This window comes from Arvicola amphibius, chromosome 6 (assembly GCF_903992535.2).
Source record: "Arvicola amphibius chromosome 6, mArvAmp1.2, whole genome shotgun sequence".
In the NCBI taxonomy this organism is placed as follows: domain Eukaryota; kingdom Metazoa; phylum Chordata; class Mammalia; order Rodentia; family Cricetidae; genus Arvicola; species Arvicola amphibius.
The window spans coordinates 139,327,695-139,399,783 of NC_052052.2; the positions used below are offsets into that span (position 1 = coordinate 139,327,695).

The 72,089-nt window shown below is 43.7% G+C and overlaps 1 protein-coding gene across 1 annotated transcript; it reads left to right on the plus strand.

The window, feature by feature from the left end:
* Positions 1–6,174: 6,174 nt before the first annotated feature.
* Tmem170b (transmembrane protein 170B) lies at positions 6,175–40,436 on the plus strand. The gene is made up of 3 exons (XM_038333717.1): positions 6,175–6,438; positions 33,487–33,657; positions 39,871–40,436. The coding sequence occupies exons 1-3, from the start codon at positions 6,342–6,344 to the stop codon at positions 39,999–40,001; spliced, it is 399 nt and encodes a 132-aa protein (XP_038189645.1). The 5' UTR covers positions 6,175–6,341; the 3' UTR covers positions 40,002–40,436.
* Positions 40,437–72,089: the final 31,653 nt, after the last annotated feature.

Consider the following 72,089-nt stretch of genomic DNA (forward strand, 5'->3'; position numbering starts at 1 on the left):
TCACCTTTACAGCTTCACGCAGTGATCTCTTGGGGGTCTTCCTGCTTGGCATCTGACCTTGCCATACATTGCGGGCTTTAGGGGTTTCCTGGAATCCTTTGTGATAGCCTTACTTTTGTGTGTTTCGTGCCTGCAAAACTGTATCAAGAGGTGGATGCAACCAAGCCCTGTTGTTGGCTCTAGACATAGCTTGGCCCCCTTGAAGCACAGTTTCAGTTGCCTCTGTGTGGGGACCCTGGTAAAACATTTTTCTAGCTGATTGTTTTTTGAACAAGGAGTCCCTTCGGTGACATTGTCAGCCTAAGACCATTCCTTCAAAATAAATTTGAGTTCTCACAAGTTGACCTTACTGCCAGCGGGCTTTCCTACTGCTAGGTTTCTTTGGAGTGGAACTAAAAGCCCTTAACAATCACAGTTGCGTTCCCATCACCTTGCTGCAACTCAAACCTTTCCTGCCAGGCTGTTTTCCCTGCCAAGCCGCAGCTTCCATAGCCTTTTTACTTTCCACCTTCTCTTACTACAGACCTGGACAAGAGCAATTAACAGTAACCACGACAACCCCTGAACGCTAGCCTGTCTTGAGATGCCCTCTGCCAAACAAACAAACAAAAAATTAGTTCATTAGAGTTTAGCCACAGTCAAGTCCCCAGGACACTGGCAAAGTGTGATTCTCTGCCAGTATACAACAGCAATGCTGTCTAGCCTCGTTCTTGGCAAGAGTCCTTGCTCACCTCTGAAACCCTCTGACCATGTGGAGCGGATGTCCACATCTGCTGGCGTTCTTCTGAACCCCCCACCCCAGAAGGACCAGCAAACACTGCGTGCAGCATTGTAGAGCTTCTCTAGTTCACACCTCCAAACTCTTTCTCGTTCCTCCCACACGTCTGGTCCAAATGCTCAGAACTACATGGACATGGTCGAGTTTACACAGCAACCGCCTTCATTCTTGGTGCTAATTTTCTTTATTTCATTTGTGGAAGGAGTATTGACTTCTTGTTTGAAGATTTCTTATTTAAGTGGAGGTATATGTGCAGATGACATCAGAGGCCAGAGGGTGTTGGATGCCCCAGAACTTCAGATTGGGGCAATTTAAATCGTCTGATGTGGGTGCTGGGAAACAGACTTGGGTTCTCCGAGAGAGAGAAGCAAGTGCTTTAACTGCTGAGCCAGTTTTCCAGCCCCCAACCTTTTGTTTTTAAAGCAAATAGTCCATGAGGTTGAGGCAGGCTACAGCAAGCTCAGAATGGTCTTTGTGGGTTGTGATTGCAGTCTTCACACGGACACTTAGAGCTTTCCCATGACATCACCTTTTGGCTTGGCTACTCTGCTATGTGAGTATTCGCTAAACCAAAGGCCATAGACTGGATAGCTTAACTAGTTTATTTTCCACGGTTCTGGAGGCTGGGAATTACAGGGAAGGGCGGCATCAGGCTCCATGTTTGCTCAGGGTCCTTTGCTGGTTGCAGATAAGCACCCTGTTGCTGTATTTTACACGGATGAGAGACTGTCTCCCTTGACTTTTCTAATAATGTCATAGGTCCCAATCACAGGTGTTCCACTGTCAGGACCTCCTAGTAATTCAGGAGAATGTATCAATTTGGAGAGATACAGACAGTCAATACACAGCATGGTCTATTCTGAGGTTGTTTTCAGGCCGGTTGTATGTATTTAACGTCAGATCCATGGTTTCCACAGAACCGGGCAGAAAATGGCAAAGAGATGAAGTTTACATATGCTGATTTTTCTCAGATTTTACAGCTGTTATCACTGTCTGTTATTTAACCTGGCTGAAAACTGGGAATAAGTCACAAGAACCTTGTAACTGTGTTTGGGTGAGGAGCAGTGAGCAGTCGGGTAGCAGTGGTGGCAGGACCTTTTCAATGCACACATTTCATATGGTGAGCGTTTTGAGCCACATGAATACATCACAGTTGTCAAAGTAGGAAAATATACGTGATGTTCTATCAAAGGGCTCCTTTACCAGTCCCTTTTGCTTGTTTCTTAGAAGAGAAATTTACAAGGTAGCAATTTTCATTTGTCCTCAAAAAAAAAAATCCATATGTAAACGTGACAGGAATGAAAACTAGCACCTTCTGTTATTTACAGATCCAGATTCCATTCTGAGTGCTTAAGGACCCAAATGTTAAGTACCCTGGTCCTCAACATATCAAGAAATACTGCAATGAAATACATTCTCTACAGTGGGTAACATATGAACTACATAATGAAATATTAAAATTCGCAGAATAATGAAACTGAAGCTTAGAGGCTAATAGCCTGTTGTAATTAAATGTTCACTTTGGCTAATGCAGTTACATTGGGGCTAGAACGCAGACACTTGAGCAGACAGAATGTACAATCTACTGTGCGATGATGGGGAAAGAGAAGACCAGCTGTGAGGAGGTAGAGATGTGTGCTTTTGAGATTGTTTGGGGTGAATGACAACCGACAGACTGTCACCTGAGCAGTTTTATCAGTTATGGTGACAGACATTACCAGAAACAATCATAGAAGCAACCACAAATGTTGTCTAGGTATTTCCTTCAGAAAGCATTTCCTTGGAAGGAAGCTGGGAAGAGGGGAGACTCACGAGAAAGCTACAGGAGCTCATGACAAAGTTAAAAGGCAATGCATTGCCTTCCGGAGGGTACCTAAGCAATAAACTGCTGCTGGAGGGAAGATTCTTGTGTGAGACAGAGAGGAGACCGAGCTCTCCATGAGGTGACAGGCAGGTATCAGAAGTTGTTAAAGTATTCTTCCAACACACTAAGGACACTATTAGTGTTCATTTCTTATCGTGGGCTCTCTTTCCAGCATTCATTTTCTACTAAGGAAGATGTTGGGGATGGGTTAGTTTGACCACTTGGCAGGTGTCAACTCTCCGTTGTTGCCCTGCCGGCCTTGAGTGAAAAGACTGCCAGGTGACCAGCATCAGCCATCGGGGACAATCCATGCCCTCAGGAAAGGGGCTGCAAACAAGTTGCCCTGTTCTTTTTCTGTACAGTCTCTGGTGAACTCCAGCTGATCCCGCAGCTGTTTCCACAAAATAGCCTAGTGGTAGGATAGTTGTTGCTGATACAAAAAGGACTACTGTGTACCCGGTGCAACCATAACCTTCCTTAGCATAAGTGATTTCTGTGCTTGCTGCAAGCACTCCTTTGGCTACTTAAGCAGGTTTTCTGGTTCATTCTGTAAGCTGTCTAGGAGACAGTGTCCAGTGCTACTGCCCACGGCTTCTCTAAAGAAGTCTTTCCTTGCTGTCCTAATTTGTTTCCTATTGCTGTGATAAACGCCATGCCCAAAAGGAATCTGGGAAAGAAAGGGTTGTTTCATCTTACAGTCCTTCCCTGGAGGGAAGTCAGGGCATGAATGCAGCACAGGAACCTGGAGGCAAGAACTGAAGGAGAGACCGCGGAGGAGCACTGCTTACTGACTTGTTCCTCATAGCTCATTCAGCCTGCCCTTTTATCCAACACAGGAGCACCTGCCCAGGGTTGGTACTGATCACAGCGGGCTGGGCTGGGCTCTCCCCATACCAGTCATTAATAAAGAAAATGCCCCAGGCAATTAGATGGAAGTGCCTTCTTAATTTGAGGTTCCCTCTTCCCAGATGACTCTAGGCTGTGTCAAATTGACAAAATAAATAAATAAATAGATAAATAAGTAAATAAATATAAAACTAATGAACTCAAAAACTATTTTGAGTAGGGTAGATAGGGCTAGAAACATAAAAATAACCAGACAGAACAGAACGAGAGCAATGACAGAATCACACTAGGGGTTGCAACGGCTGAAGAAGAAGCAGAACTGAGTGGCTGGTGGGCTGAGCTGCAAAAGCAGCCAAGGGAGCAGCTGCAATTGACAGTTACAAAAGAGGCAGAGCTCCAGGCTATGACAGGTGGACTTGGCGTGGCAGCAGCTGAGCAGCCCTCCTGACAAATACCTAGAGACACTCAAACTGCCAGAGAACAGTTCTTGAAGAGGGGCTCCTTGCTTACCCACCATTCTTATCGGAGTGCAGCCGATAAGAAGGGTTCCAGCCAGCTGACTGGTAACAAAAGCGCAAGACTGGACTCTGTTTTTATTTAAAGACTTTGGTATTTTATTCACTGTGGATTTTTGTATTTAAAAAATACAGCATTTTAATATCATTTATCTTGATACAAGTTTTTTGTGAAATTGCTTTAAGTATTTTATATTTCATTATGTCTCAACTGTCTAAAATAAATGCTTGGATATAAGTTTAAGAAAACGCATGGAAAAAGAAAAATGTTAAGTTTCCTATGAAGTTCACTCAATTAGTCATTAAACAAATATTTCTGGAGCATTTTATGCTAAGCACTGCCCTAGGTTCAGAATGTTTTCATTATGTATTTTTAATGCATGCTACAAAATTTTAAATAATACCGTGTAATTATAAAAACTCCAATAGCCTAAAGCTTATCGTAGGAGAGTTGAATGGAATGCTCCAAGACTTGGCTATAAGCCTTTCACTAAATGTTCATATTCCCTAATAATGTCAAATCCCTTTGCAACATCATTAGGTGACTTCCCATTCTGAACTTTAATGCTAGGGAGGGACTGGTGAGTGGCTGCTCCAAAGAAAATAAAAAGAATATAATTAGAAAAGAAGCCCCTTTAAATCACTTAATTCCTCAAAATCAGTTTCTCTCTACATAAAATACAATTAGAATGTTAAAGCTTCACTTATGTCTGATAACCTATAATCTCTGAAGTAACATATTTAATTCAGCTGACAAACTCTAAATTACAGTGGGTTTTAATTCAATCCCTATTAATGATCCCCCAATTTCATTTTTCTATCTTGTGGGATCAAAAGAAAAGTATACATAAATATAAAACTGCATATACAGTATTGTCATTTTAAAATTGCTCACCAAGAACAATACTTAGGCCACTTGGCTCTTCGGCGTCTGAGCAAATACACCTGATCGCCTTAGCTATGGCATTTTTCATTTCCCTCTTTAAAACTTTATCAGCAGAGCATTTGAATAAAAGATGGAGTCGGATGAAGGGAATGGGATGACGAGCACGTTTTGCAAACACTTAAATTTTTATTTTTCAAATTAAAAGGTTTCAAACTTCAAGGAAGAGTGCCATCAGCATAATTGGACTTAAGATGCTTCTGAGGATGACCTTGGATTTGAAGGGCAGGGAGAGGGGGCTGATCTAGTTTAAGTACCGGGGAGGCCTGTGTGGTAAAGACAGTTGTAGATGAAAGGAAGAACTAGAGCCAACCTTGGCCAGGAGGATTCCGACACCTGCCGGGCCTTGCTTGCGTCAGTACGTGATTTCAGATCCTGCAGCCACAGGAGATCAAGTTCTTACTGCCCGCAGGAAGGCTAGTTAAAATGATAAAGAGGATCTATTTCTGTTTTAGTGGATTTAGCAAAGGAAGAGACTTAACCAGGTCACTGGACTCGCTCTCAGAAAAGCCCGCAAATAAAAACACCCAACATTGGCATTTCCACCTTTGCAAAAAGTTGCTCGCAGACGCCCTCACGGAAAGGGAGGAATCTGGAGTCGCGAAGCACCGTCTCAAAAAACAAAACAACAACAACAACAACAAAAACCAAAACAAAACAAAACAAAACAAAAAAAAAACAAAAACCAACCCAACAAAAACAACCTCACAGCTTCCCGGTTCCACGCGCAGCGCTCTCACGCTGGCCCAGCACGCCGGCTCGGGGTCTCGGGAACGCGCAGTCCGGCCGGGGACGAGGGGAGTGGAGGCTGATCCCTCGGAGCACCCAATCAGCAGCCAGCCCCGGCGGTGGCGCCAGTGACGTCAGAGGCGCTCCCTCCGCCCCACTGCGGGCAGACGCCGGGAGCAGCCAGCCACCCGAGCTCCAGGCTGCGGCGGGGCGGTGCACGCGGAGCAGGGACAGTGCGCGTGCGCAGCCGCTCACCGGGGAGAGGCGGGGCAGAGGGGCGGGCACGCGCACGCGCGCTCCCGGGGCGGTCGCGGGCGGAGGGGGCGGCTCCTCGAGTGTCGGCGACCCTAAGGCCGAGCGGCAGGCGGGCGGCAGGTGCCGCGGCCCGGCGCCGCTGCCTCGTCGCGCGTCCCCGCGATGAGCCTCGTCCTCCGGCCTGCCCCTGCCGGCTGCCGGTCCGCGCGGGCCTCACGGCGTGACCTGAGCCTCGTGGCGTGGAGGGCCCCCGCGGCGCGACGCGGGCCCTGAGCGGGAGCGGCGGTGCCTCCCGCGGCCCAGGCCTCGCCCTCCCGCGCTCCTCGATGTCTCCCCGGCGGGGAGGACGCTGCCTGCGACACCCGCCGAGCGGCGCCCCCCGGAGCGCCCCGCTGCCGCCTCGCGGGGACGATGAGGGCGGAGGGCGCCGACCACTCGATGATAAACCTGTCGGTGCAGCAGGTCCTGAGTCTCTGGGCCCATGGCACGGTGCTGAGGAACCTCACGGGTAATGTGCGGGGCGGAGGGAGCGGTGGGGACCCACTCCACGCGTGTTCTGGGCGTCCGAATCCTCGGCCCCGTGCCAGCCGCTGGAGCACGCGCAAGTCGCTTCAGTGTCCAGACTGGATCACAGTTCACGTTTGTGTCACTAACCTCCCCCCCACGCGCTCCGCATGCACACACGCGCGCGCGTACACACACACACACACACACACACAGAGTCTCTGTCTCTATCTCTGCTACTTGCAGTTTCGATCATTTTTGTTCTTTCTTTCCTGGTGTAGCTTATTTTCTTGCTGACAGATCTCAAACCAAGTGCAGCAGTTCCATTCCCTGCTCATGGTGATCTGTTTGCTTGTACCATTCGTTTCTGTTTTGGAGATGACTAAGTAGATTCTAGTGGGTCAGGGGCTGGGCCCAGTTCTAGAGCAGTCAGAGCAGCTTCTCTGTCTTTTCACCAATGTCCTTTTGTCTGTCTGTGTCTCCTGGCTTCAAGATGCTGCTTTTGCGCCATTTGGGAATTCAGTGTACTTCCCTTCAATAATCAGGTGTTTGGGAATTGAATTTAGCTACATTATAGCATCAGTTTGTGGTTGTTGGAGTGAGGCTTTAGTACATAGAATATTTTCATCTAATCTGTAGTCTTGCTTTGGGAAGAAACTTTTGGTTTTCTTAATGTTTATGCTCTGGAGTTCTTTGTTTTTTAAATACCTTCTAAAGAGCAATGCTGACAGGAAAGCGATTAACAGTTTGAGTCTGGGGTGTCTGCTTTTCTGAGGCAACAACCCCCCTCCCCCCCCCCAAAAAAACTCAGTTCTTTAAAATGTCTTAACTCCAAGTGAACATTAATATTTCAAATCTGTGATATCAAGTTAAAAGCACATAGTATACATATGCATATATTTATAGGTAAAATTTGGCATGATACAGGGCTCACATGTTTGCAGAGAAAAATGTGATGGAATTATGTAGCACAGGACAATTTTCAGGGTACTTAATTCCTTCTATGCAGAAACTACACAACTGGAGGAACTCTGGAGCCAGCAGAGTCTTCTTGGTTGCATGTTTATATAGTTCTGAAAAGTTAAATCCACGTAAAGATCATTTCAAGATAGACTTCTTTATCTTACTTATGATTTTGTATTTATCCACAGTTTCATTTACAAAGTATGAATTATTGATGAATAATGATATATTTAGTAAGAATATATATTGCCTACATTAATAACTAGCTTGGCTCCTCAAGGTATTTTACAGAAAGTTGGACCAGGGAGTCTTAAGAGTACGTGTAAATGTATGGGTCTGTTGGCAAGATTTAGCAATATTTTAAAACATTTAAGGCTCTCATTATTATGATGACTTTTCAGCTCCACAAGTCACCCATTTGATTAGTAATAGCAGGTAGCAATCCTGGAGAGCTTCAGTTATCTCTGGTGTGAGCCTAATCATTGCTTATAGAAAATGACAGCTTGTGGTTCTGTGTGTCCTGCACACGCGGGATCATAGCTGTCCGGCATGTTGCTTGAGGCTTAGTCAAGAGATGCAGTTTGCTGTGCCACATACAGCCTAGTCTGTTCAAAATGAGCAAGCAATCACGGCTCCCAAGGCAATAAGCCCACCATTTTTTGGATGTTTTCTATGGATTGCTCTCTCTGTATATACTTTCTAATCTTAATTAAACTATCCTAAGTTTCAGGGAGCAAATGGGGCTTCAGTGCGAACCTGTCTACAGAACACCTTCTCTTTGCATTTCCCGTAGCTCTGTTTTAGCTTCATCAAGCAGTGTGAATTTCTTGCTTCATCCTTCTACTTCTGATCCTTGTACCTACTTCTGTTTTTAATTGCATTAAATTTTTGTCTCTTCTGGTTTGAGTGCTTTGAAAGCAAGGCCATTGTCTTGATCATTTCTGAATTCTCATGTCATAGCCACCAGAATCTGGCACACTGTGAGTGCTGAATCCGTGATTATTGAAGTTAGACTGTGAAATAGTACCTAATGCAGGGCTTAAACATGCTGCTGCATTGCATTTCATCTAGGTCTCTTGGAATAGATGTGTCATTAAAGTGTAATGAGGTGCTTAGGCAGTCTTTGTAGACAATCATCTCACACACTTGGAAGACGCGCAAATGCATATTGAGCGCAGTTGTATTTAGTGCTTGGTACCCCAGCTTCCATGTTCTTTAGTTGATATTTTCAATAGTTTTTGGGAGATTGTGTTTCTTTACAGATACAGACATTGAAGCAGAGAGTAAACTTCTGTTTGGTGCTAATACAGTTGTAATATGTACTGTTTATTCAGAAGGTGTATTTGGCATCATAGCAAACTTGTAAGTGAAGCATAATAAGAAGCATAGTATAAAGCCAGGGTATCTTGGATTATGACTGAAGGAATTACAGAAATCTGGGTATTGGGAATTTGGGTAGTTAAATACCAAATAAGAGGGAAGTAAGCTCTCATTTCTGTTTTTTGTACAGACAAGCAATGTGATTTTACTCTTAGGATTTTGTCTAAGAGGCAGGAGTCTGACCTTTGGAAAGCAGTCTGATGTATGCATTGCTTTGACAGGAATACACGTAAACTGAGAAGAACTAGACACATCCTAACCCGAGAGTTTTAGAGTTTCTGAACTCCCCCTGTCTCTCTTAGCAGCCTGCCTTGAGAGATGTTTAATGGCAGAGGCAGGGTCGGAGCCACTCTGCAGTTCCGTGCCGTTCTTTCTGCCCCACATAGCTGCTTAACCCAGGCAGGTCTGAGAAGAAGTAAATCTAATGATACTTACGATTAGCCTGGCACATACTTGTCGAAGCCAGAGAATATAGAAATGTATCTCCAGTGGCTGGGCCTCATACATTCCAAGACACCTCCTCTACCCCTACCCTCCAGCCCACTTCACCCCTGCCCTCTCCCCAGATTGCCTGACACCACAGAGACTATCTAATCCTTAACATGTATGCTTATGATACAGTTTACTCTCTGTTAGGTGCAGTAAGATGCTTAACAGTGACACAATAAAGCTGGAACAGATTTACACACTGTCACTACTGCGTCACTCCTGTTGCACTCCTGTGCTATTAAGTAAAACAATGGGCTATTTGAACACAAGCATTGCAAGACTGAGGCTGGCTATCTAGTAGCTAGCAGTCAGCATGATGAGGGAGATGACAGAGCTGATTCTTAGTAAGATAGAGCAGGACCGCATGAGATGGCACCGTGCTGTTCAGCATGGCCAGCAATATTAAAAGTATGACTTGTTTGTTCCTAGAATTTTCCATTTAGTGTGTTTGGATGGTTGGTGATACAGGTAGCTGAAACCATAGAAACTGAGATTTTGAATGATGGTTTACTGATTTGTTCTGTTAATAGAAGATGCTGAAAAATGCTAGATATTATTGAAAAAACAATGCTTTCTAATATTCTGAGTAGCTGTTGTTAGGTAAAAGTTAGTGACCCATATTTATTATATTCCCATTCATAGGAACCCTCTAAGGTTTGGTCAGCTGTTTAATGTTTCCCTCTTTTGGAGATACTCACATGAAGATTCTGAGAACAACCCGTTCCCAAATCCTGTGTCTGTCACTAGGTGACCACCGTCCATAGTCGCTGTATGTCTACCACTTTCCTCTGGATGTAGTATTTAGGATTCCTCCTTTGCTTAACCCTGAATAGGTTATAGACTTTTTTTTTTAGCTTAGTAGAGATGAATGGCTTCCTTCCTTTCTTCATTCACAAGTACCTTTCCTGTGAATGTATTCTAAATTCCTACTTCTCAATCTGAAGTTGGACTCTATACTGTTGTTACCTTTTCAGCTTTGTAACTTGATGGTTTTTCTCCCGATAATTAGCTGTATCTTTTTGCTTTATTTTGCTTTTCTTAACTGATTTGACTTCCAATTTGTATTCTGATCCAAATTTGGTTACTAAGGATTTAGAGAAGAATTTTACTTTAGAAAAGGCAAGTCCTTACTGCTGGCCAAACATAGTGGGGTAGGGGAAGGTTTACTGAGCCCTGGGAGGAAAGTAGATGCTATCCACTTAGGCTTGTCCACTTCCTCTTTGAGAGCAAAAAATTGGGGGGGGGGCAAGTGCACCCCTTCTTCTCTTATTGGTAGTAAGTGTTGAGAGTCTTGGGTCCAATATATAGTGAAAAATAAAAGCTTATAGGCATATCTATATATACATATGTGTGTGTGTGTGTGTATATATATATATATATACTGTTCATTTTGTATGTACATGTATATGTATGCACAGTGGTTCCTCAAATTATGATGTGGTTATAATCTGATAAACCTACTGTAATGAAAAAAAACTACTAATAGGAAGTATGTTTAATATATCTGTCTTACCAAAACCAACACTTAGCCTAACCTACCTAAAATGAGCTACAGTATCCCCTGGTTGGCTGGAAGTCATCTAACACAACATCCATTTATCACACACACAATGGAGAACAGAGTGGTTGGCTGGACATAGTCTGACAGCATTGTAAAATTGAAAGTCTGTGAGTTGAACCCCTGGTAATTTGGGGTCTCTCTGTCGATACCCATTTCCTCTCAGAGTAGTCATACACATACTGTGTTGGTTTCCATTTAGAGTTTCATAGTTGATGTCAGCCAGACAGGAAGAAATAGTTCCTGTGTGTGCTGTGGACACCTTCACTGTTGTTCCCAGGTGGCCGGGCTCCCTTGCTGTGACTCTGTGTTCCTGCCAGGTTACACCCCTTACTAAGGCAGGCCTGTGTCGAGAGTGGTCAGAAATCCACTGCTGTTACTCGTTTGGTAAGCTCAGCTTTAATCCTACATGCTGTGTTGTGTAGTGTATGCGTGTGGGATCCCACAGGTGACTGTTTTTGAAGCACATGATTGGTTTTTCTTACTCTTGTGGTAAGCCCAGTAGTGCAGGCAGGTTGTGTTTTGTAGCATGCATCGTTCTAGAAGGCCCTGTGTGTTTGACAGGAAACTGTAAGCTTTGAAAAGTCAGACTTACTGTTCCCTGGGCTCACAGTTCATTTCCACTTCGTTATTTTGGAACTGTACATAAGCCCCTGTTCTCTGGAGTACTGCGGGCTCATTTAAAGAATATCTGATTTTTGACTATTTAATAATTAATTATATAACATAATTTCATTTATCTTTGCTTTCTTTAGTGACCAAAACAGTGAGCTAATCATAAAGACAGGTCAGAGATGTTGTGCATTAGTAACTGTTCTAGGAACCCCAAACTGGAAAGGAAGGGAAATTGGGTCTAGGGAAGGGAGCCAGAATTAAAAGTGGTCAAGCTTGGCAGGCAAGCATTGCCTGAGAGGTGAGCATTGACTGTGCATAGTTACGGGAAGAGAAATCTTAACATGGCTACTCATCCACCAGTTTTTGTGCCAGAGCTATACAGAGCACTTCACATGTGTTTCCCTGTAGTTAGTGACTATGTAACTTATTAGCTTACTGTGTATGAGTGTTTAAGGTGTGATAGGGCAATTATGTATTTTAATGACCTCTTTAACCAATAATAGTTAATTGTAGACTGCACAGTGGTGGCAGCACCACATTTAAGAGGTCTCCTTAACCTTAGCCAGGCCCTGGTAGTGCACTCATTTAATCTCATCACTCAGGAGGTAGAGGCAGAGCCAGGTGGATCTCTGTGAGATCGAGACCAGCCTGGTCTACAAAGCGAGTTCCAGGACAGTCAGGGCTACAAAGAGAAACCCAGTCTTGAAAAAGAAAACAAAAGGGGGGGGGGCAGGGAGAGGCTATCAATTTCATTTAGTGAACTTAACCTTGAACTAAGTAGACTCAGCTGAAAGAAACTTTCCCCTAATAGGGAAGTAGGAAGAGCCAGATTTTACCAGAGAGTTTTTGGAATGAGCTCTTCACTATTCTGTAACATGATGGAAGTTAATGTGGTGGACTAGGGTGACCGCAGACAGACTCTCCATATGAACAGTCAATATTTGAGGATAATACCATAATATATTAAAATACTTTGTTTATATAATCATTAGCCATAAAGATCCCTGTTAATGTATTGTGTGTGTGTGTGTGTGTGTGTGTGTGTGTGTGTGTGTGTGTTAGGGTTTGTAGACCAGGCTGACCTCAAACTCACAGAACTCTGCCTACCTCTGCCTCCCGAGTGTTGGTATTAAAAATGTAAGTCACCACACTTGACATATATTTAAAATTTCTAAGTCACGTAGTTTCATTAAATCCAAAGGATATAGAATTAAATATTTAAAGTGCCTGTAAATCTGTAACTGAAGTTTGTTAGGAATCTTCCTGACACCAAGCTAACTGTGGTCCTTCTAGACTTTTGTCTGCATGTGGAGTCAGAAGAATCTGTGTCACGAATCTGACTTTTGTCATTGTGCCCAGTGTCTGTTGAGAAGTCAGAAGAGAGCATCAGATCTCCAGGAACTGGAGTTACAGATGGTTGTGAGCCACCATGTTGGTGTTAGGAAGTGAACCCGCGTCCTCAATAAGAGCAACAAGTGTTCTTAACCACTGAGCCATCTCTCCACCTTGCAATCTGTCTTACATTAGACAAGCATGTATCTCCTAGACCTTGCTTTTTTTTTTTTAACCTATAACATTGGTGTCAATTTTAATATTGATCTTGCCATGCACACCACACCTTTAATCTCATCAGAGGCAGGATGATCTTTGTGAGTTCAAGGCCAGCTTCATCTACCTAAGTGAATTCCAGGACAGCCAGGGCTATGTAGAGAGACCCTGTCCAATAACAACAACAAAAAATACAAGATGATGATGATAACAGTAATGTTGATAGTATCGTATTGATATTAAGGAAAAACTGACTTAGAAATTTTAAAGAATTAAGGAAAGTTGATAAAATATTAGGAGTCCAGAAACAATTTTTCATTTGTAAATAAAGGTCTCATTAATCTTTAAATTGTAACATTTCAAGCAGCCCTTCCTCAGACTTTTCCATATGCTCATTTGTAGGATGAGATTCAAAGCCAAGAAAAATCTTTGCTGTCTTATGACAACTTTGTAGCTTTTAGGACTGAATTGTTCCCTTGTACCTTGGTCCGAAACCTGAGTTCAGTATCTCCAGCTTCCTTCTAGTTCTGAACTTGCTGTGGTTTTCATCACACTGTGATGCCACTGCCTCTTTGGGACTGTAGTGTCTCAACTGAGCACTTCTTGCTAAGTGTCTCTGGTTGTATTTTTGGTTTCTTCTATTTTGCTTTGGTTTGATTTTTTGAGACAAGGTTTCTCTGGCTGTCCTGGAACTCTATATTGTAGATCAGGCTGGCCTCGAACTCACAGAGGTTCACCTGCCTCTGCCTTTGGAGTTCTGGAACTAAAGGTGCACACTACTACCACCTGGCCTCTGGTTGTGGCTTTATTTCCTGACCTGCCATTCATGCATGTGGTCTTATACCTAGTTTTAATTTGAGGAACATGTTATATGTGGAGTTTTATTAGAAGTTATGCTATTCCTATAAAAAGTTTATTTTTAACTTTCAATATTAATAACCCTATATGATGAGACTGCAAAATCTTACCCATTTTTAAGATTGCTTTTAGGTCATTGTCTGATTTAAAAATCATGTGGTAGTATGACTACTTTTTTTTTAAAGCATCACCTATGTGCCCTCAAGGTAAGTAGCTTGAGGACATATAAGTAGTAACATTGAAGTTTCCTATAGTTTATCTATTCTACCTTCATATAGATTTGAATTTTAAATAATTATTCCATTGCATTTCTGAATGAGAGACTGCTGTAGCTTTAATGTAGAGCAGTTTTTAAGTTACTTTAAATAACTTTAGCATTTTAAAGCAAGTGCAACTGATTATTGTAAATGAAAAATCCTGTTTTTCTAAAGATTCCTTTTTACTGTTTAATGCTGCATATTGTAATTTACAATTTTGAAATTATATAATTAGCAAGCAAGAGGGTAATTTAGTCTAAGTGGGTAATAAACAGTATTGCCATAACTTTTAAAAGGCAGTGTGTTAAGCAGTTGTTGAAGGTGCCAGAACTGACTTTAAAAATTAGTGGTTTTCATCTTCTAAGAAGCAAAAGCAGAGAGCTATTAGAGATCTAAGTAGGCTTGTATGTTAAAGGATGGTTCAAGAGGGTGGAGACAGGAGTTCATCTTGAGTGATAGATGGAAAGATTTGTATCTGTGCTTATTTAATCTGTTACTCCTCCTTCATGACAGTGGCCCTTCACAATGGTGCCATTGGCCAAAGAAATTCCTTTCATGGTTTTAGCATGGGAGTGCTGACAGGTGAATCTCCTAATTTTTCCTTCCAAAAAACCAAAATAAACAAAAAAGAAAAAAGAAAAAAAAATAAGCAGAAGAAAGAAAAAAATCTTCATTGTGACTTAGCTTTTTGAAGACATTTTTGCTAGATACAGGTATCTGCTTTCCACCTTCTTCCCTTTGGTTTTCTTGTGGAGGATACTGGCTTCCGATTCAGTAATTTTGCTGTGGAGGGAATACCGTTTGTCTGACTTTGGATTCTGAGAATCTTGGTCACTATCTCTTCAAATACCCCTTTTTCCTATTGTCTCTTCTGGGATCCTGTAGATGGAGCGGCGGGGCTGCATCCCACCACCCGGCTAGCTTTACACCCTAAATAATTACACGGAAACTGTATTCATTTAAACACTGAGTGGCCCATTAGTTTTAGCCTCTTATTGGCTAATTTTCACTTCTTGTTTTAACCAATATTTAGTAATCTGCGTAGCACCACGAGGGGTGGCTTACCAGGAGAGATCTTAACCTGCGTCCATCACGGAGAGGAGAGGCATGGCAACTGCCTATGGCGACTGCCTGAAGCGTCTGCCTTCTCCCAGAATTCTGTTCTGTCTACTCCGCCTACCTAATTTTATGTCCCATTAAAGGGCCAAGGCAGTTTCTTTATTAACCAATGAAAGTAACACATAGACAGATGACTCTCCTCCATCAGGATCCCAATTACATAAGTTATTTGTTGGAGCTCTGTAACTCTTGGGTGTTTTCATTTATTTCTGCTGTATTTTTTCTTCTGTCTTAGTTTTAATAATTTCTTTTGGTATATCTTTAAGTACCTAAATTCTTTGTCTAGGTGCCTCAAGTCTCTTAATGAGCCCATTGATGGCATATTTTTCTACCTAATATGTTTTATTCAACTTCTGTGTAGAAGTTTTAACTCTAAGAGTTTCCAACTAGCTCTTAAATCTTGCTGCCTGTTGACTTTGCAGACTGTCATCTGGGTCAGGTTCTGTTGATTGTTGTATCTCTCAGAAGAGGGTTTTCCAGTTTTTGAGTGTATCTTAGTTTTTATTATTGGATGCAAGATAGAATGAGATACATAATCTTCACTGGCAAAGACCAGCAGTGATCCACGCTACTTAAGGGTTGAGCTGAGTTTGAGTTTGGCTGTTGCTGTGGTTACCTTTGCCATACCACATTCTTCACGTTCTTTGGAGGTTGCCACTGTTGACTTGTGCTGGACATGGGACCTGATGCTGCAGGGCTGGTCTCGGGCCAGTGCTCCGTTGCCAGCTTTCAGTCATCCTGATGCTTGCCTCCATTGGGGACCCATCATGCACTTGCCCGCTGCTGAGCTGTTGTTTGTGACCCAGTGCTAGGCTCATTGTGGGGATTCTGGTCATGCTTGGTATACTGGGGAATTGGGAGTAGAGCCTTCCCAGCATGCCTGCCTTTCCAACCATGCTGGTCTAACTTGGCTTTTGTCTATGCTTGTTCTTGGATAAGTGTTTCTGGTGCCTTCCATAGTAACTGACCCCTGCTTGGAGTAGGAGTCTTGGTTTGTGGACAGTCTTCTGCTTCTCCCCTGAGGGTAGACATTTTTCATTCTACCGTTCTTTATACTGGAGCAGCAGTGTATTTTTATCTCTAGAGGATAATAAGATTTGTTGCTCTCCCAGTGGCTGAGGGGCGGCAGACTGTGATCACCTATCTGGTCTACACCATCTATATCACCAGGTGGCTTCTTTAGCCTCCTACTTTCCACCCAGGCTTTCTAGGGCACACCCAGGAGAGAACAACACCCTTGTTTCTCATTCTGTTACTTTACTCAGCTGACAGTTAACACACAGATCTGACTTCTTCTTACTCTCCTTGGTGGTGCCCATCTATGGGGATGGCGGTGTCTTTTGACTGACTTTGTTGCCTAAGACCTTCCTTATGAGCTAAGGAAAAGTTTGGAGTTTGCAATATATCTGTTAAGGGGAGTAATAGTTCTTTTGGCTTTCTGTATCCTACATTCTGATTCATAGTTACTGTTTGAGAGAACATAGATTTAAAAGTATGGCCAAATAGATGCTACATTTAAGGGAAAATGCGATATATAAACTAAAATAAAGCCATATAAAGGTGTGGGTTAGGTAGATCTACTTTGTCTACTTGGCTTTTTCCTACATTTAGTTTTCTTTATTCCTCATCTCTCACTCACATTTTGGATAGTGTTATAAGTAGACCAAACATGCTTTTCCATGTGTGTAATCCATATGCTTTTATTTATCCACTAGTCCCTTCTAGAAATCTGGGAGGCCAGATATGATATCCCTCTTGTTCCCTCATCTAGGCTGGACCAGTGGTCCTTCCAAATATTTCTCAAGTTCTTTTCAGCCTTAAGGCCAGTCAGTATCCAAGTCCTGGCCTTAACTTTTTAACTTTTTGGGTTTTTTAATGTTTGTTTGTTTTTTGAGACAGGGTTCCTCTGTAGCTTTCAGAACCTATTCTGGAACTAGCTCTTATCGACCAGGCTGGCCTTGTACTCACAGAGATCCACCTGCCTCTGCCTCCCAAGTGCTGGGATTAAAGGCGTGCGCCACCACTGTCTGGCCTTTCTCTGGACTTCTAATGTCATCTCACAATTGCTCATTTGCTCCAGTCTCAGTTTCCTGTGTCTACCAGAGTGATGTTTTTAAAAACTGAATTTGGTTATTAACTTCTGTATTTAAAATCTGTAGTAGATACAGATATGGCAGGGCCATTACAGTCATGAACACACAGGAGCTGTGGCTACGCTACACGCAGGCATGTGCCGCACGTGTGCGCACACACACATGAACACATACACTGAGAGAGAGAAAGGGAGGGGGAGGGAGACAGGAAGAGATAAATATGAGAATAGGGGAGTAGTTGGGAAGAAGGGAGTCAACAGTAAAGAGGGAGGTGATAGAGGGGGGAATGGATGTTATAATGCATTATATGCACATATAAAATTGTACAAAATTTAAAAATTAAAAGATTTTTCAGTTGGTTGTCCAAAACCTTCCATTTTCATAGTAAAGTGATGTTGTTTAGATTCTGTGGCATTCCAATCCCTACCTGTTTTGCCTCCAACACTTCTTATTTCTCAACAGTTTTTGCCTTTGGTCACACCAGTTTCTACAATTACATACAGTTGTGTGATTTGAACATCAGGTTTTAGAGCTGTGGTTTCTCATGCTTGGCTATACATGAAAATCTCCTGGAAAACATTAGAGAACCCGATGTCCAGTGTGTGAATATTATGTACAAGGCACAAGACCCCGGTAACTGCACCAACCCAAACTCTGTAAGACAGTGGTTCTCAGCCTTCCCAATGGTTCGACCCTTTAATACTGTTTGTTGTGGTGACTCCCAACCATAAAGTTATTTTGTTGTTACTTCATAATTATAATTTTACTACTGTTATTAATTGTAATGCAAATATCTGTGTTTTCCAATGGTCTTAAGCTACCCCTGTGAAGGACTTGTTCAACTTCAGGGGTTATGACTCACAAGTTAAGAACCACTGCTCTAAAACAAATCCTTATGTTCTGTAAGTAGTGACTTCACTAAACTTTTGGGGCTTGGTAAGCCGTTTGATCTTTGTCACAGCTACTCCTGCTGTTGTAGCACAATAGCACCCATGGATGGTCTGAGCATGCATTCTGGTGTCCATTTAAATTTTTTTATGAAATTTTCCTCTTTGGATTTTAAACAATCTTCTTTGAGTGTGCAGTCATTTTTAGCCATAGATTGTTCAGAGACAGCATGGAGCAGATATGACTCATAGGCTGTATTCACTTATTGGCCCGAATCTAGGGGATCTTACCAAATTATAAATGCATTGTATCCCATAGTGTAATCCGACATTACAAGATCAGAAGTTTCTGCTGTTTGCAATGTAGTGGGAGCCATTTCTGTATGTTTGGATTCCCTGGATTAACAAAACAAAACAAAACAAAAAAGAACAAACAAACAAAAAACCCAAACCTTACAATCACCTTATTTGAACACTAGATTATTTTAAAATATTGCAGGGACTATTTATATAAAGCTGAATATTATGAATAGCCCCTAAATGTTGTCATTTGTAGGTGTCAGATTTTTCATCTTAAGGCATAAAGTATGTCGAATACATAGTTTTTATTAGAAAGGTTAGTTACTGTTTATTTGTGTATGTGTGTGTGCATGTGTGAATGTACCCACATACGTGTCTGTTGAGGGGAATGAATGCCTGCTTATGCGTGGGGGCCATAAGATGACGCCAAGTGCCCTCCTCTGTCACTGTTTTTTTGAGGGCAGACCTTCTTCCTGAACGGCGAGCTTATATTTTCTCAGCTAGCCTGGAAGCCAGTAAGACCTGGCCATGCTCCTGTCTGTGTCCTAGGGCTAACGGCATATGCCACATACCCAGCCTGCTGCGTGCGTGTTGTGAGGACATGACACAAGTCTGCATGCTTGCATAGCAGGCCCTCTTAACAGCTGAGCTCTTTCGAGTCCCAGTGTGTTTCTAATGATAGGCCTTATTCTAGTACTAGAATATTTAAGTAAACATTTCTTATGTAATGGTAGCCCATGGTGGTGGTTTCCATCTGTGATGCATGTTATGACAACTGGGAGGATCTGATGGAGATGTAATTGATTAGGTCTTACCTCCAAGAAGAAGTTGTGTTTTAGGTAATTTCCAGGAGCAGCCATTAGCTTAATAGAGTATTTTATCTCCTTTGATGAACTAAAAAATGAAATAAAGCCTAATTTTTAAAAACTTTATTTTCAATACAAATGTTCAGAAGTATTTTATACTCTGTTTAACAGTGAAGACTCTAAAATACTGTTAGCCATTATCCATCTTATCCATCTGATAACTAATACCCAGTCTTTCATTGGTTTCTAACAAGCAGGATCAGCCAGTGTCTACCTTTCTTTGGTGTTTTTACTCAGTGTTTTTTAGATGCCTCGAGATTGATTTCTCATATACCATGTTTGGAGTAAGTTAAAAGCATAGGAGCTGGTTAGTGATTTGGTAGCCAGGGCTGAGGGGTATTACAGATGGGCGCAGGGCTATTTCTTGTTTTGTTTGGAAACGGGAACAAATTACAATTCTCTCAGATCTCACAAAAAAGTAAGCAAACACACTGCAGTGATCCAGATGAAGTTAGTTTAAGATGACGATTACAGATAGCCTAGCTGTGGCAAATGACTAAGAAGGCTGAGATAAGTTTTGGATCCCCAGTTATTGCATACCCACCGCTGCTGATGTTATAAGCCAGTCAAACCAAATTAATAAATCCAGGTTTAATAAACAGAGCAAAGGACTCCTGGGTGACCCTCAGAGCAGGAGAGGAAGGAATCATGTAGCAAACATGGCTACCATGTTTTAGTTAGCCTGTAGGCATGATCTTGGGGTGGAGCTGAGCCTTGGCAGGCTTTTGGGGGGGTGCTGCTGCTTGGCAAACTTTTTGAGGGGTTTGGGATGGGAGGAGTGAGACCAGAGCATGGAATGAGGCCCCAAGCTAGGGATCCCCAACATCCCGGCCTTTTTGGGTCTACATGGACACTGGTAGGGCTTCCATCTAAACACTCCAGACTCCTTGGGTATAGAAGTGCCGGTTCAAGTCTGGCTACTTCCTTCAGGCATGGGGCAATGGGGGAAGGAGAAGTTGAGAGTTGGTGGGATCACACTCTGTGGGAGGTGTGAATGAAGAAGCATTTGGTTAACTGCCATTCTGGAGACCTCAGGAACTTGTTTCTTGAGGAGGTGGAGAAGGCAGGTTTCTAGGAGAAAAAAATTGTTATCTTCAGCCCTATGAATGGAGCTAGCCATGGGAATGGTGATAAGTGCCAGGAAGAATGGAATAGAGAAGTGCCTTGGTTGTATAGAAGAAGCGAGGGTGAATGAGCAGGAGAGCAGATATGCCTTTGGGGGGAATTGTTGGAAAGCCAGGTTCTAGTTGCTAGTAGGTGCCTGCTTGAGCCTGGAGAGGTAGTACCAGTGGAGAGGTGCCAGGTGCTGGTGCAGGTACTGGTGTATTTGGAGGGCCATCTGTGGTTTGGCCTTGACCCAGGCAGGAGGAGTGAATGTGCAAAATGAGCTTAAAAATGGGTAGGATCAAAATGGGCTCTGGAGACTGTTTTCATCAGGCTAGGTTTCTTGATACAGTAGCAGAGCTTCTCCCAGGAACCTGCAAGTGTCTGTAAAATGATTGAACAGATTTACATCTTGTTGGAATAATAAAAAGGCTATGGCTTTGGGCTAAAAGGCACGAACAATTTTAGAAGATAACCAGAGGAAATTTAAAACTCTGAACTTCCAAAGTTCTATCTGAAACCTGTTAATTTTGGGCTTTGGAAAATATGAATAAAGCACACCTGTCTGTACTTTTAACAGAAAACTTAACTAATGAGTTACCAGGGTGCTTGTAGCCTTGGGGGTCCAGGGGAGCACTGTTAAACTGGTACCCTAGTCATCAACACCACAAAATCTGAGAGGGATAAATTTGACCAGAAGTGTCAGCTTTCCAGCTACCTAGGCATCAATCCCAGGTCTCTCTGTGGCCTTTGGCAAACCCAAGTCTCAGAAGCAATACTTGCCTTTAACTGCTAAGCCCAGGAAGCCTGACAGACTTTTCTGTGGAGTAGAGATTGTCTTGGCAGGATGGGATGATCGATCCCCCTGTCCTGTTGTCCAGTCCAGGCAGGGTCTAGGTAGTGAATGAGGTAAAAGGCAGTTTTCTTTCACTATGTGGCTGGCTTTACCACATTTAAAGCAAGCCTCCAGGTGAAAGTTGGAAGTTCTTCTGCAGCCATCCGTCTTCTTGGAGGAGATACAGGATGCTGCCAGGAGCTGGCATGCCCCTCTATCATAAGAAGCTTTTTTGTTAAATGACATTCTCTCAAGTCTGTAAAGGTGCTTGAGGATCAGGGTATCATTGTCTGTTAGGAATATCTAAGTTAAGCCTATTGTTTAGGCTTAACTTTGAGAGCATATAAGTTAAATCTGGACATAGAGTTTACCCAGTCAGTTACAGCTTACCAGTGTTAGTAAAAGCAAAAAGAGTAGAAGGAATATTTGAGTCTTTGGTTTTCAGCGGTGGCCCTGAGACCTAGAGCATAATCCTAATTTGTAGAAGGTAGAACCAAGTTATAACATTGTAAACAATTTAGTGTTTTAAATCAGTATTGAGGGATTTACTTTTAGGTTACAAAATCTGGCTGCCCGCAAGATTCATCCCTGTACATGAATGTAGAGGTGCAACTTTTAATATTTCAGTGAACCAGCATTGTTTTAAACCTTATCTTTTTCTTTTTTCTTTTTTTTTCTTTTTTTGGTTTTTCAAGACAGGGTTTCTCTGCAGCTTTTTTAGAGCCTGTCCTGGAACTAGCTCTTGTAGACCAGGCTGGCCTCGAACTCACAGAGATCCGCCTGCCTCTGCCTCCCGAGTGCTGGGATTAAAGGCGTGCGCCACCACTGCCCGGCTAAACCTTATCTTTTATAAACCTTGTTTTTAGGATAGGACAGGAATTATCATACAGAAATATATCCTAACGCAAGGTATATTGGAGACCTAATGTTTCCTTGATAGGGCTAGTGCATGTGGACACCCTTAGTAAAGATGGCAGTAAAGTCTCTCTTTAGCTTAACCAAAATGGTGGCTGTCCACATGGTCACCCTTAGTAAAGATGGTGGTGAAGTCATATGACTTCTGTCTCTGACCTTAGTTAGACTGGCACGTGTCCACATGTTGTAAGGTATTAGCAGACCATGTGGTATTTTCCAGAGCATTTTCAGTCTGGAGTCATAAGCCTTTAAGATTTTAAAATAAGTACACATACATACACAGGCATTAAACAAACATACTGTGGTCACATTATTCACACATACACACAGAATAGCCAGTTCCAACAGAAAGGCGAGCAAAACTTTTCCTAGGAAACTGTCAGCTGACTGACTTAAAAATCTGAAAATAAGAATTAACACTATAAATCAGCATAGGAAAGCAGAGTAAAGACAGTTCCTAGCCATAGCAGGTGGTTGGGTCTCAGTGCTGGGTTCAGAGTGGCAGTGCCTCATGCACCAGAGCCCAGGGAAGGTGGTACCACAGAAGGAAACTGAGTAGGCAGGAACAAACAAGGAGAGTGGGCTTGGTATAGGTGGAGCAGGCATGGTACTGTGGACCAGCAGGCAGAACAGGCAGAGGGTACAGATTTTGTCACAGAAAGACTCATTGCATGGCCAAACCAAATGCCAAGGAAGCTTATTGGGTAAAGTCAAAGTGTGTACCTTTTGGCGGGCCCTGCCAAAGGTATGCCAATAAGAGAGCATAGGAGGAACAAGAGGTTTATTGATGATGGGGAAAAGGAGCAAAAGGCCATTTTGGAGGTAAGACATGAGGAGGCAAGCAGATGAACCAGGGAATAAGGAGATTGGGGAGGGAAGGGCATGAGAATGAATCAATGACATCACAGCACAGGACGGGGAAAGAGCACGGGAACCGGGACCAACAAGGGCAGTTGGCAGAGGGGCAGGAGCCATGTGGAGGACACAGCCGACTGCAGTTTAAGCTGTTGGGGGAGAGGGAGTAGACAGCCACGTGCTGGGCATGAATCCCAGTGTGGCTGGACCAAACATCAGGGAAGCAGAGGCAAACTAGAGTGAGCATCCAAGAAAGCAACAAGTCAGGGAAACTGGGAGAGCAGTTGGACGGAAGCATAAAATACAGGCAGGCAGAGAACCAAGGAGATTGCCACACACAGAAACTGTGAGCAGGGAGAAAGGGCAAAGACAGAGACAGCCAGAGGAAAGGGGACAGGAATGTAGTACTCATGAACCTGGCTAGGGTAGCACAAACCAGCGTACAGTGAGAGATAGCCCCAGTTTGGATAAGTTTCATGCCAGAGACTATGGTGGGACGCCAAGACAGCCTGAGGCAAAAACGGTAGGAGGTTTGGGGTATCCCTGTGTGGGACATCTCCCGGACAAGGAATCTCTAGAGGCAGGGGCTATCCCTACCCTGGAACGGGCCAGTCGCCTGGCACTGCAGTGACTTGGAAAGAGAACTGAAAGGCGGAAGGGATCCTGGATCTCTTAGAGGCCGTTGGCTTTAAATTGTGTAAACCATCAAGCAAGTCTGTCCAATGGCAGAGAGTGGTTTTCCACAGCCATGAAGTCACTACCAGACAACTCAACTCTACTCGGATTGATAAGTTTTTAATCCCTAGTTATTGGTTATTGACTAACCTGCCTCCCTGTTCAGCTGTATGCAATAACCCTGCCTCTGTTCAGCTGTATATAATAAACATGCTATTCTTCTGGGGTGCTGTGGCTTCTCCATCAAAGAGACTGGCCTACCCAATACCAACTTTTCTGTGTGTCTGTGTTTGTCTTTTCTCTCTTTCTTTCCTGACTCTAGTTAGATCAATCCTTGCAACCATGCAGGACAGGCCCAAGATGTTGTAATATGTTGGGCTTGCATTTGTCCAAAATATGTGATGTACTCAAAGGAGATGTAGTGCTTTCTGTTCCATTGTACTACACATCATATCAGAGCAGACCTTTGTTAACTAATATTGTGGTTTTAGTACAAATACTCAGAGCTGACTTTTCCGACTGAATATGTTCTAGAAATAAGTTGTGAAAAGGCTGAGAGTCCCCTTTTGGCATCGTTCTTCCCTAGGGCTCTAAGCACCTGCTATTAAAGTCCTGCAGTTCTCTTCATTTGAGCAAATTATAGTTTTCCTGTGATTGCTGCTGGGGAGTGGGTCCTCAGACTTGCTTGCCCAAAAGGGCATGTTGAAATGTCAAGAAATTAAAAACAATAGTAGTAGCTCTTAACCTATTTAAGTATTAGCAACAGAGGTCAGTGTTTCTAAGATGAACAGTATAGTGCAATTCAGAGAGGGTAACAAGGAACCATGAAAATAAACTTAACTTTGGGGTGGTTGTTCAGAGTTAGCTTGGCAGATGACTCTGGGCTGGTTCTCAGGAGCTCTTGAGGTTGTATTTTAGTTTATTGATCTTTTGCTATCTTAGATCTTTGTGAAACGTTGAGCTTGAAATTCCCCTTTCCTTTTTAACTACATTTATTATGTAGAGGTAACTTAGTCAGTGGGTAAATAATCCCATTTTTATGTTGGATATGTGTTAACTATAGTCAAGAATTATTTCCTTGTGTATTACAAGGACATGGAAGAGGCCTTTAGGGGAAGTAAATCGATTCAGCTTTCCTAAGTGGGTGGGGAATACAGGATTTTGTTGATGTCTATTGCTGGACTGTTTGTGACCACATGAGACCGTGCTTGCCCGAGTAGGGTGTGGAAGGCACCTCCCAATGACACTAACCCCTTTTGTACGTTCTCACTGTTAGGTTCACTTTGAGAACGTATATTTTTTAATATACGAATATCTATTGAGATAAACTTTTGAATTCTTAATGCAACTTATTCTAATCGAAGCTGTTCTGAGATGACCATAGAATGAAAGCACGATTTTCCTGAGAGTTAAAGAGAAAAACCTTTTAAAAAGAAAAGCTTTATCTATTTTTCCTTAATTATTAGTGCCTTTGCCTTTTGTTAGGAAATATGTGTGGTATTTTAGCACACATCATAAAATACATCAGATGTCTTTTCCTTGGAACGAATTCAAGTTTTTCTGAGTCCATTTTTTGTGTGTGCAGGAGAAAGTCCATGTTCTCACTTTTGTCTTCTGTTTTTCTGCCCTTCTTCTCCCCATGATTAAGCTTTTCGTTCTGAGACAGTCACACAGCAATGGTAGGAAATAACACACAGGAGAGCTGGTTAAGCCTTTATGTAGCTGGCCATAGTGGGTCGAAGCTGAGTTCCTGATACTGATTCCGTCTGCCAGCTGTACTCAGCTTCCTCCAGAATTGTGTATGTGCTTGCTCCCGTTTGTGCATGTGGTCTCTGTATGTGCGTGGTTAGTGGTGTTGTCTTTATCACTCAGTGTGTTTACTGACCCGCAGTGAAGAGCAGCTCCATTGCCATAGGTGTGTCTTATGCTGCCCTTTTGTGCCTTTCTTCTGTTTCCCAGATAGGTTTTTTGTTTTTAATTTTTTTGTCATTTATTGTCTTGATTTAAGAATAACTTAAAATTTTATATCCATGCTTTATACATTTTAGCTTATTTATCTCTTAATGGTTTAAAAAATGAACATATGATGAAACCCATGAATTGTTCCCTCTACCCTCACAGGGAAGACTCTGTGACCAATGTAATGAGCAGTTCTTCAGGGAATCAACTAGGTGTTCTATAATTCAGTTCAGTTCTGACATTCCACCTGAGTTAGCACCCGATCTCTCAAATGAAGTGCTCAGTGCCACAGGACTGGCTCACTCCAGATGCTAGTCCACAGTCTGTATTTTCCTCACACTGGATGTTTTAGGAAGCCCCATCTGAGAGGCCACATGTTACTCAGGAAATTAGTGTCTTCTCTTTGGGCTTGTAGTCTTGTGAATAAAAATTTAAGAACAAGCTCAGAAAGCAGCTCCAAGATAATTTTATTAGATTTTTTTTTTTTTTTTTTTTTTTTTTTTTTGGTTTTTCGAGACAGGGTTTCCCTGTAGTTTGTAGAGCCTGTCCTGGAACTAGCTCTTGTAGACCAGGCTTGCCTCGAACTCACAGAGATCCGCCTGCCTCTGCCTCCCGAAATAGTAGGGCAGCAAGCTGGAAATCTTAACAGCTGTCAGGAGGAAGGAGATGGAGAATTAGAAGAGAAGAAAGCATGCTGTTTGAGTTAGGTATTGGGGTTAGCAAGCAGACACACGACAGACAAGAAGCCTATGACAAGGGGCAGGGTGTATGTCTTCAGGGGACAAGGAAAGAAACCCAGAGTGTCAAAGGAAGCCTTCCCAGGCTCTGGCCAGTATCTGGAGGGGAAGCACGAGATGAAAAGCAGGAAAACTGTAAGTTACTAGGCAGTGAACAGTTCATCTCTTGTCTTTGGCTGGAAGCAGAAGTCATCTTTGGTTCTCTGGCCAGGAATGCCAAGAGGAGCTCTAGTTTCTTCTCTCCTCCTGAATGAGCACCTTCAGCTGTACTGTGATTCAGAAAGTAAGAAGTCTTAGCTGCCTGTTGATGGCTCTGCAAGTGACTGCTCCAAGAGTGGGAGGTTTCTAGGAGAGAAAGGTACAAAGGTGATAGTTACTCCTTCTATCTCTTTTATAAGGGTAGACGAGTCTTCCTGGGGGATGGCCACTGGCCAGGTAATTGACAGGCCTAGCTGGTTTAACTCTTAAAGGAGGCAACAACACTATGTAATATTCTCACCTTTGGAACAGATCAGAATGACATGTTTCTACCTGGGGCCAGAATAGATTCTTTATGGAGTTTACCCTCAGTGGCCTTTAAGGTTCCTGTAATATTCCTCCTTCAAGAATGGGGACTTAAAACCACTTAGGAGATAGGCTGAAATTGAGGAATAGATATATATTATTTTCACCAAGAAAACCTGGAGTTGCAGCTCCAGAGTTGTTCACCAGAGGAAATGAATGTCTGGAGTTTGGGTCACCCATTCATGCACAGCCTGCAGGCAGGCTGCTCATTTAGGAGATAAGAAACTAGGACTTTGTAGTGGTCAAGGACTAAAATAGAATTCTTTACTTTCGGGGACCTGCCCCTAAATTGCCTAGCTGATTTCTGTCCCCTGTCCTTATCAATACTTCTGACCAGAGGTAAATTAGGGATTTTTATGCCCTCTACTTGAGATTTGGTTATTTACTAAGTGGTGCACAGGACTCATAAAGATACTTAATATTTCCCTGTTTATTATAAAGGATACAATTCAGAGATGACCAGATCAAGGAGTGTTGGCTAGTTTTTATCTACTTGGCACAAGATAGAGTGATCACAGAGGAGGGAACCTCAGCTGAGAAAATGCCACCTTAAGATCAGGCTATAGGCCAGCCTGCAGGGTATTTCCTTAATTAGTGATTGATGGGGGAGAGCCCAGCCCATTGTAGGTGGGGCCACCCTTGGACTGGTGGTCCTGGGTTCTGTAAGAAAACAGATTGAGCAAGTCAAGAAGAGTAATCCAGTAAGGAGCACTTCTTCTGTCTCCAGGTTCTGTCGGACTTCCTTCAACAATGAACTGTGATTTGGAAATGTAAGCCAAATAAATCCTTTCCTTCCCAAGTTGTCCAGTCTTAGTGTTTCATCTCAACAATGATAGTCCTAACTAAGACAGATTTGGTACCAGGAGTGGGGTATTGCTTTGACAGACTTGACCATTCTAGGGCTGTGGAAGGACTTTGAAACTTTAGGATGGAAAAGCCGTTTAGTGTTCAAAGCTCGGCAAACTGTTCTGTGGGAACTCAGAGAATAAGAACATTGAGAGCAATGCAGACAATGGATACCTGGCTTATGGTCTTTCAGAAGGAAGTTTTGAGAGTTCCTTAATGACTATCAGAGCCATTTGCTATTTTGAGTTAAGAATCTGTGATTCTGATAGGCTGAGGCTGAAGAAACAGCTGTGATTAACAAGATACCAGATCCACTGAAATAAAACCTTTGCCTAACTGAGATAGTTTATGCTGGTTAGATGGAACTGAGATATTAGCTGTGATTAACAAGAGACGAGCATCACTGAGCTAAAAATCTTCTGAAAAGTGTTTCTCAGGGTCAGCATATTCCTTACTTGGGTGTGTTACTCTGACCCATATACTAAATGACTTGGAAAGCTGCTAGCTTTGAATAGGGCCGGGGACAAGGGAAGGCTCTGTTCTGTAACAGGTCCAGACTGTTGTGCAGGCTGCTCTACCCCTTGGACCATATGATCCAGCAGGCTTGATGGTACTTGAGGTGTCAGTGGCAGATAGGGATGCTGTTTGGGGTCTTTGGCAGGCCTCTATAGATGAATCACAGAAGAGACATTTGGGATTTTGAAGCAAGACTTTACCATCATCTGCAGACAACTATTCTCCCTTGGAGAGATAGCTCTTGGCCTGCTTTTGGGCTTTAGTGGAAACTGTAATGGGCCACCAAGTTGCCATGCTATCTGAACTGCCTATCAGGAGCTGGGTGTTATGACCCACTGAGTCATAAATTAGGATGTGCACAGCAGTGATCCATTTTCAAATGGAAGTGGTATATATGTGATAGGACCCACTCAACAGATATCCTCAGGGTTCATCTGTGTTGAACCATGTGACAGAATTTCCTGTCCTTTTAAAATGGAATAATTTCCCATGATCTATGTATGTGATGTGTTGTTCGTTCATGTGTTGTTGCACACTTGGGTTGCATCTGCCTCCCAGTTGTGGTGAATATGATAGCATGAGCTTGGCTGTGCCAGTCTCTTAAAGCATCTAGTCTACTCTTTGTTCTTTGGGGTATTGTATTAGTTCCTTTTCTGTTCCTGCGATAAAATATTTTGGATAAAATCAACGTAAGGAAGATAGATTTATCCTGGCTTCCAGCTCTGGGGGTTGGAGTCCATCATGGTATGGAAGGCATGGCATGGTGGTAGGAACGGGAAGCTGGCTGAATTCATGTCTCACACACACAGGAAGCAGAGCTAGAAGAACTGGATAGGAAGGGAGGTAACACTAAAGTCCACAAAGCTCCACCTCCTAAAGGTACTGTATCTTTCCCAGATCTCTTTACCACCTACTGGGGATCAAGTGTACAAATATATTAGCCAATGGGGACATTTGTCCTTCAGTCTACCACATCCACCACAGGCCTTTCTGGGCTCCTGGCCTTCTCATGATACAAAATGTGCAGTCTAACTTTAAAAGTCCCTATAGTCTTTTAACAGCCATCACACTGTTCAGAAGTTCAAAGTCTCTTCTAAGACTCAAAGAAATCTCTTAACTGTGACCCCTGCCCCGTGAAACTGAAAACAAATTACACACTCTCAGCATATAATTCTCAGAATATACATTCCACTCCAAAATGGGGGTAATGGGGATAGAATGAAGAAACACTGTACCAAAGCAAGACTGAAACCCAGCAGGGGAAACCCTAAATCCTATAGCTCCACATCTGGTCTTTAGAGCTTCAGTTTCACAGGGCTTAGATGGCACTGCCCCTCCAGCTTTTCCACTCGCAAGGCACATCTCTCTTTCGGGCTGGTTTCCACTCCTAGATGTAGAGCTCTTTGGCGGTTATATCCTGACTCTGGCATCTCCAACATCTTGGGATCGCCGCCCCACCCCAGGCTCACAGCTCTACACAGTGACCTCTCAGAGGCTCTGAACCTGCGACATGTTACTGGCCTCAAGTTCTGAGATGACTAATCATGGTTCTCAGCTTGAATGAATCTAGAGTAACTAAAACCACACAGCTAGATGTACCTGTGAAGGATTTTTTTATTGGACCATTTGATATAGAAGATCTACCCTAAGTCCAAATCATTTGAAGTTGGAAAACTCACACTAAATCTAGGCCACAGCTTTTGGTGGCTTCCCACATAAAATGACATTGAAGAAGTGAACTTTTGTTTTTACATGCTTCTTGTCACTCTTACTAGCAAGTCCATCTCTCCTGCTGCTGAGGCATCTCTTTGCTGTGTGAGACCCTACTTTGGGATTCCAGTGTAGACCAAAACAATCAGCTCTCTAGGGCGTTGAGACTCCAGCTCCAGCCTGGGACTACTGAGACATCCAGCTGTGTGAACTGAACAGCTGTAGGATTCTTGGCTTTTCTGTCAAGAGACAGCTAATGTTGGACTAGCTAGACATAATAAATCCCCTTTTAATGTTTGGATGGATTCATTGTATCAGTTTGTTCCCCTAGAGAACCCTGGCAAATAGAGCAGCTCTCTGAAACTGTGAAGGAAGAACCCACGACCTCCTTTACCTTGCATCTTTCATAGCCCAAAACCAGACCAAGTGGATGACACTGCTAAGCTCAGCTGCCAGAGTGAAATGGATCCCAGCCCTTCCCTTAGCCCATAGTTGTAGATACTTCTATATGCTGAAGGTGCGGATGAACTTGGCTGTTTGTTTTCTGGGAACAGAACCCCTTAGGCTTTCTCCTGTCACATGGTGTATGTTTGTAGGGTGAGGCCTTGCCCTCAGAGCGCCCTTCATCCCAGTGCAGAGCACAAAGCTTCCTTTCCTTTAGTGTGTAGAACGAAGCGGCGGGCGCCAATCTGTAGAAGGAAGCCGCGGGGCTGTGTCCCGCCACCCGGCTAACTTTACCCCAAATAATTACACGGAAACTGTATTCTTTTAAAACACTGCCTGGCCCATAGTTTTAGCCTCTTATTGGTTAATTTTCACATCTTCCTTTAACCCATATTTAGTAATCTGTGTAGCACCACGAGGTGTGGCTTACCAGGAGAGATCTTAACCTGCGTCCATCTCGGAGAGGAGAAGCATGGAGACTCACTATGGTGATTGCCTGAAGCGTCTCCCCACTCCTGCTACCCAGCATTCTGTTCTGTCTACTCTGCCTACCTAATTTTCTGTTTTCTTAAAGGGCCAAGACAGTTTTCTTTATTAATTAACCAGTGAAAGTAACATAGACAGATAACTCTCCTCCATCATTAGTGATGTCTGTCTCTTTAACAGTCACAGCCTCTTTTTCAGCACATGACCCTACTGCAGTCTTCTGCTTCCTACCACTCTCTTCCTCTCCAAGCTGCACATTTTGTGCTCTTTGCCCTGCAAGTTGCTTCTCTTCCTGGGAGGCCTGCATCAGAGTAGTCAGTAATAACCATACCATAGATCTGGGGCTGTGCTGCCAGAAATTCCCTCTACCTAGTAAATTAGTCCATTACTCTTTATTCTGTCCTCAAAGAGGTTCTCAGGGCATGAGCAGAATACAGCCAGATTCTTTGCCAAATACCACATGAATGGCCTGTATCCATTCCCCTCTTCCTCGTAAGCCAAGCCTCCACTGTTCACATTTCTTTTAGCATTATAGCCTTTTAAATTCTGCTCCCAACATTCAACAACTTTTCCAGCCTAAAATTCTAGACAAAAAAGTCACACAGACATCCTACTTTGCTTGTTACTAATTTCTGTTCTTGTTTCATTCTGTTGCTGTGACAAAAACCATGATCAACAGCACGTGAGGGGAGAAAAGCGCTTGTTTACACTTCGAGATCACAGCCCATCATTGTGCTCATCCTCGGCTGGCTATCTCGCTGGTCCCCTATCTCCCTCCCTTCTTTCCATACCAAAACATTTGTCCCTTTCTCTTTACTTACATTTTGTTACATATATAACATTGTATAAATAGAACCTGCTTAGTCCACTTAGTTTTGTCTGTGTGTGTTCTAAGGGCTGAGCACTTGGTGTTGGATAACCCATTAAGAGGCTAATCTCACAAGAATGGCTTTCCCTCCCTCAGCAGTCGTTCATCGCCTATAGCTCTTCATCTAGGGTTGGGGCTTTGTAAGACTTGCCTCATCCACTTTGGCATGCTAACTCGTAAGCTAGCTTTCTTAAAGTTTATTTATTTCTATTTTATGAATGTGAGTATTTTGCTTACACATATATGTGTGTGTGCCAGGTGCCCATGGGTGCCAGAAAAGGGCTTTGGATCCCCTGAAGTTTAAGACAGTTGTGAGCTATTTTGTGGATGCTGGAAAGTGAACTTTGCTCTTAACATCTCTCCAGCCCCCAGCTAGCTTTCTTATACAGTCTAGGTATGCTGCCACAAACAGTGGCTGTGCCCTCTTACAGCAATCATCAGTCAAGACAGTTCCTCAGAAACAGGACATCTGATCCAGCAGTTCTTCAATTGAGGTTCCTTTTTCCCAGGTCACTCTGGGTTTTGTCACATTGACAGTAAAAACTAACCAACACAGATACATACGGAGTCATGGCATTGGATCGTACGGTGATTCTGTTCTTAGGTTTTTGAGGAACTGCCATACTGTTTTTCACGGTAATTGCATCATTACAAATGTCCACTGTGATGTTTGGATAAATAGGGCTTACTTTTAAAAAATGTGTCTCTTTGTAGTGACCTGACAGAAAATACAAGTAACACAAACAGCAGAGGAGGTCCTTCCTCGTAGGATGTTTGCATCCCAAAGAGCACCCTCTTGAGGGTGACTAAACATGGTAGACAGCTTTTCAGTTAGAAGTAACTTTCTCTGAATTACTTCACATGAAACAAGTGTGTTATTACAGAGAAACTGGGGTGTTAGCTTCTATTTTAGGATAGGAATGTGTCAGACCTCAGAAGTCACTGAAATATTAGACATGGGGGCCTCTTGTCTTTGATGGGTCTATTTTCTTTCTTTCTATACTGTAACTTGCACTGTATGAGGAGGAAATAGGTTTAACTTCAGTTATCCAAAGATGAAGGAGAGTCAGCACATCCCAATCAAGTATTCCCAGGGAAAGGGAAAATTGGCCTCACCTGGAGCAGCTGCTGCCTCTATTGAATATGCCTCTTGGATGTGGCCAGGGAGATGGAGTTACACAAGCACAGGGCATCAGCGGTATGAGAGACAGTAGGGTGTGCTCTGTCCCTGTGGTGTATTAAGACAACAGTGAACAGCCCATTGGGAGCATTTGAAGAAAGCATAAAGGATTGTGAAAGTCCTGGGTAAGATTATTAAAGTGACAGGAGACGAGCTGATGGATTGCTTTCTAAATGGGATATGGAAAGGAAATGGCAGTGTGGCCATTACCTTCTGAGATCATGAAGGAGTTCTTCACCATCAAGCACTAGCAGTAATGATAATCACTGACTTGCTTAGTAATGCTGTGTGTCAGACAGCAGGCTAGACCTTTTTATATGCAGATCTCACCAAGGCTTCTCCCCAGGCCTGGTTGCTCACTGTTTGCTGATGGGCTCTCTCACCTGTATTTCTGCAGCAGGACTAACACTGTTCTTTCCTTTCAGAGATGTGGTACTGGATCTTCCTCTGGGCTCTCTTCTCCTCTCTGTTCGTCCACGGTGCTGCAGGCGTGCTGATGTTTGTGATGCTGCAGAGGCACAGGCAGGGCAGAGTGATCTCTGTCATTGCTGTCAGCATCGGCTTTCTGGCTTCTGTAACTGGAGCAATGATTACTAGTAAGTTGGCTTGTTATGTTTAAGGACCTAATTTTATGTGCAGTTATTGATTTCATCAGTACTGTCCTTGTTGTAAAGGAAGCTTTATCTCTCATGTAGATTACTCCCCAGCACTGTACAATCAGGGCCTCGACCAGAATTTACTTATCACCTGATGGAGGACTCTCATTGGCTAATAAAGAAACTGCCTGGCCCATTTGATTGGCCAGCCCTTAGATGGGCGAAGTAGACAGAACAGGAAGAAGGAAGTGAGGTAGATGGCTCAGTCAGATGCTACGCCTCTCCTAAGTTAGACAGACTGCCATGCCTCTGCTCAGGGAGAGAGATGCGATGGAGCCAGCCGTTCAGACACGCTGAATCTTTCCCGGTAAGACACCACTTTGTGGTGCTACACAGATTATTAGATATGAGTTAGAGAAGATGTGAGAAAGAGGCTGAAAATAATGGGCCAGGCAGTATTTAAAAGAATACAATTTGTGAGTTGTTATTTCGGGGCATAAGCTAGCCGGTGGCCGGGAGCTGGGCAGGATGAAAAGCAGGCCTGCCCGCAGATCCTCACTACAATCACCAGACAGATGGCTGCATCTCACTGTGTGAATATTTGCTCTGTGGGAATTCATGGGGAATGGACTGGCAAGGGGCAAGGGTTCAGTCTGAAAGTGTTTTATAGAAAAAGTAGTTTCTGCTTTAAAGACATCTACTGTTTACCAAGAAAGGAAGGTAGCCACTACAATAAATACATCAGTAACAGTTGTCATTTAAGAACGTGAAAATACTGCCTTTGAGTCGGTAGGGTCATTTGCCCGTGACAGCATATAATTGCATTTCTTCCTGTACCACATATTATGACAAAACCTCTCTGCCTCAGGAAATGTACAAGTTTTCTGCTGAACTCTCTTACGTATATCCTGGTTTTATTTCCCTGGCTGTCCCCTGGCACTGAACTTGGCCCTGCTCCACCCTGCTCTTCAGAGAGTTCTGGTTTCTAAGGTTGCTGACAGCAGAACCTCCTTGCCTCCTGGGAGCCCCACAGCTGCTTTCTTACTAGGTTGTGCTTACAGGTAGTGACTTCTCTGCTGCTTTTGAGGTATACACTGACATGGCACCCTCTTCTGACTGTCTTCTATGCTGGTGGGGTAGCTCACTGCTGCACTGCCTCTGTTTCGGGGCTCTCCCTCCACAGGGGACTTCGGAAAGTTGTCCTGGCCCAGTATGAGAAAGGCCTTATCTTTATAGTATGAGGTCTCCTTCCTTTACCTGCTCCAGAGTGATGACCATGTCTTGTTTGAAGAGGGAAGTGGTCTCCCTGTGTCTAACTACGTCTCCTGACTTCAAGACGGTATCAGAACACCTGTGGGAAATAGTGATTGTCCGTCTGTCAGTCTCTCTCTCCTTTTTAATCTCTTCTTTACTGTTTGGTTTCCTGGGTTGGCTTATTTGGGGATGTTGTGTGACTTGATGCTGTGGTATCTTGTCAGCTGCTGGGGTCGTAAGAGAGTTGTCTGGGAAAGCTGTCATGAGTGCTGAAGGATCTCCAGGTGCCAGCCAGAGAGAACACATGGATATTTATATTTTTCTTTTTAAGAGATTCATATTGGTGTTCTTCCTGCCTGTACATCTGTGTACAGTGTACATGCAGTACATACAGAGGCCAGAAGAGGGCATTGAAGTCTCTGGAGCTGGAGTACCAGGAGGTTTTTAGTTGCTACGTGGGAGCTGGGGACTGAACCCAGGTCTGCAGGAGCAGAACAGTAAGTGCTCTGAAGCTCTGAGCCAACTCCAGGCCACAGGAAGATATTTTAAAGGGCAAAGCTCTTCAGTTAGATAGTTTGTTCTGTAACTGTATGCTGAGTATTTGAAAAGAAACAACGAAACTCTGAGAGAGCAGGCTCTCACTGCCACACCCACTAATAACACCACCTAGAGAGTGAATTCTCAATACTGTCACTGGGTGTTGGAGCGAAGGAGGAGAAGAAGGAAGGATGTGGGGATAGTCAAGAAGGAGTGTACTGTTCTGCCCATATTCCATGGGACGGGTCGCGAGTCGGTCAAGAGGCTGGAGATGGAGATTGAAACACACACACACACACACACACACACACACGGATTATCCTTGAAACAAGAATGCCCTTTTTATTGTGTTCCAGGGCAGCTTATATAGGGTTCTTCCTGACTAATGGCTACACCCTAGTTCTCAGGATTTTTTAGCTGTAAGCCCACTAGAAACCACTCCCCTATCATCAGGAACTCATGAGGGTCTGGTGCCCAGAGCAGCTGCAAAGCAGGAAAACAAACTGTTGAAATTCAGGGTCTGAGGGTCTGCAGTCCCCAACAAAGGAGAATAAAGGGGAAGGAAGAAGAATTAAGAGGTACAAGTAGAGTCAGTATTTGTGTCAGGGTCTGTGCTGAGTGATGGCTGTTCACTGTGATGACTGACACTTAAGGAGACAAGAAGGGGCAACCACTGGGGCTACTGTTGTAACTGGGGCTATAAGCAGAGGAGGGAGAAGCAGTTTACTCAGATTTTGTAAACACTATGCTTGTGTCTATGTCATTGTAGGATTCTGAAGGGTGTGTGGGAAATTTAATTCTGTTTATGTCTGATATAGGTATATGCATGGAACCCACTTTCAGTTCCGTCACAAATATAGTAAGCTCATGGGTTTTTTTTTGTGAGGTGTTTTGTTGTTGTTTTGGTTTTTTTGTTTTTGATTTTGTTTTTGTTTTTTGAGACAGATTTCTTTGTGTAGTTCCTGAATGTCCTGGAACTCACTGTGTAGACCAGGATGGCTCACAGAGATCCACTTGCCTATCTCGAGTGCTGGGATTAAAGGCGGGTGCCAGCACCATTCGACAAGTTAGTAGTTTTTAAAAACTGCAATGAAATGTTTTAAAATCTTTGAAAACATAAGTCTTCCACAATTTCAGATAAAAATTTGATTCTCAGGTTAGCAAGAATAAACAGATGTTTTTGTTACTTATTTTTCTTGGCTTTCAACCATGAATTAAGGAAAGTAGCTAGACTATTTTACTGTGTATCTTTTCTTTTTTGTTTTTTGTTGTTTTTTTATAAACACTTTTCCATTTTGTGTATACGGGTGTTCTGCCTTCACATGTGTCTGTGCACTGCATGTGTGCAGTGTTCTTAGAGGCAGAAGAGAAATGTTGGACCCCCTGGAACTGGACTTACAGGTGATGCTTGTGAACCACCGTGTAGGTTGAGCCTCCATGGAGGTGCTGAGAATCAAACCCAGGAGGAGCAGCCAATGCTTTTAACCACCTAGTCATCTCTCCAGCCCCTCTATGTCTTTTCATAGTGTAGTTTGTTGGTGGTTTATATATAGCTATATATTATACATAACAGTTGCTATATATCATCAGTAAGATGCAGATGGGATGAATATTGGCATATATCCATTGTCTTTATTACTTAGACTTTACTTCCAAGACAAAGTGATGTGTTGCTGGGTGTTTTAGTTTTTTGTCTCATGCTGGCTAGTATTGATATTATCAGATTTGATTTAAACCAAAATAAAAGTGTGGGCTAGGGTGGTGTTAGGGAAGTGACTCAATGGGTATGAGTACTTGCTGTGTAAATGTGAGGACCTCAGTTGGTGCCCCAACTTCCATGCAAAAAAAACCCCAGGTGTGGCCATGCAAGCCTGTAGCTCCAGTACTGGTGAGAGGTGGAGGTTATAGAGGTTAAGAGGCTCACTGACCCTTGCGTAGTCTAGCTGCACAGTGAGGAGCTTCAGGTCCAGTTCAGTGTCTCAAGGGAGTAAGATAGAGTGACAGTAGAGGATGCCCAGGATGCCAGCCTCCTCATTTCACCTCTGCAGAGGAGCAAACACAGCCTACACACACACACACACACACACACACACACACACACACACACACACACACACACACACAAAGGGTTTGCTTTTGTTTTGTTTTTGTTTGTTTTGAGACAGGGTTTCTCTTTGTAGCCCTGGCTGTTTTGGAACTCTCTCTGTTGATCAGGTTGGCCTTGAACTCAAAGATGTGCCTGCCTCTGCCTCTGTTGCTAGAGTGCTGGGATTAAAGGTGTGCACCACTATGCCTCATTACAAATAAATTTTTTTTTTTTTTTTGGTTTTTCGAGACAGGGTTTCCCTGTAGTTTCTAGAGCCTGTCCTGGAGCTAGCTCTTGTAGACCAGGCTGGCCTCGAACTCAGAGATCCGCCTGCCTCTGCCTCCCGAGTGCTGGGATTAAAGGCGTGCGCCACCACCGCCCGGCCTTTACAAATAAAATTTTAAGAAGAAAAAGATAAGTCTATGTAGTGACCAATTCTAGCTGGCTAATCTTTTATAAACATTTTAGCCAATCTAAAGGTGTAGGGTGACATGTTTTTATTGATTTCATGTGTGTTTCTCTGTAAACCGATGAGTCTCAGCATTTCTTCTGTCACTCACTATACAGTTTTCCCTCTGCATATGGCTTTGATTCTGTGCTTTCTTTGGATGCACCTGTTCCCTCCTTAGTCCATTCCACATGCTTCTCATATGTTGGCCTGTATGGGGCTTTGCAGATGCCTTTTCCTAGGCTCTTACCACTTCCCTTCATCCAGTGAGTTTATCGAGTTGAAATGTTTAAATAGCAATGTAATCAGTTTACTGTTTTTTCCCATTTATAATTTGGGGCGTTTAAGAAATTCTATCTCACACCAGAATAAAAAGACATTTTGATATATATTCTTTATTTTACACCTTTATCTATTATAGTAAGGTCTTTAATTCATCTAGAGCAGAAGTCAGCAAAAATCTTTTTAATAAAAGGGACAAATTGTAAATGTTCCAAAGAAAACTGTACCCAGAAACAGGCGTCTGGTAATGGGACCGTAACTCATTCCTCACCCAAGTCCCCCTTTGTTTTTAGCGTTAGGTGGGATCCCCTCTTACGTGGTAAGTCACTTTTTACCCCAGCATCCACTGAAGTACTCACCAGTTGCTGATCAGTTTGTGGGTGCTGCCTTCTTGTTGGCTATATTCTCAAGGTTCAGGGATCCTTCTCTCAGCTCTTGTGATTTGTTCATCTTCTTTTTCTATTGTCTCAGCAAGGCCACATTTTCTAGGCCCTTGTTTTGTAGTGTGTTGTGGAGGTGGTTTTCACTGTTTTAAGTTTTATGTATATATGTACATATTTATTTATTTGTTTGTTTGTTTATTGTATTCTGTGTACCACTTGTATGCCTGGTGCCCATGGAAGTCATGGGTGTTGGATCCCTTGGAGTTACATAGTAACCACATGGTGATGAGTCACCATGTGGGTGCTAGGCATTAAACCCAGGTCCTTTGAAAAAGCAGCTAGTGCTCTTAACCATTGAGCCTTCGCTCCAGACCATATTTGTTTGACTTTTGAGAAAGGGTCTCACTGTGTAACCCTTACTGGCCTGGGCTGGCCTGAGACTCACTAAGAACCATCTGCCTCTGCCTTGTGAGAGCTGGGATTAAAGGTGTGTGCCTCTATGACTGGCCCTGTTCCTCTTTTGTTTTCTACTACTATTCCTTTCTCCTCCCTCCCTTCCCTCCCTCTCCTCCCCTCCTCTTTCCTTTCCTTTCCTTTTCTTTTTTCCTTCCTTCTCCTTCCCTCCCTTCATGGTTTTAAGGTCACCTTTTTTATAGGATACTAAACCCACTCACTTGTGTTGCAGAGTTTATGGTTGTGTTTTTATTTTTAGTGTTTTGTTCTTTAGTCGGCCTGGTGAAATGGTATGAGGTAGGAACTTCAATCTATTTCTTCCAAATGGCTACTGACTTAGTCCAACACCATTAGTTGTATTGTGAGGCATGGATAGGCTTTTCCATGTATGGCTATTGACTAGAATTAGTGCATAGAGGTCCAGGGCTAGCACCTAATTCTTTCCGTGTGTGTGTGTGTGTGTGTGTGTGTGTGTGTGTGTGTGTGTGTATGTGTGTGTGTAAGGGCATGAGAGTTTATTCTGGAGTAAAATATGAGTAGCATTGTTAAAACAGTTCTCACATTAAAATGGATGAGAGCATAAATTGTGTCTTATAACTTTCTTGGATTGAACAGTTATGTGTTATGTGGTAAAGATAACTTTTAACCAGTCATGTAGGAAAGTGAGGGTACATTGAAGTATTCTGCTTTGGTAAACAGACAGGTGACCTTTGCAGCAGCCATGTGGCAGATGGTGCCCTGGGTGATCCTGTGCTCTGTTTCCTTCACAGGTGCAGCAGTGGCAGGCATCTACAGAGTGGCTGGGAAGAACATGGCCCCCCTGGAGGCCCTGGTGTGGGGCGTGGGGCAGACTGTACTGACCCTTATCATCTCCTTTTCAAGGATCCTCGCGACACTTTGAGGTTCTGAGGGAATGTCTTCTTAACTAAGGAAACAGATGTCCAGCTTCCCCGGAAATGGCCTTGTTAACCAGCTGAACTGAAATTGTACAAGCAGGGACCCAGCAAGTCAAAACCTAGGAAGACCTTGAGCCCTGTGGATAGCCTGCCCTCTGGCGTCCAAGCGATTGCACTACCGCACTGCACCTTACGTGCCTCCACCCCAGGCAAGGTGCACAGGACACTATGTGAAGCTGCAAGAAAAAGCACCTTGTTTAGCTGCCAATCAGGTTAACATTGGTGTTGAAATCATTGTTCTCAACAGTGTTGTGTTAAGTTACAGGGATTTTGAGAAATGGATCTATGTGCCAAACTTTTCTTTCTGTTAACATTGATCATGTGACAGTTTGCAAGTGTAGATGTGTAGAGTGCTGTGAATATACTTGACATGGTCCAGGTAACGTAGTCAGACTTCGTCTGTAATGCTAACTCCCATGTGAATGCCGAATCCCAGGCTTTCAATACTAAGGAAGGCGTTTGGTTTCTAAAGCTGAGTGTTTCGGGAATTTGGGGCTTTAATGTGTCTATGTGTTGTTATTTAATTTATGTGAAAAACAATAGTCTTCTTAATGGAAGACTAGCTGAGCTGTTCTAAGGACTCAAATAGACTTGGAGGGTGCATACTTTTCAGTAACTCACACCCTTTTACTAGTTTCCCTTCTACATTATATTCTATTTATATGGATTCAAAACCTTTATGGGTCAAACACATTGTCACTTGTGTGTCACAAAAATATAATTTGAAAATTTTCTTATAAATTTTGTAAGAAAAAGTCTGAAATGCATGTTGCATTCTTCAGCCCTTCTAAGAATGTTTTGCCTCGTGCGTCACAGAGCACAGCCTGCTAACTCATGTTGCGCTGGGACCGTGGTGTGTGGTGTGCATGTCTGGGCAGTCGTTGATTCTGGAGTACTAACTGCTTAGAGAGTGGCCTAAATTAGGCTGTGGGATTAAAATGCCTCATTTATAGAAAAATAATAAGTACTTTACATAGGGTTAGATTTACATTAAGCAAAAGCTGGGGACATAGTGTATCATTCTACAAGTTGGCAGTTAGTCTGAGTGTGTCAAGACAGCACAGAACCTTTGTCTGAGGGGTTTGTTTGAGTGGTGTCATTTGAGTTTATGTTCTAAGTTATTACCTGAGTCAAGAGTGTCTCTGATCACATTCATTAAAGTAGAATTGTGCTTTGTGTATAAAACCTTTTGGAGGCTTAGAAGAACACACGGTTGTTTGTTATGAATACAAGCAGTCGGGAAAGTAGAGACCCTGGTTGAACTGAGGATGGGAGGGGGTTGACCAGTTGTAATTATAAACGTGCTAACTTAAGGGAAGATCCATTGTAGAGATTGTGAATGAATTTATGACTAATCTAAAAAACAGTGGAACACCCTAAGCTTCTTAATTTAGTTTTAAGACTTTTATTATCCATACCCTCTTTCCTCTAGCAAAAAGAATATTTTAACAGTTTTTGGAGGGGATGCTTTTGCCAGTACATAAACCAATTTATAATGTGGCTTGGAAATTTAACAACCCCCAAATCAGCCAGTAAGCACATCTTCAGCTTACATTAGAGATGTGGGAAAACAAGTCTTGAGATGGTCTTTGTGTGTGTGTGTGTGTGTGTGTGTGTACAAAGTTTGCTGTTTCTCCCATGCAGTCTTTATATTCTTAATCTTTTCTAAAATGAAATCCAGGCGTCTTTTCCAGATAGACTTGGCTTCCTTTCCTGTTGGGCTGACTTCTGCCCTTCTCTCAGACGGCTTGTCAGGAATTCAGAGCTTTGTGTGCCACTGGGAGAATTGCTAACACAGACAGTGTCTCATGTACAGAACAAATATTTATTTTAACATGGTTATTTTATGTTCTAAGAAAGTTATAATATGAAATAATATGGAGCTCATTGTTTATAATCTAAAATTAATTAGAAATTAAGTTGATACATTGAATATGTGAATGAATGGACCAAAGAGATCTGAGCTCCTGTTTCTGCTCTAGAAGGGTTAATTATCTCTGAGAGGGTTAATTATTATTTGATAGAGTGTCCTGCAGTCATCTCATTACCCAGCTGATTTGCATTAAGCATTGTGTTTGTATATGAATATGTGTGTAGTTTTAATTTGAGGGGCATTTTTAATTTCTTCAGTTATTTCATTGGGATTTTGTGTAACTATCACTTGGTATTTTGAAATGCAGTTGAATAGAATGGATTTATGAAACTATCTAAATAGCTATTTATATGGTGAAGTTTTCAAGAAGTTAGCTGTTTCTTAAAGAGACAAATGTTTAATGATATGTATATATACACACAAGTATATCATTATATACATATATAGATAGCTATTTATGAATACAGTCCAATTGGAAAGCTTTGCTTGATGAACATTTTCCTATTCTACTGGAGAAGTTGATATATTTGTTCAGTTAAATGATCTTTTAAATAGACTGGAGGGTATTTAAGATTTTTGCTGGAGACCCTTTTTTGGGACTTGACAAAAGCTCTCACCTACATAGTCGGGTTCCACCTTCTGAAAACTCAGCCATGGTTTAGCAGTAAATTTTCTTCACGACAAATTAAAACTCTTCAGCACCAGGGCTTCATGTAAGTTACCTGTTAACTTCCCTGAGAAGGAGGTGCAAGTCATGGGCCCTGGCACAGTTTCATTGGCTTCTCAGGGGACCTGATGCCTGTGTGGATTTAAATTGAAAGTGCCACTCTTAGTTTGAATCCTCATATATATCACCCAGTGTTGAGGTCTCACCCAGAGCACTTCCTTAGTATTTGTAACACAGAATTCCACTGCTCCTTTCCCAAGCCCTTTTCCAAGGGTTTTGTTTATGAAAGGAACAAGGTTCATTGAATGATTTAAGATCAAATAATGCTGTAGGAAACGGTGCTTCCAGGATCTTTCATTTGCAGTGGAAGGCAGGGTGGCCTCTTTAAGGTGCCCAGGCTGGCACTCGCTACCTAGCTCTGTTTGGTGAGTTCCCTTCCTAGATCTCCTATGTACAAAGATGCCGGAAATAGGGTTCCCTCACCCAGGTCCAGCAGCAGCTGGTGAAGCGATTTCAAACCCTGAAAAACTTGGACTAGGACCTTGTCGCTTTCCCCGCGACTCATCCTCCTCTTCCTCTTTTCCCATCCAGTCCTCTGAATTGGGCATTTCCGTGTCTTAGATGTTGCTCTGAGCTAGCAGAGAAAGGACTGGATGGTAAGGCAGTGGTGCAGTCTTGATCCAGGCCCTGTTGCCTTTGCTCACTCTGGTCTGAGTAGCATTTAAACCACTCTTAGTTTCAGGTCTCACTCTGAAATGTGATTGATACCCCCTGGGTTGAATAGTGCAGATATGACACAGTTGGTGGTGGTGGTGGTGACCGGGCAGAAAGGAGTAGATTACAGCAGGGCTGTCACCAGTGGGCGATGTGGGAAGAGTAGCTGTGGCCAGCATTTCCTTCTCCGCTGTCATTTCCTAGTTACTTCTTTGGGTTAATTTAGAATATTCATTGACTCTTTACCATATGCAAATCATTGTCCTTGTTTTAGCTTCCCAACCCTCCTGATTACCTATCATCTGTCATCCTGAGCATTTGGGACTTCTGTGTCCTGTCACTATTGGTACTGGCTATTGTTTTGTTTGTTACCTATTTTTTATTTAACCTAAAAAAAAATACCAGTACCTTAAAGTTATGCCATTTTATAATGCAGGGAGCGACAAGATGCTGAGAGTACTTTATGAACTGTGTGCAGACCACAGTGCTTTTGCATGTGGAAGCATTCTTCAGGAGTGTTTTAAAACAATCTTTGAAAACATCTCTGTTTATTTTGTTTGTAAGATATGAAAAATATAGAGAAATTACTGGGGAATTTCTGGTTTGTTTAGATTGCAGAGAAGTGTGGTAATACAAGTTGAGTATAACTGGGTAAATTACTGTTTCCTTTTAAATTGAGGGATTACAGTCTCTGGTTTAATGTGACAGTCATCTAGTGGTCTCCTGATGATTGTCCATGATTTCTCATCCCTTTGAAACTGTTCAGGATATAAAGGACATTATTTGATTTTAAAATACATGTTTTTAAAGTGTATAATACCATTTGTAACAGGAAGTTTCAAAGAGGAGGAATTGTCAGTGCACAGAAGCATATGTGATAAAGTTCCCTGAGTTATTCAAGCAGTGAGACACAGATTTGCTGATCCCTCACTCCAGGAGTGTGGGCTCTGTCACACACACGCACTTAAATCGTAGTTCATTTTGTGTGTGGTGGACTTGCCCATCTCCCTTGCGAATCCGTGTCTCCTGCAGGTGATCCAGTGTGGGGTGTCGGTGTCTGAATTCGCCTCTGTCAGAACATAGCTGGGATTTGTTTGGGAGGAATTAATGTTAAATATATGAAATGTTTTCAGTAAACAAGGAGATGCACTGGCTAACTCTTCATGAGGATAGTGGCAGCATCCACCTTTCTGAGCAAGTTGAGCTGTGATCCAGAATAATTTCTTAATTTAGGAGATTGTCTCTCACATTCTTTACCTGTGTGGGGGGCACGTGTGCTGAACTTATGTCATGGTTTCCTTGGTTTTTCGAACTGATTTATTTAGCAGTTTCTCTAACAATTTTGCTCCTTTCTAAAGCAGTAATCAGATGTCAATATTTAGATATGCACAGCTCCTTGACTGAAACTGAAGCGCTGGTCCAGAGCGAATCTTCAGTGCCCTTCCTTATGCAGCGACCATCTCATGGAAAGGGAGTGGCTGAGGGCACAGGTTGGGGGTAGCATGGAGGGGGGTGATGGAGGGAAGGACAGTGTGATGTTCATGTTTTCCTTTAGATGATATCCTGTACCCATACCCTGTGCGTGTAGGCTCAGCTTTTCCTTTTTGGGGAATTCTCAGGTCTGTAATGTAAACTGGGAAAAAGTATGACATTAATACCTAGAAAGAGGAACTCTGATGCATGATCATCTGAACTCCATAACCAGAGTACTTTTCCTCCTAGATATATATTGGTAATAACTTTTTAAAAATTAACTTTTTTAGAGCCTTGCCTAAATGAACAGTAGCTTGGAAATACTACTGATGTTAAAAGGCTTAATTTTGCTTTTAAATTTTATGTATTTGAGGCAGGGTCTCACCCACTGTGTAGCACAGGCTAGTTTTGAACTTCTGATCCTTGTGTCTTAGCCTCTCAGGTACTGGGATTAGGGGTGTGTGCCATGTGCTTGGCTCCTTCTCTTTAAATCAAAATGTTTATGTTTATTACTGAATATGGCTGGGATGGAATAGCTTTTTTTCCTGGAAAGGAAAACAGAAGCTTTTGTTTGCAAAGTTTTTCTTAGTGTTTATGATAGTGGACACAATTTCCATGGAGCAATATGGAAAGATCTGACTCTCTCCCTAGTACATACCTTTTGTCATGAGCTTTGCCTGTTTAGGTAGATAAATAGGAAGTCCTCCTTTTGCTCAATTTAGCCATATAACCTGTGGTTCTACCCTCAGTATTAGCTCCTGCCTTAAGATGTCCCAGGCTGAGGGAGCAGCTTTAGCGCTATGCTATTGTGGCTTTGTTCAAGTAACGAGTCTAATTGACCCAGCAGACAGTACTAAGAAACTCACTTTAAAATTCCAGTAACGCTCCACCCACTGATGAATCATTTAGCTGAAGCACAGTACCGTTTATAAAAGCTGAATGATTTCTCAGTGCCTTGAAATTAAGAGACTTGTGCAGAGTGGACTAAGGGAGCTCTGGGGTTGGTACCAGTGAGCTGGCTTTGCCTACACCACCTACAATGAGACTCCAGAGCCAGCAAGAGCCACTGAGACCAGTCCAGCTGCTAACTTCATATGGATCCCTAGAAACCAACCCAGCCACTGTATGACAGGTGACCACTGCTTTCCCTGTCCTTCACCACATGGCATTTTCTCTGTTTCCTCTGTTTTGTTTTGTTTCATTTTCCAAGCAAGTATGAAATGGGGAAAAATGTTGTCAAGCAAATTAAGTGTGGGATTTTAAAGTTGAGTTTTATGGTAGAGATCCCTGTTGTGAACAGTGTTAGTTAAGTATTGTAGTACAAAGACAGACTTTATGTAACCTTAGAAATATGTTTGCCATCAGGGATTTATTTTTACACTAAAAATACTAAATGTACTGTGAAGCTTAAAGACAGGAAGAACAGACATTGGAGGGTGATGCTCAAACAAGAGTGTGTGTGATGAAGTACCTGCATTGTGTGAACACAATCCTCCCTTCTGCTAAGGCTGTAAACTACACTGTATGAATATGTGTACTGCATGTTTACATAAAACAGTTTCATTTTGAAGGATTATTTAAACTATGTTTATATGTAATACCTAACAGGCTGTAAATATTGTATACTATTGATTTTTAATTTTATATGAGCGATTTTTTTATTTCCCAAGTCATGTACAAATCTCATTGTGTATATAGCATAACTCCCTGAAGAACACAAATTTTGCAGTGAATTTTAAGTATTTTAATTGCAGCAAGCATCGGGTTAGCCTCAGAGATGCTGGTCCTTATTTTAAATTATTTTTCATCACACATTTTCTTCAAAGGGCAGCAATAAACATATGCAAGTTCATTTTGGTTCTTGAAAGTTGGCCTGTGAAAACAGCCGCAGTTCAGTTCACTGCTGTAAAGGAGAGATGCACAACTCACTCCATCCCGCGTCTGGTCCCAGGAAACCTCAGATCCGCACATGGCTCTCCTCTTTGTAATATACAGGGTGAACCGCTGTAAACACACAGAGCATCTGTTAAAGCGACTCCAGCACTTCAGTATCATTACACAGAATTTATTGGATTAAAATTTGTAATATATAGTATTTTAATAAAGTTTCTGTATTCAATTTCATGCACTTATATATAAATAAACCTGTCTTCAAAAGCTTTATACAGGACTGGACTCCTGACTGTATAGCCTGTGTCTTCTCGACTCGCTCACAGTGGACTCTATTCTCTAGGTCAGTGAAGTGGCTCAGAACTAAAATGCTTGTCTTGCATTTGTAAGATCCTGGGTTTAATCTCTGCCACCACAAGAGCCATGGAAAAATGCAATAACATGGCCTCTCTTGATCTTTTGTCGGCTTTTTCTGGCCAGTTTCACCTATGGGCCATGAAAGTATTGAAAAGGTAAGCAACAAGTTGAAATTTGGCCTGGCTTATATTTGCCAATAGCCAGTCTGTGTTGAACCAATCCTGGGCCACATAAACATTTATTTCTAAGAGTCACTGTTCTAACAATTATGCCATGGGACTGGGGTGATGGCTTAGTCAGTAAAGCTAGCAGTCAGTGTTCATGACTCCAGCACACATGGGAAAAGCTAGATGCAATGGCATGTTCCTGTAACCCAAGCACTAGAGGAGGACACGAGACAGGAGGATCCCTTGTCTTGCTCCTTAGCCAGCCCTGATTGATCAGCTTCTGGTCCAGTATAGACTCTCAAAAAGTGAGGTAGCCTACTGAGATGGCTCACTGATAAGTGTGCTTGCCACCAAGTCCAGTGACCTGAGTTTGTCCCCAAAACCCACATGACAGAAAGTTCAGCAGAAAAATGGAGAGCATCAGAGGACAGTACCTGATGTTGACCTCGGCACACGCACGGCCTTGTGGATGGAGCCTTAGGATTTGGGCTGTCAAATTTTAGGCAGAATCTGGGTTTTTTAAAGGGATTTCTGAGGGAGGTGCCAGGCCCACCATCTTGAGAAAGGAGTAGACTTTCCCTTCCTATGAATACCACTGACCCTATCAGGACAAAAACTAACTTAATGTACAATGCTTGCAAGTAAACACATTTTTCACTTATATTGGTCTTTATTTAATTCTTAATTTACCAAATTGAAGTAAATTTCCTTTTTGGGGTATCAGAAAACATTCTCATTTTACCATAAGAATTACAAAATTATTAAATACCTTTCCACATTGCCCATGATGCAAACCAAACAGAAACCTCAGACAAAATGCAAATCTTGCACACATGCACCAAAAGTTTACTACTTCGCTTTCTTTTCTTGGTTTCAAAATGTTTTTAAGCGGGTAACTATCTTTGTACATTTTATATCCGCTGAACATTGAGACATGGCAATAAATGTCATACTTACGGCAAGACCAGAGCCAGAATCCAGATGGAAGACACTTGAGCCCTACACCAAGACTTGTGGAGGACAAGTCCTGCTCAGACCAGACAAAACAGAGCAGACTCATTGGAAGGGTACTCACATCCTTGGTGGTGTTAAGCCTAACCCTGTCAGTTTATAAAATTATGCCTGGACCTATGGTGGATCTTGCAGAGAGAAACTGAGAAACACTTGGGACTTATTTACACCCCTTAACACTCTGCTTGTTTGTAGGTTTCATTATTTGTTGCAGCCAGACCCACTTTTGGCCAGTTTTGTGAATATTCTTCAGGCTCAGAAGTTCTGGGAGGGTTTGAAGAATGGAATTGCATTGGTTGGCTTAGTTGCAAGGCTACATTTTGCCACTAGATGGTGCAGTGGTTCTATTTTCTTTTTCTACTTTGGCTGCCTGGTTAATTTGGTAAGTACTTTGGGGCTCATTCCCTTAAGATGCTAATTGGTTTTCCTCCTAAATATAAGTGAGCAAATTAAACATGAGAGAAAACATGGTTTCTACATGCTATCACTAGCCAGTTTTTACTTTCTGAAGAATGATTAAGAGATACAGTGTTGAGAGTTAGTGACAAATCAAAAGAATCACATTGGTTGTGTTAGTGCGAGTTTTAACTAAGTCATCAGCCTGACCTTGATTTATGCATTTTTCTCAAATTCCGTTACTTAATGCTTAAAAGATATTTTATCAAATTGAAAACAGTGCATAGCTAGTGACGTTTAATGGCTTCCCGGGAGAAGACAGCGCCAAACACTGCACAGCGTTAGAGCTGCCTGTGATGTCCTGGAGCGCCACCCATTGCTTCAGCGTGCCCAGTGCCCACGATGTGCAGTTCCTGTGCCCCACGGTTTAACCATCAGTAAACAGGGATGACTGTAGAGTGGCTGTTCAGCCTGTAGCTCTGCTCCCTCCTGTCAGCCGTCTGCAGGACAGGCAGACGGATGTCATTCTAGGCCTTGCTACAGGTCTTAGAAGGGAGGGAAGTGGAGCTCTTTCAAAACCAGAACCAGATTCAGTGTCCTTGAGGTCATGGTGCTTTTTTATTTATTGATTTATTTTGAGAAAATTCTTCCAGACTAAAACTTTCCCATTGACCATAGTACTACTTCTGAAACAGAGCCTGCCGGGGATTTTTCTTTTCTTTTTTTTTTTTTTTTCTTTTTTTAGAAGCGGTAATGGAGAGGAGCCGGTTACAAAACAGAACAGATGAACTTGCTCAGCCAGCAAATTCCTTGCATTCCCTAGACCAAATATGTCCAAGCTGAGGAAGCCATAGCAGTGACTTCAGTGAGGTCCCCTGAAGGACGGGCGTGACGTGCCTGTCAGCTGTACAAGGTCACCAGCTCTCTCTTAGATCCGGTTGCTAATAGCTTTGTTTATTGTCCAGAAATAACTATAGCTCGGACCCCACTCATGGCTGGCGCTTTCACGTCCAGAGCAGCTGACTTGAAAAGCACCCGTTAAGTTACACAGTGTAGGGACTGAGTAAACAAACCCAGAAGCTGCTCCCAACCGTGAGACGCAGTGGCATGAGGACCTGAGGGTTAAGCCTGCTATTCCTTCGTTGTCCCTTTATGTTGACTACCACTGGGTGACTCCAACTGGTGACACAAAACAGAAGTCGGACAAGATACAGAAATGGGTGGCAACAGTTTTGAGACTTACCTTGAAAGCCTATGGATGCATTCTGAGTGAGACCTGGTCCTCCTAGTCTGCCCTCCCTGTACAAGACACTCCATTTGAGACCTAATGTTCCTGCTAGTCTCTTTCCTGATCAACACAGAAGTAGATGGACTTGCCTTGTCTTCTCACAGTTCAGGCTGACACTGTTTGTGCAACACCATCTAAACAGGTGTATTATGCTCACAACTTCCCGAGACTGGGACCAGTCGAGCATTACAAACTCAACACTTAACCCTAACTCACGTCGCAACCCTACCTGTAACCTTGAGGTTTGAAGCTTTAATCTCTGCACAGTCTCAGCTCAATCTTGGGCAATTTGAACTACTTGGTTTTCAAGGTCAAAGAGAAGGCCTGAAAATTTGAAATCCAAATCATAAGCTGTGTGTGTGTGTGTGTGTGTGTGTGTGTGTGTGTGTAAGCACGTGTTCACACGTATGCCTAGAGAAAGTATGAAAATCTCTTGGTAGAGCAGCTGCTGTAATTACATTATTTCTCGACCTTTCCTGGCAAACCTTTAACACATTCCTTTTCGTCATCATGGTCTGTTCTCACTCGGAAAGCAGTTTTGTTGTTCAAATAGGATATTTGTTTGTTGGTCCTGTTTGGGTTGCATCCTAGGGCTTCGTGCACACTAGGAAAACACTCTTCCCCTGGGATGAACCCAAATGTGTGTTTTCTTCCTGCTTCTCTGTCCAGAAAACATTTACTTAGTTAAACAAAGGTCTTTCGTGGGCTTGAGCAGCTGACAAAGTCAGTTCAGAAGGCTGACCTATAGTGACCACAGCAACCCTTGCCTGGACTCAGGTGAGTCTCAGGGGCCATGGATTACTCCTGGAGAGCCCGAGTCCAGCTCATCCACCTGCCATAAAATGTCACCTTAACACTTTATGAAGAAAGCAGCAAGGCCTAACTAAGGTGTCCGAGACCAGCTTTGAGACCACACCACTTACCAGGGTAGGGGCATGGGGATTCGAAAAATAAGAGAACAAAGAGACCAGTGAAAATAAGGCAGGAACATAGGATAGCTATGGAAGGGAGTTAATCGTGGTTAATTTTCCGTACACTTTTCTACCCCAGTACAACGGGGAAGAAGGCAAGAGACTGCTTTAACATGATACAAAGGACAACTAGAGCAGTTACTCGCTTCAGTACTTTGAGACATCAAGCCATTAATTCATGAGAAAAGCATTCTGTTGTTTAGGCAATGAACCCATCCTAGACCAAGTATCATGAAGGCAGCCACTCTGTAGGTCAAGCCTCCTAACTCCAAAGAAGGAGCAGAAGTATGCTAGAATTCTCTGATCTTTGGTCAAAGAGGAGTGGATCTACCTGTGTGGGCCATTTTAATGTCCAAAACACCAAGTCACCACACCCCAGGTCAAGGTATGTAGACATACTTGTTGTTTACAACTTTGAGCAAGCTGAAAGTCTCTGACCTTCAGACAAGGTGGAAATAGGCTCACATTTTTGGGCCTCCACACTAAGGTTTAGGTAGATACTGTTTGGTAGTGCTGAGCGTGGACCTGTTAACCAGATCCTTCATCATAAGAGTTACATACCAGTGACCAGAAACTGGTAAAGTGTGTTCATGTGTTTAATTAAGGTCTCAACTAAGCAGACTATTTTCTTTCGTAAGTAAAACCAGCCTGGATTCCAGATTTGAGATTCCTTACCAGTTCAATGCCTAGAACTGGTTATTTGGATCAGAAAAACATCCAAAAAAAAAAAAGTCATAACCGGTCTTTGTGGCTATTTTGGGTCCAGCATAGACAAAAGAACTAAAGGGTCCCGTGGTTGTCAGAGTACTGGGATGCTGTCTTTGAGAAGCATCTGCAGAACAGGACCTGGAGAATGTCAGTAGCTGGGTCTATGGTGTGGTGGGGAAGGTGAGGAGCATACTGATTAGCCCCAGTCAGGATCAAGCGACACTGTATCGGTTGTGAGAACAGGATTCATCTGTGGTGTCAGGGACTGTCATGGAGAAGCCATGGAAAGCCTGGGCTGAAATTTAGATTACAGTGGTGTCCCAAATACAGACCAGCTCAACATTATGTCACCTCCTCTATGGCAGAGATAATGGATTGGCTGACAACCCTGAGAGGATTTTTGCTTCGTGCTGAACAGTGTCCTTTTACATGAATTCCTTACTGTTAAAATACCCCCGTTCCAGATGTGTCTGAACATCTGACTTCAGTCACTATTTCTGTGAGCACAGAGGTGGGTAGGACCTTCTCTCTTTGCGATGTAGAAGACAATTAAGGCATTTTCAGAAGCGCATCCTCAAAATGAACCAAAAGAAACCCTAGAGATGAGTCCCACTGTGAAAACAGGGCTTTTCTTATAATTGGAAATATGAACCCAAAGAAAATAAGTAAGAATTGATTTAGTCTTCAATATCCATTTAGTGTTTTTAGTTCTGGAAAATAATGAAATTTGAAGAAAAAAATTATAGTTCCAATGGAAAAGCCACTGGCTAGGATTCCAGCTGTATAATGTACAACTCAAAGAATTCTTTGGTTATCTTGGCTACTCCTAATCTGTCATGTCTCATTCTTTTGTTCAAAAACTGCCAAAAAATGCTAGCTTTTAACAGTAAAAATTGGCCAAAATACAGATCCGTCCCTAAAAACTTTCTAATCTTCCCCCCTTTTAAGTCTCAACTAAAGATGGATCAGACTAAATGTAAATAGTATGTATTAAACATGTTCCAAAGGGTATGGAATGAGAGAGGCTTTGGCATAGAATTATCTGTCCAAAATTTCTTTTGCTAAGAGTAGCCTCTATATTCCTGTCATAGCTACATAGATCATACCTGCAGATGGCAGAAAGTGCTACAACCCTCTCCAGCCTTGTTTACTTTCCATGAGTACTGTGAAAATCATCAACAGTGGTGAAGGAGATCTCCCGAGCTCAGCCTCCGGTTTTCTGAAAGCATTCTGAACGTATATTTAAAGTTTGACTTGGTTTCCCGATCTCAACACTCTCCAACCCTCTAACCTAAACACAAGCCAGCGCTTTGACTGTTTCACCCAGACCCCTCACTTGGTGCTTCCTTCCTCTCTCCCTCCAGTGTTTGTCAACCTGCTTCTTAGCTCTCTGCAAGGCTCCTGGACCCTAACACCTTCCCATGACATGCCTGGCATATCTATGACTGGAATTTCCTAACTTGCAATTTCTAGAAACAAGCCTGTTTGCTAGCCCTGGTTATCCACGTCCTCACTCGGTAGTCCGTGAATGTGGGGACCCTCAGAAAATCCAAGGCTGAGTCTAGTTCACGTCAAATGAGAGGTACAAGCTAGAGGTCATTATACCATTTCAGTAATGGGAGACGCTCCTGGGGACTAAGATGGGCAGTGGCGGCTGTCCTGGTGACTGAACACCAGGACGGGCTGGAAGTATGGGATTCTAAAAGTAGATATGGGTTATTCGGCCGAGAAAATAACAGAGATGAGCACTCAGGATGGGGGAGCAGCAGTAATCCAAGGCTAGGGCCTGCATCCCTAGCATGAGTGTAAGTGAGAAAGGCTCACAGGCGACAGTACCCCGTGGGACTCAAAAGTGAATCGGCATTAAACATAAGCGCCAGTGTTATCAGAGTTCTTAAGGCCAGAACCTAGACCCTGATACCTCTAAGAGCTAGGCTTGGCCACTCCTTCTCAACAGGACAACGAGACAGGAGTGACAAGCAGAGAAAAGAGATTTATTCAATGTGGCCACGTTGGGAAGACAGAGAAGTTCAGCGATGACCCAAGTTTGGAATATTGACCTGAGGTTCAGGGTTAGGTGTAGCTGCATCCATCACTGACTCAGCATTGTCTGGGCTCCTGGTCTATCCTGCAAGGTCATCAGACAGGTCAGAATTATGGGATGTCTCTTCCTGGGAAACAAGTTCCTCCTTTGGCTGGCACCAGCTTCAGGGGCTTCAGCCTTCTCCTTTTCCCAGAAAGAGATTCCTGGGGAAATTCCAATTCCTCAGAGACCATTGTTCTATAGTCTGATAGCCAAAGGGAGGGGTACAAATATCTCTCTTTAGAATATCTTTGCTTTGACCAGGACAGTTCTGCCAAGAGTACCAGAACAATGAGTTTGGACCTCACATTGCTGGTAGAACAATACCATTTTGTCCAAACTACTTTCCATGAAAAACAAAGTACATCTCCATCTAAAATTATAAGCTAAGGGATGGATTGTTGTCTTAGTCTGTCTGCTCTTGAGAACAAATCATTAAAAATGAATAGGTTTATTTGGCTGACAGATCTGGGCCCTGGGAAGTCCCAAAAGATGTTGCAGACATCTAGTGAGGGTCACCGTGTGGCATAAAAACAAGGTGGAAGGTATCACGTGGTAAGATGAGGCAAGAGACCAACCTAGCCCCTCCTCTCCTCTTAAAGTTTGTGATGCCACAACAAAGTCTCACTCTGGAGACCTCAGCTACCCCTGATTACTTCCCAAAGTCCTCCCGATACTGTTAACATGATTTTGAAGGCTAAACTTCCAATATAGAAACTTTGGGTGGACATCCAGACCACAGAGGATTCTGCTTTCTGTTTCAGTGTCTCCTTTCTTGACAGTAGGGAAGATTAAAGATTCTTCCTCCCCTACCCGTCAGAGTCCTCAGTCTGACCCTACCTTTGCCACTCACTTTGCTGGATGACCTTAAGAAGGTTACATCTCGTCTTGGAGTCTCAGAAGCTTCAGACATGAAATGATTTCAAAAGCTAGTCTGTTTTAGAATAATCTTTTTGTATGCTGTGAAAATGTGTCATTCTGATTGGTTTAATGAAACATTGGAGGGGCAATAGCTAGACAGGATTTTTGAGGCACACAAAATGCTGAGAAGAAGAAGGAAGAGTTGCCAGCTGGATGGAGAGTAAGCAGCGTGGACAGTACAGAGTAAAGGTAATAAAGCCGTGCGAGAAAAGCAAGATTGATAAAAATGGGCTAATTTAAGTTGTGAGAGCTAGTTAGTAACAAGCATAAGCTATCAGTCAAGCTTTTGTAGTTAATATTAAGTCTCTGTGTCATTGTTGGGGAGCCTGTGGTCCCAAGAAAAATGTCTAACTATATTACTCCAATTATTTATTGGAAGACTGAACCAGTACTAGCCTTAAAAAGAAACTATGGTACTTGGGACTGGGGAGATGGCTCAGCACCGGCTGCTCTTGCAAAAAACCTGGATTTGGTACCTAGCATCTACAGGGTGACTCACAACCATCTGTAAACTCCAAGGGATCCAAGGCTTTTTCTGACCTCCATAGGCGCTTTCACACATGTGGCACACATATGTATACTCAAGCAAATGTGCACATAAAATAAGTAAAATATTTAAAAGGAAAGGAGAAGCGCTGTCATGGTGGAGTGAAACACGGAGCTGTGAGCTTCCGGCGGTGTGTATGCACGTGTATGTATGTGCCCATGTGCATGTGTGTGTGCGTGCATGTGCGTGTGTGCGTGTCCTATCTCATTCTGCACTAGAAACAGTGCTGTGTCCCAGCCACACTGGTATGTGTACCTGAGCTGCTGTGACACAGCATCCCAGAGCTCATACGACACTGATCGCCCACCAGAGAGAATGGGGTGCTGCTGAACCAGCGCTTTCTCTTTCTGGCCTCTATAGACCGAGGTGCCCCACCCCAACACCATACATGATGAAGATTCTACAGACCGAATGACTCATTAAAAGTTCTGTGAGGACCGGGCGGTGGTGGCGCATGACTTTAATCCCAGCACTCGGGAGGCAGAGGCAGGTGGATCTCTGTGAGTTCGAGACCAGCCTGGTCTACAGAGCTAGTTCCAGAACAGGCTCCAAAGCTACAGAGAAACCCTGTCTCGAAAAACCAAAAAAAAAAAAAAAAAAAAAAGTTCTGTGAGGGGCTGGAGAGATGGCTCAGAGGTTAAGAGCATTGCCTGCTCTTCTAAAGGTCCTGAGTTCAATTCCCAGCAACCACATGGTGGCTCACAACCATCTGTAAAAGGGTCTGGTGCCCTCTTCTGGCCTGCAGGCATATACACAGACAGAATATTGTATACATAATAAATAAATAAATATTTTAAAAGAAAAAGTTCTGTGATTGTAGAAAATTGGAATGTTGCAGATCAAGAGCTAAACGTATCATCGATTGATCACCCACCTCTGTATCTAACAGCCTTTAACCCCGTGGAATGTGTCAGCTCCGCAGAGCACTAGCTCCCGCTGACCTAACAGCTAAGCATGCCTTCAGCCAGCATCTGGGACCTGAAGCAGAGACGTCCCCACTCTGTTGAAAACTGCCTGCCTGATGCTCCCTCCGTGTATTCGGTAAATGAGCTGATGTGTGACTTTCTTTTGTTATGTGACTGTAAAAAGTTCATTTAAATGATTCCACAGTAGAACGTGTCATTTGAGGTATCTGGATGGGAATACGCTGTCTCTTAGTAACCCTTTGGAAACCGAGCTGTGCTTTGCATGATCTAAGTTAGCCTGCATTGTTTGGGTTGGTATGAGGCCCTTGCCTCTCCTTTTTCCTTCATTAGCATCAGGCTTAGCTGCCATCAGCAGCCAGCCACCTGGGCTGCCTCAAGACAATGTCTTCCTGAAACTTAATATACCCAGTGGCCTCCCTGCAAAACAGCAGATCACAGGAGGTGAAACCAATTGACCCCAGCCTGTCAAGGCAAGCCTAGGACGCCAAAATAAAATTTGCTTTTGTAGTTTCTCTTTTTCAAAGGCAGTGCCTTAGAGCAGGCAGTCCTGATGGGAGCCCTCTACAATGGCTCTCCTCTGGATACAGTGTGAGGCCAAAAGTGTTGCAAACGCATAAAAGTAAACTTCCATAAAATGAGAGTTTAGCTGTGAGACACAAAACAAGCAGTTATTACAAGGCAAGGGTTTGTTTATATCCCTGATCTGTTGCGTCCATCCTGTCGGCATCTGAAAACTGAAGTCTTTCTGGATGGAAGGCATTGCCTTGTTCCTCATGTGATCAGTCACTCCCTGGAGCATGTCTCCTGGATTCACTGCATGCCACCTTCCCTGGAACTACTCTGGCATCAAGGCCTCCTGCAGATGAGGCTGGGTCTGGGGAAATGCTTCTGTCATGAGGAAAGTAGGGAAGGAAGGAAGGAAGGAAGGAAGGAAGGAAGGAAGGAAGGGAGGGAAGGCATTGGTAGATTGATAGTTGGAACAAAGTCTCAAAAGAAAAACCAGGAGACCTCTACAGGAAGAGAAATGATGTTATTACATGAATATGGAATGTTGTACACTTGGCTCTATCTCCTGATGCTATTTTGGGAGCTCATGAAACCTTTAGGAGGTATATTAGGGTTGGTTCTATTACTGTGAAGAGGCATCATGACCATGGCAACTCTTCTAAAGGAAAACATCTAACTGGGGCCAGCTTACAGTTCAGAGGTTTAGTCCATTATTATCATGGCAGGAAGCATAGCAGCATGAAGGCAGAAACGGTGCTGGAGAAGGAGCTGAGAGTTCTAAATCTTGACCTGCGGGCATCACGGGACTGTGTGTCACACTAGGCAAAGCTTGAGTATATAAGACCTCAAAGACCACCCCTACAGGACACATTTCTCCAACAAGGCCATACCTCTTGATAGTGTCACTACCTATGGGCCAAGCAGTCAAATGCATGAGTCTATGGGGACCATTCCTATTCAAACCACCACAGGAGGCTTAGCTGGAAGTATAGAGTTTCTGTTCTGCCTGGTCCCGCAGCCACTCAGTCCCAAAGAAGCACACTGCGGCTTATATCAGTTATAAACTGTTTGGCCTATTACCTCAGGTTTGTTATTAGCTCGCTCTTACAACTTAACTCATTCTTATCTATGCTTAACCATGTGGCTTTGTATCCTTTCTCAGTGAGGCATTCTCATCTTGTTTCCTCTATTTCTGGCTAGTGACTGACTCTCTCTCTGCCTTTCTCTTCCCAGAATTCTCTTCGTTTGGTTGCTCTGTCTATACTTCCTGCCTGGCTACTGGCCAATCAGCATTTTATTAATCCAATATGAGTGACAAACCTTTACAGTGTTCAGGAGCATTATCCCACAGCATGGAAGAAGAAATAGGCCACTGGAGTAGTGAGATGGATCTTTGGAGCATATTCTCCCTAGTTCCTTCCTGTCACCCTCCCTTTGTCATGGCCTCCAAAATTGAGGAACAGCCTCTACATGTGCTTCTGTACCTGGATGCTCTGTGCCCATCTCATGGGACCAAATGACAGTGGAATAAACCTCCTGAAGCTATAAGCCAAAGCCAAGTCTTTCCTCCCTTTAGGCATTTCCATCAGGGATTTGGTCACAGTGATAGAAAAGTAACAAACACAACTGCCCTATAGAACATCTTTTCCAATGCCACAGAACAAAGGGAGAGGAAACTAAGCGTAAAGGGCTAGGGAGATGGCTCAGTGATACAAACTCTCGCCATGTGAGTATGATGAAGACTTGAATTCAAAGCTAGAAAGCCCATCTGCACCCCAGTAGGGTAGCCCATGCCTTTAATCTCAGTAATCTGGGAGGTTGAGGCAGGAGAGTCCCTGAAAGCTCCCTGGTCAGTTAGCCTGGCACGTGCAGACCTTATATCAAGAACAAGGTGGAGGTAAGGCCTGGTCCGAGTTTGTCCTCTGACCTTCACGTGGGTGCTATGGCACTGTCACGCCTGCACACTGTGACATGTTTCCGGGAAGACCCTGGCCTCCCATCGGCCCTTCTGTCAGGCTGATTGACTCATCAAAACTTAAGTGATTGTGGAGAGGTTGGAATGTTGCTGGTTCTGAGCCCAGTTACAACAATCTGGGTCTACCTTCAGGCTCCTAAATAACCTTTCCTTCCCCCACCACCCCTGTGACTAACAGAAAACCAAACCAAACAAACAAAATACCAGAAACTTTCAGACTGTATTAACAAAACCTTAGCTTCTGCCAACCAAGAAGCTAAGAGTCTCATCAGATAACATCTGAGGCCATAGCTGAGCTTTCCCTGTCTTGCTGCAGCCGCCCACTTAGTGTTTCCACCAAAGTTCTTAAAATGGACTTTGATTTTCTTCTTTTCTTTGTTCTGTTGCTATCATACACACACACCAGTACACATCATACACAGGCTGGTGCTGGGATCACACCTGCCTGATCATTCTGGGATCACACATTTATGCCGTCACACCTGCCTGATAGTTCTCTTTCTAGTCTCTTGAGGACTCACCATACTGTCTTCCATAATGGCTGTACCAAGTTGCCTTCCCACTAACAGAGGATGGGCTCTCTTTCAAGACCTGGAGCTTCCCAAGCTGAACCCAGTCCCTGGAGAATCTCAGTGATACATTCACCTCTCCACTCTGACACCCCTCCCTTCTTTGCCCCTCACCTCCCTTTCCCTTCTCTTTACATCTCTACCCTGGTATCCCCTTCCTTCTTTGTCCCTCCCATCCTCTCTCCTCCCCTTCTTGTTCTTTCTTCCTCTTTTTAAATCTCCACCCCTCAGCTTTGACATACAGGGAAAGATCAGATCAGTTCAGATCTCTGCAGAGTGACATTTGCTAACAGGAAGCTCCCCAGGGGAAGGGATGATTCCGAGAAAAACAGATCTAAAACAATCAGAATCCAATCTTTTACCCCTGCCTTGGGCATGTCCACTTTCAAACATTCACTCCTGACCTCTTGTAGTTTATAACCCTAAAAGGCATCCCTAGGTACTACTTTGGGACTGAAAGATGTTCTTTAAACATTAAAGACTTTGAAATAAAAAGGGCCTGTTGACTTTTATATTAAGAGCAAAAATTTTTAATGTCAAACACAAAACACAAAAGAAAAGGGTAGAAGGGCAGGAGAGAGGAAGGGAGAAAATTCTGCTGAGCTGGGAAATGCTAAATTGAAGGTTTATGAGCACACAAAGCATTGGACATCTCAAGGGCTAGAGTTAGGCACAATTGCAATGGAGCTACTCTGGTCATCAGGGGCTCCTACATCCATGCAGAGTTCAAGTCTTCAGGCTGTTTGCTGCTCAGAGACCCAGGACCTTCTCAGAGCACCAGGTGCAGCCTGCTCTCTGATAGATTTGGTGAAAGCATGTGTTAAAGAAAAGGTCATTATTGACACTTATTGAAAAACGGTAAGGAAGGGGGACCTGCAGGATGGGATTTGTTTTGTTTTGTTTTTCTACATGGGAGAAAGATAGGATGTCAGCAAATGGAAAATGACTAAGACAGAGGAAATGGGGTGATCTGACATCACCTGGGGGTGCTGAGGATGAGAAACCTGATCATATATGAATGGGAAGGGGGTTCCCAATTGAGTGATTTCGCAGAATTCTTGCTAAAGTTAAGTGACCCACTGAAGAACATTGGAGCCCCAAACTCAAGACCTAAATGAGAAGAGATTTCAAGTCAGTGTGAGTAGTCTGTAGTCAAAAGGCTAGTGACTGTGTCCTTCTTTCTTTCCCTCCTTCCCTTCTTGCCACCCTCCCTCCCTCTTTCCTTCCTTCCTTCCTTTCTTTCTTCCTTCCTTCTTTCCTTTTTTGCTTCTTTCCTTCCTTCCTGGAGTGGAATTATCAGCATGGGTCTAGGAATGAATTTTTCCCCAGTGCTGGGCATTGAACTCAGGACTTCATGCGTTCTAGGCAAACATCCTACCACTGGGCCACATTCCCAACATTCCCAGTAACTGTTTGCAGAGGAATGAGGTGGCTAGGTTTGGATGGCAATGGTGAGTTTTTAACTTCTATCTTGGACTTTTTCATACTCTGAACTCTCTGGTGTTGCCATAGATGCTTTCTTCCCCAAATGCTGGTCAGTTTCCTCTAGGCCCTGGGCATTGAGAATTGCATATTATTCTGTAAAAGGAGCGGCGGCTGCTGGCTAGCTTTAACCCAAATAATTACACGGAAACTGTATTCATTTAAACACTGCCTGGCCCATTAGTTTCAGCCTCTTATTGGCTAATTCTCATATCTTGCTTTAACCCATATTTAGTAATCTGTGTAGCACCATGAGGTGGTAGCTTACCGGGAAAGATCCTAACCTGCGTCAGTCTCGGAGAGAAGAGTCATGGCGACTGCCTCACTGCCTTCTACCCAGCATCCTGTTCTGTTTACTCTGCCTACCTAATTTTCTGTCCTATCAAAGGGCCAAGGCAGTTTCTTTATTAACCAATGAAAGTAACACATAGACAAATGACCCTCCTCCATCACTATTCTCTTTTTTTCCTCTCCTTTATTTTTTATTAAGATATAATTAAACAATTTCTCACTGTTCCCTTTCCTTCTTTCAACTTCTGCCGTGTCTCTCTGCCCCCTTCCTCCCTCTTGAAGTCCTGGTCTCCTCTGCTTTAACTGTTTTACATACACATTACATGTACAAGTATAGCCTTCAAAGTCTGGTTAGTGTTGCATACATGTGCATGATTTTGGGGCTGACTGCTTGGTATCAGACAACCAGTTAGGGGGTCCTCCCTGGGGAAGACTACATCTCCTGCTCTTAGCATCTTTCAGTTGCTTGTTGTTTTTTTGTTTGTGGATAGGGTCCCTGTGAGACCCCCCCCCCTTCTACAGCAGTGTGTCTATTAGTGCTGTCCTTGTTCTGTCTTGTTTAGGCAGCCATATTACTGAGGTACCACAGGTGTGTAGCTTCCCTGTCGCTTCTAGGAGACACAATCTTATAATAGATTCCCTGCTCCTTTGATGCTTACAACAGTCCCACCTCCCTTCCTGCTGTGTTCACTGAGTCTTCGGTGCAGGGGTAGTGTTATAGATGTATCCCTTAGGGTTGGGCACACTCTGAACAATGGTTCTCTGCATTGTGACCCGCTGTGGTTTGCTGTAATGGTATTTGTCTGTTGTAAAAAGAAACTTCTCACTATTCTGAACCTTGGCTTTACTGGTCTAGGCTTAGCAGAAAGGTTTGCTAAGGCAAATCAGCAAGATGGCCCTGCTCTTGATATCTCTCAGTGATTTTTTTCACTCACTGGCCCCTCGCTCTGCTCCTTGGCTGTGTGGCTCCTCCACCATCCTTGCTATGTTGAGAATTGAGTTCAGTATCAGCCTTCTGTTCTAACAGTTCCTACTGCAGTGATAGGTATCAGAATAAGTTTGATTGATGTGTGTATGAGTGTGTGTATATAATGATATATTGATAATATAATGATACCTAGTAGATTTGTAGTCTTATTTTTACAAAGCTAAGACTGATCAAGGCCTGGAAATAATAAAGAGTAACACAAAGAGGCTTGTCCATCGAGAGTCAAGTGTGCAAATACAGTTAAAAAAATAAATGCCGAAAGATAAAAGGGAAGGAGAGGAGCAGGCAGAGAAGAAGGGAGGAAGGGAGGGAGGAAGGGAGGAAGGGAGGGAAGCCTAACACACGCCTGGATGTGGGCTGGGCTACTGAAACAATGAGCCTCCAGGGTTAATGGTTCCGTGGGTCCAGAACCCCTGGATATAGGAGTCTTTCCTGCTTAACCAGGAAGTGATTTCCAAGCCAGGTTTAGCAGGGCAATTGTTCCAAGAATATAGAAATCAAGTTACCCTGAGCATTTAAACTCTGTGATAAAGTTTCCATCTGGGGTGTCCTCCTCCCTCCTGCCCTCACCCACGTGTTGAATGCTTGGCCACCTGTCTGTGGTACTATTGGGGGTGCTGGGACCTTTAAGGGATAGTCTACTAGGTAGAAGTTAAGTCATTGAGTTTACCCTTGCAGGGGATTTAAGACACAGGTCCCTTGCTATCACTGCTTCCTGACTGCCACCAAGTGAGCAGCCAGCCCCCTCTGCCACATGTTCCTGCCATGCCACACGGTGGCATCACAGGCCCAAAGCCACAGGGTCAACAGACCACTGACTGAAACCTCTCAAACTGAAACCATGAGCCCAAACAAACTTTCCCTGTTACAGAGGTGATTTATCTCAGGAATTTGTTCCGGTATTAGAAATCTGGCCAAGGCAAATTATGTGGCCAAGAGCGGATTTGTGCCTTTCAGTGTGTCCTTCTGCTGCACCTTGTGGGAATGAGGGGCCAGCAGCTTGTCTGGAAGATTCCAGTGAAGAGCAGTCTCTGTCTTAGCTCAGAAATTCACAAGTTGGAATTTCTGATATCCTTTCAGGGCAACCATCACCATGCTTGCTGTGGTCGAGAGGATGCTGCTGTGGCAACCTACAGGCAGTAAGATGCTTTATGGCACCTCACGTCTTTGCTGCAACTGGGGGCCCCTTTCCAAAGATAGAGCGTTTTAATTAAGCACATGCAAAAGTGCATTAGTCAATACCCTTTGCCGCTGTAAAGGGAACTGCTAAAAAGGAACCTTGGCTTTCGTTGGGGCTTCACAATCAGAAGAATGTTTTGACTCTTCTACAGTAAAGTTGTTCTTTTGAGTATCACGAAACTGACTGGGGAGACCGGAGTGGGTGAGATGGAGGAAGAAGAAGGCAAACCTTGGCACGGGTCCCTGGAAAATGATTCCCTGGGGGTGGAAAATACTTCAGCCATTTCTCTGAGGCGAGACTGAAAGCAGAGAAATCATGCAGAAAAACACACGGAAAATCCGAGCAAGAATATTTTTAGCGGACTGACCTTTTAGTGAGGGCATTATCTCCTTTAAAAGGAAACATTATCAAAAGAATGTGCTGTTGCTAGCAGAGCAAGGAGGTGGGGACAAGCCAGAGGTCGAAACACTCGAGCTGGGCTGCACATTGTGGGAAGGAGGTGCCAGCAGCTTGTCCGACCACATGAATGGGGCACAGGTTTGGTTCTTGTGTAACCATGTTCCCACTAGGTAGAGGGTGTGTGGAAGTTCTCTGGTTCCCATGGTGTCTTTCCTCTCTTTTCTTTCTCCTTCCTCCCTTCTTTCTTCTCACCGTGTCTCTCTTTCCAGCCCTCTTTTCCTGTTCCCTTTTACCCCATTCCCCATTCCTCTCCAGCTTTATTCTATCGTACTTGAGTGACTTGCTTTTCCACAATAATTCTGAACTGTTTGTATACTGTGTTCGGCTAAATTCATTGATAATAAGTTTATTTTGAAAATTTCTCTCCTGCCTCCCACGTCAAGTCAACTCCCAGAAACATCATGGGTGGGTGAGGTTTGGTTTGGTTTGCAGTCCCCCCCCCCCCGCCTCCTCTCTCTTATAGACTTCTCAGCTCTGCTTCTCCCTTTCACCCTGAAACCCCAAGAACCTAAGGGTCTCATGACCTGGGAGCTCATATTATATGGCTTAGTTTTGTGGCTTTGCTTTTTTCGGTTTCCAAAATGACCATTTTTCAGTGACCTTTCATGGCTTTTATCCCTTGGCATAGCTGCTATTTTCTTAGGAATGAGCAGAGGTGAAGCCAGTTTGCAAAGGATCGCAAGAGTTGACAGTGCTTTCCCATTCCTCTGCGAGCGTGGCTGAGGAGTGATCAGCAAACAAACACTGAGCATGCTTAGCCTGAAGTTATGAATACAAACACACTGTGAAGTGACAGCTATCGCGGTTCCCCTGTTGTCCATTCATTTCTCCCCATTTTGACCCTGAAGGCACATTCGTAAAAGTGAAACAAACAGCCCTTTAGCTGTTAAGCTTCTGGCCTCTGTTGCATCCATCCCCACTGTCTCTTTCACTGAAGCTGGCTCCAGCGAGGCTCCTGCTTGTGATACCTAAGAGAGTCACGGCCAGAAGGTATCGATAGTTGGTCCTGGTTGTCAACTTGGCATCACTGAGAGATGCTTAGGACGTGACGTGCTCCTGTGGGGCTTGTGGGATATTTGCAGAGGACTGACTTGTTACACAGCGCCGGGAGGGAAAGACCCCGCCCTCAGTATGGGTGACAGCTTCTAGGGTGGAGGGCAGACAGCGAAAGAAGTTCGAGGAAAGATCGGTATGCCCACGTCTGATTTCACTTCTTCTGAGCACGTGCCTCTACCCCTGCGGCAGCCATAGCTTGCTCACGTCACACTCCAGTTTTTTCTGCCTCGCAGGGTGAATTCATAACTGGAGACTCTCTAGAAGTGTCTAGGCTTCCAGTGCTTGACTGGGACTATGAAGGCATCCAGCTTCCTGGACTGCAACACTGTGGTTGGGTTCTTTGCCGTCTCCCACACGCAGATGTTAGATTATCCAGCCCCTGCAATGTAAACCAACCTAACAATCCCTTTAATTATATTGATATCTGTATCACCTCTTTTTTTTTATCATCTACCTACCTATCATCTATCTATCATCTGTCTGTCTGTCTGTGTATCTAATTCTGTTTCATTAGAGAACTTTGCCTAAAACAATGTGGGGTGGGTAGACTAGAGTATTAGAAGCCAGATAGAAGCGGTTCTGTTATGTCAGCAAGGAGAGGGGGAAGTTCCCTAAGCGCCTGTCCTGTGCACTGCTAACAGTGGCTAGACTCTTTTCCACAACAGCTAAACCATATTCATTCCCAACAGTGTGCAAGGGTTCTACTCTCTAATCCCTGCTGAAGCGTTACTCCTGTTCCATTCCGGCCGCCACCCTAACGCACGAGGTGCATCTGTGTTCTCCTTTTCAGATCTCCATATTCTTTAAAAAACCCATCATGACTTCTGTATCTTTATTACATGTAACAGAAGCAAGACATTCGCATTGCAGCAAATTCAAGGATTCCCTTCACAATAGCCAGGCACTGGCATTCTAGTACTAAATTATCATATAGGATCCCACTTCCCAAACCTGTCCTGTGAACCTCCTGGATGCCCTCCTCCCCAGGCTGCACCCTTGGAAGTAGGGGTATTAATGGGATCCACGGCTCAACTACGATCGTTGCTCACAGAGAATCCATCCCTGTGTTACTTGCTGCTTGCTTGACACAGAATATTAAATCTGCCTGGTGTTGTGGAATAATTTTTTTTGTACAGTGTGAAGATGTTTCTGTGTGAAGGTACCTTCTGATTGGTTTAATGAAGAGCTGAGTGGCCGATCGCTAGGCAGGAGAGGTTAGGCAAGACTTCTCGGGGAGGGATAAGAGAGAGAGGAAAAGGAGATGAATCTAGGCATGGAAAAGACACCAGAGGACACGGAGAGGAAACAGGATGTGCAAAATGGAAAAGAGGTAAAAATCCACAAGGCAAAACATAGATTAACATAAATGGGTTAATTTGTTGGTGGCCCAAATTAAAATCCAGCAGCAGCCTGGGAGTCATTCCTCTTATATGGTTCCCTGTCACTAACAGGGCAGACGAGGTAAGGTTCTGAGCCAGTAGCTATGAACAGGGAGACAGATATCCCAAAGGACTCTTCTTTGGTTCATTCAGTAGGAATCCCCTTCTCATTATCCCAGCCAAAAGACCCCGGGGAAATAAACTATGCTCATACTCTGTCTTCTCCCCTCCCAACAGAAGTCATGACTTCCTTCTTTATGTTGCCGAAGTCTCCCCTTGGGTCTATAATCACTCATTATAGTATTGAGCAGTCTATCCTTCCTTAGTATGTCTGTCTTTACCACTAGAGGGCTCATAATTTTGTTTTTTGTGTTTTTGTTGGTGGTGGTTTCTTTCCTGACAGTACCTCAGGTCACACTTGGCATCCCGTGGGCTGGTAACAGTAGCTCAGCATTGAGTCGCTCAAGTCTTGGGTTGCCCCATTCTGCTGGTTTTCAGAGAGACCTGTAGATAAAGGTCCAGGTCAGGAGAGCTGGGTCCGAGCGCTATAGCTGATAAAGACGGCAAGTGTGAAGTGAGACGGAGATGTAAGAGAACCACGGAGAAGTGGCCCTGTGGCAGAGAAGCAGGGACTAGCCAAATGACCTGCTTGCTAAGCGTCAAGGGAGAAACCAACAGTGTGGGTAGCTGGAAGGGCATCTACGTAAACACAGCAAAGCTCTCAGCATGGCAGAGTCGGTCATGCGACAGTGAATGGCTTTACTCTGAAACATTACTGTGAGGTAAGGGGTAGGCCATGCAGATGAGGCAGGCGGTTTTCCATAGGGAAGCCATGAAGGTTGTTATCTGTGGTAAGACACCGAAACTCTCCGGGAGAGCAACAGCCCCAGCCGGGATGGGTCCAAGTCAGGAGGGGAAGAGGGTGGTGTTGGGAGAAGAGGGTAGGACTTGTGGGCTTCACCTCATCTTTGTCACCGCAGTTGGAGGCAGGATTCCTGGTCTCCTTTCTCTGGATGCTTCCTAGCAGAGTTTACCTGGCTTTGAATTTTTCTATCACAGGAATGTAAAAGGCTATCTGGAAGAATAGAACAGTTTTTGAATCCCATTCTGCCTTTGAGGCTTAAAAGTAATCAATTTGTCGGTTTTCAGAACCTTCCATGCTGTATATTTTACAGTGTAAGGCACCACGTGATTTTAGGGCCTCGGAAGGGGTGATAAGCCTTGGAAGGGGTGATGGTCAGCAAAGAATGTCGCGGAGAGGCTTCCAAAGGACTGGAGAAGTTACACTAGGCGTTACACCGGCCCAGCCCCCAGGGAACATGTAGCTGAACAAAACAGGAGCCATCAGTCGGGCGGTGGTGGCGCACGCCTTTAATCCCAGCACTCGGGAGGCAGAGGCAGGCGGATCTCTGTGAGTTCGAGACCAGCCTGGTCTACAAGAGCTAGCTCCAGGACAGGCTCCAAAACCACAGGGAAACCCTGTCTCGAAAAACCAAAAAAAAAAACAAAAAAAAAAAACCAGGAGCCATCATCGAACATTCCAGGCAGGAGCCAGCTTGCCTGCCTGCCAGTCCTGCCCTTGACCCGGCTGACCGAGGGTGGGGTACAGGGACACCCTGGAAACTCTGGGAAAGGAAGAAAACAGGACAATCACACTACTTGTTTTGTCTTTCCCAGTACCCTCGTTTCCCCCAACTCAAACCTGGGCACTCAAGAGCACCATTTGTTCTAAATCAAAGGAAAAAATATATCTGTTATGAGCTCCCTCCCGCCTGGCCTGGCTCAGGTACCTGATATGGGGACTGGTTTGTTTTCTGAGATGCCTGGAGCTATATGTGGGGTTTTATTGCTGCTGCCTGGGGCGAATGTCTAGTAGGGTAGACGCTGCAAAGGTTGAACTCTGTAGCTGATTCTTGTTTCTTGGGAGCTCCATTCCTTCAAGATATGTAGACAGAAAGACAGAGTGTGAAGGAAGAAGGATACCCTGTCAGCAGCAGGCTGTGGCGAGAACAAAGGGATTATCTGGTATAGAGTCTGAGAAGAACATCTGAAGCTATCAGAGCTGGGGAAACAGGGCCAGACTCCCAGAAACAATCTCCAGAGAAAACCCAAGCCTTCCAGGAAAACCAGCGGAGTCGAGCTGGGTGAAATTGAATCTCAAAGGTCCATTTTGGGAAAACAGTGTTGAGTAGAGAGGCCGGCAGCCACCACGGCCCAGGTTCTTGGGGGCAAACTAATTAGAGCAATTTGCAAAACTAGACTGGCTTAGCATGGTAGACTTTCTGGCCTACAGTGGTTTTTCTTTCCCTTTTTTGTCTCCAAGATCACTGAAAAGGCCCCATTACTAACAAGGTACTTAAGCCTGGCATATTCTTTTTTCCTCTCCAAAGAACTGCTTTTAATTTAATGGTGTGATACGGTATTGCTGAGGCAAGGTGGGGGTGGGGAATGGCATTGGAATAAGCCACCCTGACCTTTCCACCTGGAAGGCTGCAGGAGCGGTGGGAGAGGGTGTGCATCTCTAAGACAGGGTCTGGGATGTTCATTTTACACTTAAGGGTCTTCTCCGCAAACTGGTGTTCTCCTTAATTCCTTCTGATGCTTTGACGAGCTTGCTCAGAGCCAGTCAAGCAAGTCCAGCTCACCCGTCAGGCACGAGCACATTTATCTTGCGCAGTGCCTCTTCCTTTGTACAAGCCTCGAATACGAACCATGCGGGGAAAGGTTATTTCTTGTTTTAGATTCCACTTTAATGGGTAGTTAACCTGTGAGTCAACTGCCTCCGAGTCCCTGTTCAGCTTCCTCCCCCTCGCAGGCTCCACCATGCACCTCATTTAAACAGGGTACATCTTGTTTACAGGGCACGAAGCCGACTGGAGATCCAGCTGGCCATTTTCCCTGTTGTAACCCAGAGCCCACTGAACTGTGGGAAGAACAGGTCAGCTGTGGATAAAGCCAGGGGGCCGGGAAAACCTTAAGGGAAGGAAGCTGCCCTTTAGAAACCTTGACCTTCTGATTAAAGTAATAATTAAGCCATTGCATCTCTTTGGAAGGTCTTTGGGATGGCCTGCTAGCTTCCCAAACAAAAGTCCTCAGCTATAGGCTCCCACCTAGAAAGTCATTATCCAATTGAGTTGGGTGAGAACAGCACCAATCACAAACCAAATGGTTTCTACTTTAGACACTTGTTACAGCCACCTGCACCTGCTTAATATTCATCTTCAAGATGAAAGGCGTCTCAAATGCAACTCCAGCTACCCAAAGCTTCTTTGCCCGCCATCACTGTTGGGGAGGAACTGCACAATGAGTTGTGTTTGTTGGGAGGGACGTCCGACCATGTGGGCTCCTACGTGGTCTCCAGGAGCACAGCGGCTCTGACAGGAGTCCATGGAAGTGTGAGTCAAACTACTTCCTGCCAGCTTTTTCCAGGCCACCTGTGGGCTGTGGGAGCCTAGCTCTTTCTCCTCCATCCTGCCATGATGGAAGTCTTTTTCATACCAGTGTGTGGAGAGCATTATGAGGAGGTTGAAGCAAGGGGAACTCCTGCCCACAAGGAGAAAGGAACTTACGAAAAAGCAGCCAGGCTCTCTGAAGGTCTCTTTGCAGCTGGCCTCTTTCAGCTGGCATTTCGGAAATGGGTACTTTCAGAGAACTGGCTTCAGAAGCGGCTGAGGATGGAAGCCCCTGCGCTTTTGTAAGAGGCTCGTGCCCGTGTTTTGTTGTAGATGGTGCAAGTTTGGTTTTTCTGTTTGTTCTATGAAAGTCTTATTCAGTCTGGACCCCAACCCATGGGACAGCGACACCCACTGCCACATATACAGCTGAAGGTATACCTCACTAATGCCCGGAAGAGTTTCTTAATCCATTCATTTTGATGATGACAACTCACCATCACATGCTATGAACTTCCTTCCCAGAGGAGAAAGGAGGGGCAGGGATGTAGGTTACACAGAATAAAGAGCTAATGTATGTCACATGCACTGAAAATTCTAAGTGCTACCAAAAACAATAGAACCAAAATACAGAATACAGCGGGCAGTGGTGATGGCAGAGGGAGTATGCAGTCTAAGCTTCGAGTGTAATTTTAATTTTAAAGCAGGAAGAAGGGTAACAAATGATGGTTTCTATTTCTTCTCATGAAGAATTGATCTTATCAATCCTCGACAAATGAAGAAAATGCATTCATATGTATGTCCCATCCCTGTGCGTAAACACGCATACCCATCATCTCAGTATTTGTAGATTAATACTCAAAAGTATTTATGTATACAATATTATTAATGTTATTTATTTTGCAATTAGATACATAATTATGTATGTTTTATGCATGTGTATATGTATTTCATAATTTAGATAGAATTTCTAAAAAGAAGTATGTGCCCTCAGACATTTTAATATCTCATTCAAGTCACATAGCTGCATGAGAAATTCTGAGACGCCCTCCTAAGGTGACCCAGTTACATCTCTTGGAAATGCGAACCATGGCGGTCTCTTGTTTTTGACCTGTTACTCTGATCAGGCTTTAAACCCGGTCACATTGACCTTCGCTGGGAGCCATGAGGGCTCCTGGGATGGGGCTGATCCGGAAAGGGGAGACACATCCTGAAAGCAGGAGGCTGTTGGAGCAGGACTCAGCCCTCATACTCCGCCCCCAATCTGAAGCCCAAGTCAGAGTTCGGCTTCTGTTTTCTTTGAGAGTTCTGAGTGCTCAAATAAGCAAATAAGAGACGAGGAATGTCCAGTCATTGTTTGTGGCCTTTCTGGAATCTGGCACATTGTTAGTTTTGGGTGTTTAGGAAAGGCTTTGGGTCCCTGTTTATCAAACAGCACAGGCTCAGGAGTAACTTCCTAGGGTACTTGGCCCACATTCTCTGTCCCCTTGGCGTCTCTAGCCCAGCAAGGCTCATTCAGGGCGTCTTCCCAACTTCCTGTCTGGGAATGACCTTCTTTTCTCTGCATACCAAGCCCAAATGGTCTTTATTGAAATGACCTCCTGTTCAGGAAAGCCCGCTGTGGCGCCTGGCTGGAAGCAGCCTTGGTTTCTAGGAAGATGTGCGCGGGTGTGCGCACACACACACACACACACACACACACACACACACACACACTGGAAGTCTTGTTCAAAAAAGGCGGAATGTTCTTCCTAAGGAACTTTCCTGATGCAGGAACCAGCAGGTGCTACAACATATAAAACAAAGGCCAAGGCAGGGGCAAGTCAATAAGTTCCACTAGCTGCAGCCCTGGTGACTGCTGCAGGCTAAGCGGCATGAGAGGACATCAAGAGTGCTTGTGTGTGTTTATGTGTGTGTGTGTGTGTGTGTGTGTGTGTGTGTGTGTGAGAGAGAGAGAGAGAGAGAGAGAGAGAGAGAGAGAGAGAGAGAGACAGACAGATAGAGGGAGAGAGAGGAATATCAAGAGTGTGTGTGTGTGAAAAAGATCAAGAGGAAAGAGAGAGAGATCATTACTAAGGTATCTTCAAAGTCAGCAGCATTTAAGAGAAAAATAACAGCAGAATTCATCTAAAAAGAATTTTGCTTACTCTAAATAAGTCTAAAGCTATTATGGTTCTTTTCTTTTCATGGTTTCAGTACGACCAATGAGGAAGGGGAGACCTGAAGTAAGGGCCAGGCACGGTCTTTAAGTTTATTCTCCATCTCTAAAAACCCTGTGTCTTAGTTTGATTTTTGGCAAAACACCATGACCAAAGCACGGTGGTAAGGACAGGGTTTATTTTCCTTACCTAACTGCTTTGCTTCTAACCTGCTGACAGGCTAACGTACATCATCAAAGGGATCCAGGGCAGGAGTTCAAACAGGAGGCTGGAGGTAGATCCTGAGACAGAGACCGGGGGGGATGCTGCTTTTGGCTTGCTCCCCATAAGTTGCTCAGCATGCTTTCTTAGAGGACCCCAGGACCACCTATCCAGAGGTGGCCCCACCCACAATAATCTGGGCTCTCCCGTATAATGCATCATTAATCCAGAACCTCCCCTCCCCTGAAGTTCCTACAGGGCAGTCTTATGAAGGCATTCCCTTAACTGAAGTTCCTTCTTCCTGATGACCCCAGCTTGTATCATGTTTAAAAAAAATCATTATCATCATTGTCGTCTGTTTTATACTTTGCTGTAACACCTACTGGTTCCTACGTCAGGAAAG

Coding starts and splice junctions, on each gene's coding strand:
- Tmem170b (XM_038333717.1), top strand. CDS start 6,342: ATGAGGGCGGAGGGCGCCGACCACTCGATGATAAACCTGTCGGTGCAG. Junction 6,439..33,486: donor GGTGCTGAGGAACCTCACGG/GTAATGTGCGGG, acceptor CTTTCCTTTCAG/AGATGTGGTACTGGATCTTC. Junction 33,658..39,870: donor AACTGGAGCAATGATTACTA/GTAAGTTGGCTT, acceptor TTTCCTTCACAG/GTGCAGCAGTGGCAGGCATC.